Genomic DNA, 72,089 nt, shown 5'->3' with positions numbered 1-72,089 from the left:
GGTGTATGAAAGGGAGTTGGGGGGGGGAACGCGCGCGCACAGGCACACAAGGGTCTTTTCTTTTTTTAGAATTTTTTTGGTATTTTTTAAAGAATAAAAGACAGGTATTTTTAAAAAATATTAAAAAATGGAAAATTAACCAAAAACTGGCCCTGATGTGGAGCAAACACAGCCAGGAGACAGGGCAAACGAGAACGTATACAGGAGTAGAAGAGTGCCTGTATTTAAAAATGGAAAATTAACAAAATGCTCGCCCTGTTGTGAAGTGTACACACACAGGAGGAGAGGAGTGCCTCTTTTCCGGGCACTCCAGAGGCGATGCCTGACAGGCTAAAAGGCGACCGGCCTTTTTTTTTTTTTTTTGGAATACTTTTTTTTAGAATATTTTTTTTAGAATACTTTTTTTGAATATTTTAGAATAAAATAAAATAAAGAATTATATAAAATAAAGTAAAATTAAACGGAGATTGTAACACTTGCACAAGATATACAAAAAAATAACAAATCAATTACTAAACTTGGAGACATGCATTTGATTCTTCATTGATCCTCAAACTATTACAAAATGGATCTATATTCGAATGTAAAATAATTGAAATACAAATCATTGACGAAATACAAAATTACCGAACGAAACTGGCCAAGCCTAAGTCTTTCGAGGTAACAGAAAGCAAAGTAAAATTGATTTTCAATAAGTGCCGGACCCCAAAGGGCCAATGTCTCCGCAAAAAGTGCTGGGATTTAAAATCATCAATAAAAATTAAATCATCAATAAAAAGAAGTGCTTCTACGAAAATGGGGACTGGCAGGGAATGAAGTTATGGGAGCATTTCTCTTAGGTGAAACAAAAGCTATTTCACCCAGTTGTTTGCCTCTATTTAAAAATGGAAAATTAACCAAATGCTCACCCTCTAGAGCTAATACATGCCGACGAGCGCAGACCTCAGGGATGCATGTATGAAAGGGAGTTGGGGGGGGGGAGCCAGTAACGACTGGGGAAAGGGTGTATGAAATAATATGTATGTAAAATAAGTTTCCTGACTATGAATTTATATTGCAAAACAATTTTCCTGGCTATGCATTCATTTTTTTATGGAGTTGGGGATGCTCCATAATTGGGGCATCCATTGGGGATGCTCCAAATGCTCACCCTCTAGAGCTAATCCATCAGTCTGAAAACAACCTGGGCTCGCCCGGCCGCATTGGTTACTCTAGATAACCTGGGTCCGATCGCATCAGGGCAATGTTCCCGCGTTCAGCAGGCAGTGACAATGTAAGGCACCACAACGCAGAAAGCAAAGTAGTATGCATCAGGGCACCCTCCCAAAATGTAATTCCATCCTTGTATGAGATTGTTTGGAATTTGTTATGGTTCCTTTGGTCGCTCCCCCCGTTCCTTAGATATAACTGTGGTAATTCTAGAGTTTAATTTTAATTTTAATTTTAAAAACTTGACGAAAAGTGGCGATTAAAATCATCAATAAAAAGAAGTGCTTCCACGAAAATGTAGAGGACCGAAGAAGAGAGACTCCCGAGGGTAGTCTGGGATGAAGTACTGGCCTACTCTCAGCAGCCAGGAAGACAGCACCCTCCCAAAACGTAATTCCAGCCTTGTATGAGGGATGCGAGCAACGTCTCTGAACCCTGGTGTATGAAGGGGAGTTGGGGGGAGGGTTTCCATTCAAAAATGGAAAATTAACCAAATGCTCACCCTCTAGAGCTAATCCATGCCGACGAGCGCAGACCTCCGGGATGAAGAAGTGCTCACGAAGGTGGTTTTCCCATGGTGAAACAAAAGCTATTTCCCCGAGTTGTTTGCCTCTATTTTAAAATGGAAAATTATCCAAATGCTCACCCTCTAGAGCTAATCCATGCCGACGAGCGCAGACCTCCGGGATGCGTGTATGAAAGGGAGTTGGGGGGGGGAGCCAGTAACGACTGGGGAAAGGGTGTATGTATGTATTTCACCGAGTTGATTTGAATCTGTTATGGTTCCTTTGGTCGCTCCCCCTGTTCCTTAGATATAACTGTGGTAATTCTAGAGTTTAATTTTAATTTTAAAAACTTGACGAAAAGTCGCGATTAAAATCAGTCTGGGATGAAGTACTGGCCTACTCTCAGCAGCCAGGAAGACAGTTAGCACCCTCCCAAAACGTAATTCCAGCATTGTATGAGGGATGCGAGCAACGTCTCTGAACCCTGGTGTATGAAGGGGAGTTGGGGGGGGGGGGAAGGGTTTCCATTCAAAAATGGAAAATTAACCAAATGCTCACCCTCTAGAGCTAATACATGCCGACGAGCGCAGACCTCAGGGATGCGTGTATGAAAGGGAGTTAGGGGAGACTGGCAGGGTACGCATCAGGACAATGTTCCCGCGTTGGGGGGGGGGAGCCAGTAACGACTGGGGAAAGGGTGTATGAAATAATATTCATTTTTTTATGGAGTTGGGGATGCGTGCATTTATCAGTCCGAAAACAACCCGGGCTCGCCCGGCCGCTTTGGTTACTCTAGATAACCTGGGTCTGATCACATCAGGGCAATGTTCCCGCGTTGAGCAGGCAGTGGCAATGTAAGGCAGCACAAAGCACAAAGCAAAGTAGTACGCATCAGGACAATGTTCCCGCGTTCAGCAGGCAGTGGCAATGTAAAAGTAAAGCAAAGCAAAATTTATTTTGATTGATCTTGATTGATCTTGATTGATCTTGATTGATCTTGATTTGATTTGATTGATCTTGGAATCGAGCTGGCCTAAAAAAAAAACCCAAATGCTCATCCTCTAGAGCTAATACATGCCGACGAGCGCAGACCTCCGGGATGCGTGTATGAAAGGGAGTTAGGGGAGACTGGCAGGGAATGAACGGGGAAAGGGTGTATGTGTATGTATTTCACCCAGTTGATTTGAATCTGTTATGGTTCCTTTGGTCGCTCCCCCTGTTCCTTAGATATAACTGTGGTAATTCTAGAGTTTAATTTGCAGACGAACAGATACCGGAGGAAAGGTGTATGGGGAAAGGGTGTATGACAGGGAGTTAAGGGAGGTAAAGAGGAGGGGAAATTGTGTATGAAAGGGAGTTAAGGGAGGTAAAGAGGAACTTTGGTCTCACAGCCATTCAAAGTCAAATTTTCAATTGAGTCCCGCGGTTCCGAAGCATTTACTTTGAAAAAACTACTGTGCTCAAAGCACGTTGTGTTGGGGGGGGGGGGAGCGTACACTAGAGTACAGGACTGGCAATAAAAACAATAAATGAAAAGTAGTGCTTCTACGAAAATGGGGACTGGCAGGGAATGAAGTTATGGGAGCATTTCTCTTAGGTGAAACAAAAGCTATTCCGTGTGTGCTGACCCCTGCGATTTCCCGAAATGCGGGAAACTCGACTGCATAATGTGTTCCTTAGATATAACTGTTCCTTAGATATAACTGTGGTAATTCTAGAGTTTAATTTTAATTTTAATTTTAGAAACTTGACGAAAAGTCGCGATTAAAATCATCAATAAAAAGAAGTGCTTCTAGTTCGGGGGGAGTTAGGGGAGTTAGGGGAGACTGGCAGGGAATGACCGGGGAGACACCATGATCACGAAGGTGGTCTTCCCGGGTTAGGCTCATCCATTGCACTCCGTGTGTGCTGACCCCTGCGATTAAAATCATCAATAAAAAGAAGTGCTTCTACGAAAATGTAGAGGACCGAAGCAGAGAGACTCCCGAGGGTAGTCTGGGATGAAATACTGGCCTACTCTCAGCAGCCAGGAAGACAGTTAGCACCCTCCCAAAACGTAATTCCAGGCTTGTATGAGGGATGCGAGCAACGTCTCTGAACCCTGGTGTATGAAGGGGATTTGGGGGGGGAGGGTTTCCATTCAAAAATGGGAAATTAACCAAAAAGCTCACAGCAGCCAAGAAGACATTTCAAACCTGAGAATTTCTACATTTTCCGAAACGGCACGGCAAGAGAAGACTCACAGAAGTGCCTTGCAAGAAATCGTGCTTGACAAGAAGAAACAACGACTACTTGCATAAGGCTTCCCAAATCCACCGAGAAACTTTAGAAAGCTAAATGGATCTTGGGATCGAGCTGGCGGTCCGCCGCGGGGCGAGCTACCACCTCTCCCAGCCCTGAAAATTAAAATCATCAATAAAAAGAAGTGCTTCTACGAAAATGGGGACTGGCAGGGAATGAAGTTATGGGAGCATTTCTCTTTGGTGAAACAAAAGCTATTTTAAACTTGACGAAAAACTGGACGAAAAGTTGCGATTAAAATCATGCTCACCCTCTAGAGCTAATACATGCCGACGAGCGCAGACCTCAGGGATGCGTGTATGAAAGGGAGTGGGGGGGGGGGAAGCCATCTAGGTGGCCTTTTGGGTCTCTTCCAAATGTAGGATTTTGTGATTCAGGATTCTATGATTCAGTAGAGACAGGCTAGCCATCTGTCAGGAAGGCTTGGATGGTGCCTTCCTGCCTAGCAAAAGGAGATTGGATTGGATGGCCTCTAGAGCTAATACATGCTGACGAGCGCAGACCTCAGGGATGCATGTATGAAGGGGAGTTGGGGGAGAGGGTTTCCATTCAAAAATGGGAAATTAACCAAAATTTAATTTTAAATACTTGACGAAAAGTTGCGATTAAAATCATGCTCACCCTCTAGAGCTAATACATGCCGACGAGCGCAGACCTCAGGGATGCGTGTATGAAAGGGAGTTGGGGTGGGGGGGAAGCCAGTAACGACTGGGGAAAGGGTGTATGAAATAATATTCATTTTTTTATGGAGTTGGGGATGCGTGCATTTATCAGTCCGAAAACAACCTGGGCTCACCCGGCCTCTTTGGTTACTCTAGATAACCTGGGTCCGATTTGATTTGATTTGATTGATTTGATTGATTTGATTTGATTGATTTGATTTGATTTGATTTGATTGATCTTGGGATCGAGCTGGCCTAAAAAAAAAACAGAGGTTAGATGGCCATCTGTCAGGGGTGCTTTGAACGCGGTTTTCCTGCTTCCTGGCAGGGGGTTGGACTGGATGTCCCATGAGGTCTCTTCCAACTGTATGATTCTATGATCTGTTTTGTATTCAATATCAGGACAATGTTCCCGCGTTCAGCAGGCAGTGGCAATGTAAAAGTAAAGCAAAGCAAAATTGATTGATTTGATTGATTTGATTTGATTCGATTTGATTTGATTGATTTGATTGATTTGATTTGATTTGATTTGATTGATCTTGGGATCGAGCTGGCGGTCCGCCGCGAGGCGATTTACCACCTCTCCCAGCCCCTGTCTCTCTGCGCTCCCCCCATGCTCTTAAATGAGTGTCCAGGGGGGCTGAATGAATTTATATATATATATTGCAAAACAATTTTCCTGGCTATGCATTCATAGGAGGACCGAAGCGTTCACCTTGCTTGCCCAACAGGCTGAAAGGCGACTGGCAGGAAACGACTGAGGAAAGGGTGTATGAAAGGGAGTTGGGGGGGGGGGAGCCAGAAACGACTGGGGAAAGGGTGTATGAAAAAATATGTATGTAAAGTAAGTTTCCTGACTATGAATTTATATTGCAAAACAATTTTCCAGGCTATGCATTCATTTTCTTATGGAGTTGGGAAGCCATTCAAAGTCAAATTTCAACTTGAGTCCCGGGGTTTGGTGACTATAGATAATCTCGGGCCGATTGCATCAGGGCAATCAATGTAAGGCAACACAAAGCACAAAGCAAAGTAGTACGCATCAGGACAACGTTCCTGCGTTCAGCAGGCAGTGGTAATGTAAGGCAACACAAAGGACAAAGCACAAAGTAGTACGCATCAAGGCAATGTTCCTGTGTTGAGCAGGCAGTGGTAATGTAGAGCAACACAAAGCACAAAGTAGTACGCATCAAGGCAATGTTCCCGCGTTCAGCAGGCAGTGGTAATGTAAGGCAACACAAAGCACAAAGTAGTACGCATCAAGGCAATGTTCCCGCGTTCAGCAGGCAGTGGTAATGTAAGGCAACACAAAGCACAAAGCACAAAGTAGTACACATCAGGGCAATGTTCCCGCGTTCAGCAGGCAGTGGAAATGTAGGGCAACACAAAGCACAAAGTAGTACGCATCAAGGCAATGTTCCTGCGTTCAGCAGGCAGTGGAAATGTAAGGCAACACAAAGCACAAAGTAGTACGCATCAAGGCAATGTTCCTGCGTTCAGCAGGCAGTGGAAATGTAAGGCAACACAAAGCACAAAGCACAAAGTAGTACGCATCAGGGCAATGCTCCCGTGTTCAGCAGGCAGTGGAAATGTAAGGCAACACAAAGCACAAAGTAGTACGCATCAGGGCAATGTTCCCGCGTTCAGCAGGCAGTGGAAATGTAGGGCAACACAAAGCACAAAGTAGTACGCATCAAGGCAATGTTCCCGCGTTCAGCAGGCAGTGGAAATGTAAGGCAACACAAAGCACAAAGCACAAAGTAGTACGCATCAGGGCAATGTTTCCGCGTTCAGCAGGCAGTGGAAATGTAAGGCAACACAAAGCACAAAGTAGAACGCATCAAGGCAATGTTCCCGCGTTCAGCAGGCAGTGGAAATGTAAGGCAACACAAAGCACAAAGTAGTACGCATCAAGGCAATGTTCCTGCGTTCAGCAGGCAGTGGAAATGTAAGACAACACAAAGCACAAAGCACAAAGTAGTACGCATCAAGGCAATGTTCCCGCGTTCAGCAGGCAGTGGAAATGTAAGGCAACACAAAGCACAAAGCACAAAGTAGTACGCATCAGGGCAATGTTCCCGCGTTCAGCAGGCAGTGGAAATGTAAGGCAACACAAAGCACAAAGCACAAAGTAGTACGCATCAGGGCAATGTTCCCACATTCAGCAGGCAGTGGAAATGTAGGGCAACACAAAGCACAAAGTAGTACGCATCAAGGCAATGTTCCCGCGTTCAGCAGGCAGTGGAAATGTAAGGCAACACAAAACACAAAGTAGTACGCATCAAGGCAATGTTCCTGCGTTCAGCAGGCAGTGGAAATGTAAGGCAACACAAAGCACAAAGCACAAAGTAGTACGCATCAGGGCAATGTTCCCGCGTTCAGCAGGCAGTGGAAATGTAAGGCAACACAAAGCACAAAGCACAAAGTAGTACGCATCAGGTTAATGTTCCCGCGTCCAGCAGGCAATGGAAATGTAGGGCAACACAAAGCACAAAGTAGTACGCATCAAGGCAATGTTCCTGCGTTCAGCAGGCAGTGGTAATGTAAGGCAACACAAAGCACAAAGCACAAAGTAGTACGCATCAGGGCAATGTTCCCGCGTTCAGCAGGCAGTGGAAATGTAAGGCAACACAAAGCACAAAGTAGTACGCATCAAGGCAATGTTCCTGCGTTCAGCAGGCAGTGGAAATGTAAGGCAACACAAAGCACAAAGCACAAAGTAGTACGCATCAGGACAATGTTCCCGCAAAGCAAAGTAGTATGCAGCAACTAAGTACAAAGCAACACTAAGGTGATCTACGGCACGGAGCAAGGATTTCTGTCGAAATCTATCTCCGGGAAGCCCAAAACTGGCAAGTTGGCCTTTAAGAAGACCAGGTTTTCCACCGCAAGGGGGTCGAGCGAGGTACGTTGGAGAGTGACGACATCTCCTGCCAGGCTGAACACCCTCTCACTCTGCACGCTAGTTGCTGGGCAGCTGAGAAACTTGGGGGCTACGGTTGAGAGGTCAGGCCATGTATTGCTTTTTGAGGCCCAGTACGCCAATGGATCGCTGTCTACAATCTCCTGCGGCTCGTCAAAGTACCGATTGACAGAAAACTTTGCCGAGTCCATCTTTGCCGCCTGGGCGGACAAAGATGTTCCTTGCCCTACCATCAAAACGATACTGTTGCTTACGAAATGCTCCGCTCTCCTCTTTTTCAGCTGCAGTGCTCTTGCTTCATCCCTGATAGGTGGCAAGGTGGGACTGATGTCATCGGTGCTGCCGTAACCGCTGGTGTTTTGGGGAGTAACGGCAGAAGGAATTTGCTCTGAGCGTTCCGCCACCCTCCGAGAGTATTCTTCTCTCACGAGTGAGAGAAGTTCTGCCTTCCACTTTGGCAGATCTTTGGGGCAGACAGAGTCCTTGATGCAAGGGTCGCAGAGTGCTGCCAAAACATGAGTCTTACTCTCCGTCAACGGTAGAAGACGTTTACGGAGGGCGAAATTCAACTTTCTGACCACCTCCTTGTCCTGTGGAGTCAAGGGCCCAGCCATACACTGCAATGTACTTTGTCCAACCAGCAACTCCAAATGGCTCTTCAAACGCAAAATGATTGGGACCACATGGCTGAGTAGTGCTTTCTGTCCTGAAAGTTTTTCGGTGGCCAGTTTGAACGGTTCTAGGATCTCAACCAGCTGAGTGATGGTCATCCACTCCTGGTTGTTGGGGACCAGCTTGTTTATCGGAGCCGCAATTGACAGCGAGACAGCGTGGACTGCCCTCTGTTGCTCCACCATGCGCTCCAACATGATGTAGGTGGAGTTCCAGCGGGTGGGGACATCCTGCAGTTGTGGGAGGTGTTGTGGGAGGCACTCCAGGATTTGCCTGTCACGCAGCAGTTTTGCAGACTTAGAGCCACGGTGGAAGAAGCCCGCGATTCTGCGGCAACGCTCAATGAGTTGAGAGACGGCGGTGGCGCTGTTCTCATCGGGCCCCTTGAACCCATCTTTTACGCTGTTATGCAGCAAGTGGGCCATGCATGTTACGTTTGTGAAGCTGGCACTTTCGACCGCCCGGATCATGTTCCTTCCTGCGTCTGTGACCATGAATCCCGAGGTAGTACCACCAGAATGAGTATGCCGCATCCAGTCTCTCATCATCTCTCGCAAGTACTCAGAAATGGTGTCGGCCCTGTGATCCGTATCGATCACCTCAAGGGACAGGAGTACCCAACGATGACCCGAGTCTAGGCAACCCTCCATCTCCCACCAGTGAGCGGTCAGGGACAAATAGGAATACCCTCCTCCCTTGCTCGTCCAGATGTCTGAGGTGAAATATACATGGACGGGTCGTGACTTGTTCAAGAGGGTTCTGAGACGTTGCTTGCATCCCTCAAAGAAAGCGGGAATGACTGTTCGAGAGAAAGTTCTGCGACTTGGGATATTGTACCATGGTGCCAGGAGGTGAACAAATCGGCGGAAACCTTCCCGTTCCACCATACGGAAGGGCTGGTGGTCCAGAGCCATCATCTCTCCCAGGCGACGTGTTATTTGCTTCACTGATGGCGGCTTAAATCCAGATCTCACCCTTGTAACTTGCAGGCCCCAAGCATCGATGGTTTTCTGCACGGGGCCTGTTGGTGTGTTTGGAGTACTCTGTGTACTGCTGCATGTGCTGGCGACTTCAACTGCGTCCACCTTCACAGTTGGGTGTTGTCTCCTTATGTGCATCCTTAGCCCTCTTGTAGCAAGATGCCTCATATCTTTTCCTCAGCTGACGCTCGCACCGCAATGCCTGCAAACTGCCAAAGTGGCCTTCTCCTTATGGACATCGTAATGATCCCATAGGAGCGATCTCGGCCTACCCCTACTACGCACTTGAGATGTACTCATGCTCGTATTTGGACTGTCGGTGTTTGTGGAAGGGATTGTTGGTTGTTTCTGTGGCTCGCCCTCCAGCACCATGCAGTCCTCTTGATCACTAATTCCTGTGGTGGAAGCAGATTCCATATTGTCTTCTTCCTCCCATTCCTCAGACACGTCCGCCTCCTCGCCCTCCTCTTCATAACAAGTAGGATCAGAGGTACTTGGAAGGACATCAGGATCTGAACGTAGAGTCTTTTGAACTGAGGAATAAGGTGGAGGTCCTGCCATCTCACAGCTGGTTGAAGCACCTGTGGGTGTTTCAATAACCATCTCGTCGGTTGAATGTTCCCTTCTTCTCAATGTGTCCATCTGCATTCCCCTGCCTTTCTTTGGTATTCGCGATAGCACTTGGCCCTTGCGACTAGAAAAGCCGGGAAGGAAGCGTTTCATCACAATGGTTGTGTAACTACCCAAAGAATGAGCGAGCACTGTATTATATTCAAAAGAGAATATTCTTTTTTTGGAATATTTTTTGTATTTTTTTAAAGAATAAAACACAGGTATTTTCAGATAATGTTCAGAAATGGAAAATTGACCAAAAACTGGCCCTGATGTAGAGCTAACACAGGCAGGAGACAAGGCAATCGAGACCACAAACCAACAGGAGGCTCTTTTTTTTTTGGAATATTTTTTGTATTTTTTTAATGAATAAAACACAGGTATTTTCAGATAATGTTCAGAAATGGAAAATTGACCAAAAACTGGCCCTGATGTCGAGCTAACACAGGCAGGAGACAAGGCAATGGAGAGCACAAACCAACAGGAAGCTCTCTTTTTTTTGGAATATTTTTTGTATTTTTTTTATGAATAAAACACAGGTATTTTCAGATAATGTTCAGAAATGGAAAATTAGCCAAAAACTGGCCCTGATGTAGAGCTAACACAGGCAGGAGACAAGGCAATGGAGAGCACAAAGCAACAGGAGGCTCTTTTTTTTGGAATATTTTTTGTATTTTTTTTATGAATAAAACACAGGTATTTTCAGATAATGTTCAGAAATGGAAAATTGACCAAAAACTGGCCCTGATGTAGAGCTAACACAGGCAGGAGACAAGGCAATGGAGAGCACAAACCAACAGGAGGCTCTTTTTTTTGGAATATTTTTTGTATTTTTTTATGAATAAAACACAGGTATTTTCAGATAATGTTCAGAAATGGAAAATTAGCCAAAAACTGGCCCTGATGTAGAGCTAAAACAGGCAGGAGACAAGGCAATGGAGAGCACAAACCAACAGGAGGCTCTTTTTTTGGAATATTTTTTGTATTTTTTTTATGAATAAAACACAGGTATTTTCAGATAATGTTCAGAAATGGAAAATTAGCCAAAAACTGGCCCTGATGTAGAGCTAACACAGGCAGGAGACAAGGCAATCGAGAGCACAAACCAACAGGAGGCTCTTTTTTTTGGAATATTTTTTGTATTTTTTTTATGAATAAAACACAGGTATTTTCAGATAATGTTCAGAAATGGAAAATTGACCAAAAACTGGCCCTGATGTAGAGCTAACACAGGCAGGAGACAAGGCAATGGAGAGCACAAACCAACAGGAGGCTCTTTTTTTGGAATATTTTTTGTATTTTTTTAATGAATAAAACACAGGTATTTTCAGATAATGTTCAGAAATAGAAAATTAGCCAAAAACTGGCCCTGATGTAGAGCTAACACAGGCAGGAGACAAGGCAATGGAGATCACAAACCAACAGGAGGCTTTTTTTTTGAAAATTTTTGTATTTTTTTTATGAATAAAACACTGGTATTTTCAGATAATGTTCAGAAATGGAAAATTGACCAAAAACTGGCCCTGATGTAGAGCTAACACAGGCAGGAGACAAGGCAATGGAGAGCACAAACCAACAGGAGGCTCTTTTTTTTTGGAATATTTTTTGTATTTTTTTTATGAATAAAACACAGGTATTTTCAGATAATGTTCAGAAATGGAAAATTAGCCAAAAACTGGCCCTGATGTAGAGCTAACACAGGCAGGAGACAAGGCAATGGAGAGCACAAACCAACAGGAGGCTCTTTTTTTTGGGAATATTTTTTGTATTTTTTTATGAATAAAACACAGGTATTTTCAGATAATGTTCAGAAATGGAAAATTGACCAAAAACTGGCCCTGATGTAGAGCTAACACAGGCAGGAGACAAGGCAATGGAGAGCACAAACCAACAGGAGGCTCTCTTTTTTTGGAATATTTTTTGTATTTTTTTAAGAATAAAACACAGGTATTTTTAGAAAATGTTCAAAAATGGAAAATAACCAAAAACTGGCCCTAATGTACAGCTAACACAGCCAAAAGACAGTGCAAACGAGAGCACACAGGAACAGAAGTTTCTTTTCTTTTTTTAGAATATTTTTTGTATTTTTTTAAAGAATAAAACACAGGTATTTTTAAAAAATGTTCAAAAATGGAAAATAACCAAAAACTGGCCCTAATGTACAGCTAACACAGCCAAAAGACAGTGCAAATGAGAGCACACAGGAACAGGAGACTTTTTTTTGGAATATTTTTTGTATTTTTTTTAAGAATAAAACACAGGTATTTTTTAAAAATGTTCAAAAATGGAAAATAACCAAAAACTGGCCCTGATGTGAAGCAATCACACACAAAAGAGTCTTTCCCAACGAAGCCAACCCAAAAAAAGTCTTTTTCCTACCAACCAAGCCAGAAACCAGAAGCCAACCCAAAGCACGCCAACCCAAAGCAAGCAGCCCTCCCGGACCTCTCTCCTCCTCCCTCGCCTCCGCGCAAATGAGCTCTGCGGCCACGCGGAGCCGCTTTTAAAGGCCTTGCTGGCCAATCAGACACTGCCACGGTGCACTGCTGGCTTGCTGATTGGCTCCAGCCTCCCAGGGCACCAGCAGCATCCTCCATCCCATTTCCGAAACGGGCGGAAGCTCGTTAAAAGTATGGGGGATGCCGTTTCGTTATTTTTAAACCCTTCCGGGTTTGAAAATATGTTTTGTAATCGTTTTGTTATTATTAAAAATAACGAATAATTAACGAATAACAAAATTAACGAACGAAACCGCCCAGGCCTAAATGTTACTTATATTCAAAATCTGGTGACGGGAAATATTGTTTTTGCTACAGAAATGATTAAGAGTAAAATATATTTAGAATTGTTAACTTCAGATTTAAATATAACAATAGGACCTGATTATGTAAAACTTAAGGCATTACTTTTGCAAAATGAACAAATCAAGAAACACTTAGAACAGCATGCTTGGAATACTAAAACAGATTTTGTTAAAATTCAATATGAACATGGAGAATTCCAGAGGATTGCAAATCAAGAAAGTTCTTTGACTGAATACCATTGGTGGGATATTTTCAAGGGATATTCACCAAAAGCTTCAACCTTTTTGCATTTAATGATTCACCCACTTGTAGTGATTATAATGCTATTAATTGTAATGGTTTTATGGACATGTATTTTGTTTAAGAAACTGAGATCTGTACAACTAAAATTAGAAGCTACTTTACAATATCTGCATGTTGATTTATAAATGAAATTATAAATCAAGAGGGGGATGTCATGATAAAATATGCTGTATGGTTTGAGTGAGATTGTATGAAAGGCGTATGAATGTGGACCAACTGGGCTGAAGATACCATTCTAAGGAATGAGGCCTGGATAACTACAAGACAGAGGCAAAGGACTTGTGGACTAATTAAAAATTGCTGATGAGATTTGAGAACTGTTGACATCCTGACTTGATTAACTCTTGGTGGAAAAACAACTTGTTTACATTGCCAAAGACAATGGTTCTCTTAAGTAAGGAAGTCAACACTGTGGCTCCTTACAGAAATGGATAAAGAAAGCCAATCAATCAGAATCAACATCTGTCCAAGAACTGATGTAATCCGTCTGTCAGTAATCTACAACTTTCAGAGCCACATCAACAGGAAACACTACATAAAAGGACCCTTCTCTCTCAGAGAGTGGGTGTCAGATCAACTGAACACCATTTCTGAACGCCATCGTGAACTGCTGCCTCCTCTCAAGAAGCTGATCATCTTCAGCAAGAAGAATGGTAAGAATGCTTGATGAATGAATGGATGATGATTGAATGTTAGAGTATATGTGTAAATGTTAATGCAATATTCCCCTTTTTCTATGTAAACAATATAATTATTATAAAACCTAGTACTGGAGTCTGTGTCTATTTTTTCTCTGAAAGTGCCTAATGCAACCTGTCTCACAAAAAGCGGAATACAAGAACCTATTTAATATTTTTAAAAGTACTTATGACAAAAAGATATGAGGCATCTTGCCACAACAGGGCTAAGGATGCACATTAAGAGACACCACCCAAATGTCAAGTTGGACGCAGTTGAAGTCGCCAGCACATGCAGCAGTACACAGAGCACTCAAACACACCAACAGGCCCCATGCAGAAAACCATCGATGCTTGGGGCGTGCAAGTTACAAGAGTGTGATCTGGATTTAAGCCTCCATCAGTGAAGGAAATAACACATCGCCTGGGAGAGATGATGGCTCTGGACCACCAGCCCTTCTGTATGGTGGAACGGGAAGGTTTCCACCGATTTGTTCACCTCCTGGCACCATGGTACAATATCCCAAGTCGCAGAACTTTCTCTCGAACAGTCATTCTCGCTTTGTTCGAGGGATGCAAGCAACCCTGTTGAAGAAATCACAACCCGTCCATGTGCATTTCACCTCAGACATCTGGATGAGCACGGGAGGAGGGCATTCCTATTTGTCCCTGACCGCTCACTGGTGGGAGACAGAGGGTTGCCTAGACTCGGGTCATCGTTGGGCACTCCTGTCCCTTGAGGTGATCGATACGGATCATAGGACCGACACCATTTCTGAGTACTTGCGAGAGATAATGAGAGACTGGATGAAGCATACTCATTCCGGTGGTACTAACATGGGATTCATGGTCACAGACGCAGGAAGGAACATGATCCGGGCGGTCGAAAGTGCCGGCTTCTCAAACGTAACATGCATGGCCCACTTGCTGCATAACTGCGTAAAAGATGGGTTCAAGGGGCCCGATGAGAACAGTGCCACCGCCGTCACTCAACTCATTGAGCGCTGCCGCAGAATTGCGGGCTTCTTCCACCGTAGCTCTAAGTCCGCAAAACTGCTGCGTGACAGGCAGATCCTGGAGTGCCTCCTACAACACCGGTTACTGCAGGATGTCCCCACCCGCTGGAACTCCACCTACATTATGTTGGAGTGCATGGTGGAGCAACAGAGGGCAGTCCACGCTGTCTCGCTGTCAATTGCGGCTCCGATAAACAAGCTGGTCCCCAACAACCAGGAGTGGATGACCATCACTCAGCTGGTTGAGATCCTAGAACCATTCAAACTGGCCACCGAAAAACTTTCAGGACAGAAAGCACTACTCAGCCATGTGGTCCCAGTCATCTTGCGTTTGAAGAGCCATTTGGAGTTGCTGGGTGGACAAAGTACATTGCAGTGTATGGCTGTGTCCCTGACTCCACAGGCCAAGGTGGTCAGAAAGTTGAATTTCGCCCTCCGTAAACGTCTTCTACCGTTGACGGAGAGTAAGACTCATGTTTTTCTCAGCTGCCCACCAACTAGCGTGCAGAGTGAGAGGGTCTTCAGCCTGGCAGGAGATGTCGTCACCCTCCAACGTACCTCGCTCGACCCCCTTGCGGTGGAAAAGCTGATCTTCTTAAAGGCCAACTTGCCACTTTTGGGCTACCCTGAGATTGATTTCGACAGCAACCCTTGCTCCGTGCCATAGATCACCTTAGTAGCCTCCTGTTTTCTAAAAACCCGAATTGAATTACTTTCAATACCCTTACCCTTACCCTAACCCTAACCCTTGCTCTGTCCCATAGATCGGTATATTGCCTGCTGAATGCGGGAACATTGTCCTGATGTGTACTACTTTGCTTTGTGTTGCCTTAAATTACTACAGCCTGCTGAATGCAGGAACATTGCCCTTATTGATCACCATCTGAACCTTGCTTTGTGTCGCCTAAAATTACTACTGCCTGCAGAATGCGGGAACATTGCCCTTATTGATCACCATGTGTACCTTGCTTTGTGTCGCCTAAAATTACTACTCCCTGCTGAATGCGGGAACATTGTCCTGATGTGTACTACTTTGCTTTGTGTTGCCTTAAATTACTACAGCCTGCTGAATGCGGGAACATTGCCCTTATTGATCACCATCTGAACCTTGCTTTGTGTCGCCTAAAATTACTACTGCCTGCAGAATGCGGGAACATTGCCCTTATTGATCACCATGTGTACCTTGCTTTGTGTCGCCTAAAATTACTACTCCCTGCTGAATGCGGGAACATTGTCCTGATGTGTACTACTTTGCTTTGTGTTGCCTTAAATTACTACTCCCTGCTGAATGCGGGAACATTGCCCTCATTGATCACCATGTGTACTTTGCTTTGTGTTGCCTAAAATTACTACTCCCTGCTGAATGCGGGAACATTGTCCTGATGTGTACTACTTTGCTTTGTGTTGCCTTAAATTACTATAGCCTGCTGAATGCGGGAACATTGCCCTTATTCATCACCATCTGAACCTTGCTTTGTGTCGCCTAAAATTACTACTGCCTGCAGAATGCGGGAACATTGCCCTTATTGATCACCATGTGTACCTTGCTTTGTGTCGCCTAAAATTACTACTCCCTGCTGAATGCGGGAACATTGTCCTGATGTGTACTACTTTGCTTTGTGTTGCCTTAAATTACTACTCCCTGCTGAATGCGGGAACATTGCCCTCATTGATCACCATGTGTACTTTGCTTTGTGTTGCCTAAAATTACTACTGCCTGCTGAATGCGGGAACATTGTCCTGATGTGTACTACTTTGCTTTGTGTTGCCTTAAATTACTACTACCTGCTGAATGCGGGAACATTGCCCTTATTGATCACCATCTGAACCTTGCTTTGTGTCGCCTAAAATTACTACTGCCTGCAGAATGCGGGAACATTGCCCTTATTGATCACCATGTGTACCTTGCTTTGTGTCGCCTAAAATTACTACTACCTGCTGAATGCGGGAACATTGCCCTCATTGATCACCATGTGTACTTTGCTTTGTGTTGCCTGGAATTACTACTCCCTGCTGAATGCGGGAACATTGTCCTGATGTGTACTACTTTGCTTTGTGTTGCCTTAAATTACTACAGCCTGCTGAATGCGGGGACATTGCCCTTATTGATCACCATCTGAACCTTGCTTTGTGTCGCCTAAAATTATTACTGCCTGCAGAATGCGGGAACATTGCCCTTATTGATCACCATCTGAACCTTGCTTTGTGTCGCCTTAAATTACTACTGCCTGCAGAATGCGGGAACATTGCCCTTATTGATCACCATGTGTACCTTGCTTTGTGTCGCCTAAAATTACTACTCCCTGCTGAATGCGGGAACATTGTCCTGATGTGTACTACTTTGCTTTGTGTTGCCTTAAATTACTACTCCCTGCTGAATGCGGGAACATTGCCCTCATTGATCACCATGTGTACTTTGCTTTCTGTTGCCTAAAATTACTACTGCCTGCTGAATGCGGGAACATTGTCCTGATGTGTACTACTTTGCTTTGTGTTGCCTTAAATTACTACTACCTGCTGAATGCGGGAACATTGCCCTTATTGATCACCATCTGAACCTTGCTTTGTGTCGCCTAAAATTACTACTGCCTGCAGAATGCGGGAACATTGCCCTTATTGATCACCATGTGTACCTTGCTTTGTGTCGCCTAAAATTACTACTCCCTGCTGAATGCGGGAACATTGTCCTGATGTGTACTACTTTGCTTTGTGTTGCCTTAAATTACTACTCCCTGCTGAATGCGGGAACATTGCCCTCATTGATCACCATGTGTACTTTGCTTTGTGTTGCCTAAAATTACTACTCCCTGCTGAATGCGGGAACATTGTCCTGATGTGTACTACTTTGCTTTGTGTTGCCTTAAATTACTATAGCCTGCTGAATGCGGGAACATTGCCCTTATTCATCACCATCTGAACCTTGCTTTGTGTCGCCTAAAATTACTACTGCCTGCAGAATGCGGGAACATTGCCCTTATTGATCACCATGTGTACCTTGCTTTGTGTCGCCTAAAATTACTACTCCCTGCTGAATGCGGGAACATTGTCCTGATGTGTACTACTTTGCTTTGTGTTGCCTTAAATTACTACTCCCTGCTGAATGCGGGAACATTGCCCTCATTGATCACCATGTGTACTTTGCTTTGTGTTGCCTAAAATTACTACTGCCTGCTGAATGCGGGAACATTGTCCTGATGTGTACTACTTTGCTTTGTGTTGCCTTAAATTACTACTACCTGCTGAATGCGGGAACATTGCCCTTATTGATCACCATCTGAACCTTGCTTTGTGTCGCCTAAAATTACTACTGCCTGCAGAATGCGGGAACATTGCCCTTATTGATCACCATGTGTACCTTGCTTTGTGTCGCCTAAAATTACTACTGCCTGCAGAATGCGAGAACATTGCCCTTATTGATCACCATGTGTACCTTGCTTTGTGTCGCCTAAAATTACTACTACCTGCTGAATGCGGGAACATTGCCCTCATTGATCACCATGTGTACTTTGCTTTGTGTTGCCTGGAATTACTACTCCCTGCTGAATGCGGGAACATTGTCCTGATGTGTACTACTTTGCTTTGTGTTGCCTTAAATTACTACAGCCTGCTGAATGCGGGGACATTGCCCTTATTGATCACCATCTGAACCTTGCTTTGTGTCGCCTAAAATTATTACTGCCTGCAGAATGCGGGAACATTGCCCTTATTGATCACCATCTGAACCTTGCTTTGTGTCGCCTTAAATTACTACTGCCTGCAGAATGCGGGAACATTGCCCTTATTGATCACCATGTGTACCTTGCTTTGTGTCGCCTAAAATTACTACTCCCTGCTGAATGCGGGAACATTGTCCTGATGTGTACTACTTTGCTTTGTGTTGCCTTAAATTACTACTCCCTGCTGAATGCGGGAACATTGCCCTCATTGATCACCATGTGTACTTTGCTTTGTGTTGCCTAAAATTACTACTGCCTGCTGAATGCGGGAACATTGTCCTGATGTGTACTACTTTGCTTTGTGTTGCCTTAAATTACTACTACCTGCTGAATGCGGGAACATTGCCCTTATTGATCACCATCTGAACCTTGCTTTGTGTCGCCTAAAATTACTACTGCCTGCAGAATGCGGGAACATTGCCCTTATTGATCACCATGTGTACCTTGCTTTGTGTCGCCTAAAATTACTACTACCTGCTGAATGCGGGAACATTGCCCTCATTGATCACCATGTGTACTTTGCTTTGTGTTGCCTGAAATTACTACTCCCTGCTGAATGCGGGAACATTGTCCTGATGTGTACTACTTTGCTTTGTGTTGCCTTAAATTACTACAGCCTGCTGAATGCGGGGACATTGCCCTTATTGATCACCATCTGAACCTTGCTTTGTGTCGCCTAAAATTATTACTGCCTGCAGAATGCGGGAACATTGCCCTTATTGATCACCATCTGAACCTTGCTTTGTGTCGCCTAAAATTACTACTCCCTGCTGAATGCGGGAACATTGCCCTCATTGATCACCATGTGTACTTTGCTTTGTGTTGCCTAAAATTACTACTCCCTGCTGAATGCGGGAACATTGTCCTGATGTATACTTTGCTTTGTGTTGACTTAAATTACTACACCCTGCTGAATGCGGGAACATTGTCCTGATGTGTACTACTTTGCTTTGTGTTGCCTTAAATTACCACTGCCTGCTGAATGCGGGAAAATTGCCCTTATTGATCACCATGTGTACCTTGCTTTGTGTCGCCCGGAAAAGAGGCACTCCTCTACTCCTGTGTGTACGCTTCCCCCCCCCACTCCCTTTCATACATACACCCTTTCCCCAGTCATTCCCGGCCAGTCCCCTTTCAGCCTTTTGGGCTTTGCCTCTGGAGTGCCCGGAAAAGAGGCACTCCTCTACTCCTGTGTGTATGCTTCCCCCCCAACTCCCTTTCATACATACACCCTTTCCCCAGTCGTTCCCGACCAGTCCCCTTTCAGCCTGTTGGGCTTTGCCTCTGGGGTGCCCGGAAAAGAGGCACTCCTCTACTCCTGTGTGTACGCTTCCCCCCCCAACTCCCTTTCATACATACACCCTTTCCCCAGTCATTCCCAGCCAGTCCCCTTTCATCCTGTTGGGCTTTGCCTCTGGGGTGCCAGGAAAAGAGGCACTCCTCTACTCCTGTGTGTACGCTTCCCCCTCCAACTCCCTTTCATACATACACCCTTTCCCCAGACATTCCCGGCCAGTCCCCTTTCAGCCTGTTGGGCTTCGACTCTGGGGTGCCCAGAAAAGAGGCACTCCTCTACTCCTGTGTGTATGCTTCCCCCCCAACTCCCTTTCATACATACACCCTTTCCCCAGTCGTTCCCGACCAGTCCCCTTTCAGCCTGTTGGGCTTCGCCTCTGGAGTGCCCGGAAAAGAGGCACTCCTCTACTCCTGTGTGTACGCTTCCCCCTCCAACTCCCTTTCATACATACACCCTTTCCCCAGTCGTTCCCGACCAGTCCCCTTTCAGCCTGTTGGGCTTTGCCTCTGGTGTGCCCGGAAAAAAGGCACTCCTCTACTCCTGTGTGTATGCTTCCCCCCCAACTCCCTTTCATACATACACCCTTTCCCCAGTTGTTCCCGGCCAGTCCCCTTTCAGCCTGTTGGGCTTCGCCTCTGGAGTGCCAGGAAAAGAGGCACTCCTCTACTCCTGTGTGTACGCTTCCCCCCCAACTCCCTTTCATACATACACCTTTTCCCCAGTCGTTCCCGACCAGTCCCCTTTCAGCCTGTTGGGCTTCGCCTCTGGAGTGCCCAGAAAAGAGGCACTCCTTACTCCTGTGTGTACGCTTCCCCCCCCAACTCCCTTTCATACATACACCCTTTCCCCAGTCGTTCCCAGCCAGTCCCCTTTCAGCCTGTTGGGCTTTGCCTCTGGGGTGCCCAGAAAAGAGGCACTCCTCTACTCCTGTGTGTACGCTTCCCCCCCCAACTCCCTTTCATACATACACCCTTACCCCAGTCGTTCCCGGCCAGTCCCCTTTCAGCCTGTTGGGCTTTGCCTCTGGGGTGCCAGGAAAAGAGGCACTCCTCTACTCCTGTGTGTACGCTTCCCCCTCCAACTCCCTTTCATACATACACCCTTTCCCCAGACGTTCCCGGCCAGTCCCCTTTCAGCCTGTTGGGCTTCGACTCTGGGGTGCCCAGAAAAGAGGCACTCGTCTACTCCTGTGTGTACGCTTCCCCCCCCCAACTCCCTTTCATACATACACCCTTTCCCCAGTTGTTCCCGGCCAGTCCTCTTTCAGCCTGTTGGGCTTCGCCTCTGGGGTGCCCGGAAAAGAGGCACTCCTCTACTCCTGTGTGTATGCTTCCCCCCCAACTCCCTTTCATACATACACCCTTTCCCCAGTCGTTCCCGACCAGTCCCCTTTCAGCCTGTTGGGCTTCGCCTCTGAAGTGCCCAGAAAAGAGGCACTCCTTACTCCTGTGTGTACGCTTCCCCCTCCAACTCCCTTTCATACATACACCCTTTCCCCAGACGTTCCCGGCCAGTCCCCTTTCAGCCTGTTGGGCTTCGACTCTGGGGTGCCCAGAAAAGAGGCACTCCTCTACTCCTGTGTGTACGCTTCCCCCCCCCAACTCCCTTTCATACATACACCCTTTCCCCAGTCGTTCCCGGCCAGTCCCCTTTCAGCCTGTTGGGCTTTGCCTCTGGAGTGCCCGGAAAAAAGGCACTCCTCTACTCCAGTGTATGCTAAAATAACTATTGCCTGCTGTATGCGGGAACATTGCCCTTGTAGATCATCCCCATTCTAAAAAAAAATTAAAAAATATTTCCAAAAAAAAATCCACTGCACATTTGCACATACTTCTTTTAGTCTTTTAAAAAAATAAATACAGAAAAAAAGGAATACACTGCAGGGCAAATGTGCAGCAGTGTTATCTTTTTTAAAAAATATTTTTTAATTTTTTTTAAGAATAAAAGAAGTATTTAGCAGGAATTTTTTTAAAAAAGAAAATCATCAAAACGCTTGCTGACAACAACTGTGCAAATGCAAACCCTTTCCCCAGTCGTTCCCGACCAGTCCCCTTTCAGCCTGTTGGGCTTCGCCTCTGGAGTGCCCGGAAAAGAGGCACTCCTCTACTCCTGTGTGTACGCTTCCCCCTCCAACTCCCTTTCATACATACACCCTTTCCCCAGTCGTTCCCGACCAGTCCCCTTTCAGCCTGTTGGGCTTTGCCTCTGGTGTGCCCGGAAAAAAGGCACTCCTCTACTCCTGTGTGTATGCTTCCCCCCCAACTCCCTTTCATACATACACCCTTTCCCCAGTTGTTCCCGGCCAGTCCCCTTTCAGCCTGTTGGGCTTCGCCTCTGGAGTGCCAGGAAAAGAGGCACTCCTCTACTCCTGTGTGTACGCTTCCCCCCCCAACTCCCTTTCATACATACACCCTTTCCCCAGTCGTTCCCGACCAGTCCCCTTTCAGCCTGTTGGGCTTCGCCTCTGGAGTGCCCAGAAAAGAGGCACTCCTTACTCCTGTGTGTACGCTTCCCCCCCCCAACTCCCTTTCATACATACACCCTTTCCCCAGTCGTTCCCAGCCAGTCCCCTTTCAGCCTGTTGGGCTTTGCCTCTGGGGTGCCCAGAAAAGAGGCACTCCTCTACTCCTGTGTGTACGCTTCCCCCCCAACTCCCTTTCATACATACACCCTTACCCCAGTCGTTCCCGGCCAGTCCCCTTTCAGCCTGTTGGGCTTTGCCTCTGGGGTGCCAGGAAAAGAGGCACTCCTCTACTCCTGTGTGTACGCTTCCCCCTCCAACTCCCTTTCATACATACACCCTTTCCCCAGACGTTCCCGGCCAGTCCCCTTTCAGCCTGTTGGGCTTCGACTCTGGGGTGCCCAGAAAAGAGGCACTCCTCTACTCCTGTGTGTACGCTTCCCCCCCCCAACTCCCTTTCATACATACACCCTTTCCCCAGTTGTTCCCGGCCAGTCCCCTTTCAGCCTGTTGGGCTTCGCCTCTGGGGTGCCCGGAAAAGAGGCACTCCTCTACTCCTGTGTGTATGCTTCCCCCCCAACTCCCTTTCATACATACACCCTTTCCCCAGTCGTTCCCGACCAGTCCCCTTTCAGCCTGTTGGGCTTCGCCTCTGAAGTGCCCAGAAAAGAGGCACTCCTTACTCCTGTGTGTACGCTTCCCCCCCCCCCAACTCCCTTTCATACATACACCCTTTCCCCAGTCGTTCCCAGCCAGTCCCCTTTCAGCCTGTTGGGCTTTGCCTCTGGGGTGCCCAGAAAAGAGGCACTCCTCTACTCCTGTGTGTACGCTTCCCCCCCCCAACTCCCTTTCATACATACACCCTTTCCCCAGTCGTTCCCGGCCAGTCCCCTTTCAGCCTGTTGGGCTTTGCCTCTGGAGTGCCCGGAAAAAAGGCACTCCTCTACTCCAGTGTATGCTAAAATAACTATTGCCTGCTGTATGCGGGAACATTGCCCTTGTAGATCATCCCCATTCTAAAAAAAAAATTAAAAAATATTTCCAAAAAAAAATCCACTGCACATTTGCACATACTTCTTTTAGTCTTTTAAAAAAATAAATACAGAAAAAAAGGAATACACTGCAGGGCAAATGTGCAGCAGTGTTATCTTTTTTAAAAAATATTTTTTAATTTTTTTTAAGAATAAAAGAAGTATTTAGCAGGAATTTTTTTAAAAAAGAAAATCATCAAAACGCTTGCTGACAACAACTGTGCAAATGCAAACCCTTTCCCCAGTCGTTCCCGACCAGTCCCCTTTCAGCCTGTTGGGCTTCGCCTCTGGAGTGCCCGGAAAAGAGGCACTCCTCTACTCCTGTGTGTACGCTTCCCCCTCCAACTCCCTTTCATACATACACCCTTTCCCCAGTCGTTCCCGACCAGTCCCCTTTCAGCCTGTTGGGCTTTGCCTCTGGTATGCCCGGAAAAAAGGCACTCCTCTACTCCTGTGTGTATGCTTCCCCCCCAACTCCCTTTCATACATACACCCTTTCCCCAGTTGTTCCCGGCCAGTCCCCTTTCAGCCTGTTGGGCTTCGCCTCTGGAGTGCCAGGAAAAGAGGCACTCCTCTACTCCTGTGTGTATGCTTCCCCCCCCAACTCCCTTTCATACATACACCTTTTCCCCAGTCGTTCCCGACCAGTCCCCTTTCAGCCTGTTGGGCTTCGCCTCTGGAGTGCCCAGAAAAGAGGCACTCCTTACTCCTGTGTGTACGCTTCCCCCCCCCAACTCCCTTTCATACATACACCCTTTCCCCAGTCGTTCCCAGCCAGTCCCCTTTCAGCCTGTTGGGCTTTGCCTCTGGGGTGCCCAGAAAAGAGGCACTCCTCTACTCCTGTGTGTACGCTTCCCCCCCCCAACTCCCTTTCATACATACACCCTTACCCCAGTCGTTCCCGGCCAGTCCCCTTTCAGCCTGTTGGGCTTTGCCTCTGGGGTGCCAGGAAAAGAGGCACTCCTCTACTCCTGTGTGTACGCTTCCCCCTCCAACTCCCTTTCATACATACACCCTTTCCCCAGACGTTCCCGGCCAGTCCCCTTTCAGCCTGTTGGGCTTCGACTCTGGGGTGCCCAGAAAAGAGGCACTCCTCTACTCCTGTGTGTACGCTTCCCCCCCCCAACTCCCTTTCATACATACACCCTTTCCCCAGTTGTTCCCGGCCAGTCCCCTTTCAGCCTGTTGGGCTTCGCCTCTGGGGTGCCCGGAAAAGAGGCACTCCTCTACTCCTGTGTGTATGCTTCCCCCCCAACTCCCTTTCATACATACACCCTTTCCCCAGTCGTTCCCGACCAGTCCCCTTTCAGCCTGTTGGGCTTCGCCTCTGGGGTGCCCAGAAAAGAGGCACTCCTTACTCCTGTGTGTACGCTTCCCCCCCCCAACTCTCTTTCATACATACACCCTTTCCCCAGTCGTTCCCAGCCAGTCCCCTTTCAGCCTGTTGGGCTTTGCCTCTGGGGTGCCCAGAAAAGAGGCACTCCTCTACTCCTGTGTGTACGCTTCCCCCCCCAACTCCCTTTCATACATACACCCTTTCCCCAGACGTTCCCGGCCAGTCCCCTTTCAGCCTGTTGGGCTTCGACTCTGGGGTGCCCAGAAAAGAGGCACTCCTCTACTCCTGTGTGTACGCTTCCCCCCCCAACTCCCTTTCATACATACACCCTTTCCCCAGTTGTTCCCGGCCAGTCCCCTTTCAGCCTGTTGGGCTTCGCCTCTGGGGTGCCCGGAAAAGAGGCACTCCTCTACTCCTGTGTGTACGCTTCCCCCTCCAACTCCCTTTCATACATACACCCTTTCCCCAGACGTTCCCGGCCAGTCCCCTTTCAGCCTGTTGGGCTTCGACTCTGGGGTGCCCAGAAAAGAGGCACTCCTCTACTCCTGTGTGTACGCTTCCCCCCCCAACTCCCTTTCATACATACACCCTTTCCCCAGTTGTTCCCGGCCAGTCCCCTTTCAGCCTGTTGGGCTTCGCCTCTGGGGTGCCCGGAAAAGAGGCACTCCTCTACTCCTGTGTGTATGCTTCCCCCCCAACTCCCTTTCATACATACACCCTTTCCCCAGTCGTTCCCGACCAGTCCCCTTTCAGCCTGTTGGGCTTCGCCTCTGGGGTGCCCAGAAAAGAGGCACTCCTTACTCCTGTGTGTACGCTTCCCCCCCCCCAACTCTCTTTCATACATACACCCTTTCCCCAGTCGTTCCCAGCCAGTCCCCTTTCAGCCTGTTGGGCTTTGCCTCTGGGGTGCCCAGAAAAGAGGCACTCCTCTACTCCTGTGTGTACGCTTCCCCCCCCCCCAACTCCCTTTCATACATACACCCTTACCCCAGTCGTTCCCGGCCAGTCCCCTTTCAGCCTGTTGGGCTTTGCCTCTGGAGTGCCCGGAAAAAAGGCACTCCTCTACTCCAGTGTATGCTAAAATAACTATTGCCTGCTGTATGCGGGAACATTGCCCTTGTAGATCATCCCCATTCTAAAAAAAAAAATTAAAAAATATTTCCAAAAAAAAATCCACTGCACATTTGCACATACTTCTTTTAGTCTTTTAAAAAAATAAATACAGAAAAAAAGGAATACACTGCAGGGCAAATGTGCAGCAGTGTTATCTTTTTAAAAAAATATTTTTTAATTTTTTTTAAGAATAAAAGAAGTATTTAGCAGGAATTTTTTTAAAAAAGAAAATCATCAAAACGCTTGCTGACAACAACTGTGCAAATGCACAGTTGTTGTCAGCAAGCGTTTTGATGATTTTCTTTTTTAAAAAAATTCCTGCTAAATACTTCTTTTATTCTTAAAAAAAATTAAAAAATATTTTTTAAAAAAGATAACACCGCTGCACATTTGCCCTGTGGCTGTTTTTGCCCCGCTACAGGGCAAGCATTTCATTTGTGTAGTTCCAACCAGTGCGGCCCATATTGACTTGCCCATGGCCTCCTGTGGTGGATGGCTAGTCGACATCGTTTGTGGTCGGAACAACGATGGTATCTGACCGTCTTCAAACCTCTGACTTTCGTTCTTGATTAATGCAAGCGGCCATCTTTGACCACACTAATTTTTTCAAAGTAAACGCTTCGGTCCTCTACATTTTCGTGAAAGCACTTCTTTTTATTGATGATTTTAATGGCGGCTTTTAGGCAAGTTTTTTCAAAGTAAACGCTTCAGACCACAGGGACACTGATTTAAGAGCATGGGGGGAGTGTCAAGAGGCAGGGGCTGGGACAGGCGGTAGCTCGCCTCGTGGCGGACCGCCAGCTCGATCCCAAGATTCATTTAGCTTTCACTGCAGGCAAGCAGGCAGGCATTCCCGGAGCCCCTTCCCACAGCCCCTGCCCGCACACACACACCTGCTGTCTGCAGGGACATTGTCCCTTTGGGGTCCAGCATTTATTGAAAATCAATTTTACTTTGCTTTCTGTTTCCTCGAAAGACTTAGGCTTGGCCAGTTTCGTTCGGTAATTTTGTATTTTATCAATGATTTGTATTTAAATTATTTTACAATCGAATATAGAGCCATTTTGTAATAGTTTGAGGATCAATGAAGAATCAAATTAATGACTCCAAGTTTTGTAATTGTTTTGTTACTTTTTTGTATGTCTGGTGCAAGCGTTACAATCTCCGTTTCTCTTCCCTCCTGGACCACTACGTGATCGTTAGTTCTGAAATCTGTAATCGTCTTTCCCATCTTCCGATGCATTACAAAGATCTGTGTTACGTGCGCTGTCATTCGGAATTACTCTGATTGCCTCACATCACCTTATGTGTAAAATTCCTGGGTGGCCTCCTAATTTCTTTTTGTTTATAAAAAAAGGAGTACTCCTAAGAAACTAGTTTTCCTAACGCTTTAGTAGTATGGTACCGAGAGGGTTGTGTCTGCCTGGCTGCTTTGTGTAGGCAAGTTCTTTTTTCGCAGAGTTTGAACTGGAATACAGTATCCTATGCTCAATGCTTCTTGCTTGTTCTGAGCCTTCCAAGGTTTTCAAGAGTCTGCTTCAGTTGCATACTCTCTAACCCCTGGAGCTTACTGTAGGTTTCCTCTCCTTGAGGGTTCTCAGTATGTCTGCTGTGTTGTGGTGGTCGTGTGTCTGCTTTACTGCTTTATTACTGCACTCCTCCGTGGTGGAACCAATGTGCTTTCCCTTAGCCTGCAAGAGTTTCGTTCTAGGTGGATTTGGGAAGCTTTCTGCAATTAGTCGTCGATACTTCTTCTCAAGCACGATTTCTTGCAGGGCAGCTCTGTGAGTCTTCTCTTGCCGTTTCGGAAAATGTACAAATTCTCTGGTTTGAAATGTCTTCTTGGCTGCTGTGTGTAGGACAGTACTTATCCCGGGTTACAATGCAATGCAATGCAATGCAATGCAATGCAATGCAATGCAAATTGCCATTCCAAATACAAGCACTGCAATTACTCTAGTACCCTCCCCCCCAACTCCCTTTCCTACAAACTTTCCCCAGTCGTTTCCTGCCGGTCCCCTTTCAGCCTGTTGGGCATCGCCTCTGAGGTGCCCGGAAAAGAGGCACTCCTCTACTCCTGTGTATGCTTCCCCCCTCCCCAACTCCCTTTCATACACCCTTTCCACAGTCGTTTCTTGCTGGTCCCCTTTCAGCCTGTTGGGCATTGCCTCTGGTGTGCCCGGAAAAGAGGCACTCCTCTACTCCTGTGTACGCTTCCCCCCCCACTCCCTTTCATACACCTTTTCCCCAGTCGTTTCCTGCCGGTCCCCTTTCAGCCTGTTGGGCATCGCCTCTGGAGTGCCCAGAAAAGAGGCACTCCTCTACTCCTGTGTACGCTTCCCCCCCCAACTCCCTTTCATACACCCTTTCCCCAGTCGTTCCTGGCCAGTCCCCTTTCAGCCTGATGGGCTTCACCTCTGGGGTGCCCGGAAAAGAGGCACTCCTCTACTCCTGTGTGTGTACACTCCCCCCCCCCCAAATCCTTTTCATACATACACCCTTTCCCCAGCCGTTCCTGGCCAGTCCCCTTTCAGCCTGTTGGGCTTCGCCTCTGGGGTGCCCGGAAAAGAGGCACTCCTCTACTCCTGTGTACGCTTCACAACAGGGCGAGCATTTTGTTAATTTTCCATTTCTAAATATTTCTGAAAAATATCTTTCTTTTATTCTTCAAAAAATTCAAAAAATATTCTAAAAAAAAAAGACCCTTGTGTGCCTGTGTGCGTGCGTTTGTCCCTGTCCTGTGGCTGTTCGCTCCAAAACAGGGCGAGCATTTTGTTAATTTTCCATTTTTTAATATTTCTGAAATATATCTTTCTTTTATTCTTCAAAAAATTCAAAAAATATTCTAAGAAAAGGAAAGCATTTCATTTTCTAAAAAAAGCATTTCATTTGTGCAGTTCCAACCAGTGCGCTCCTTTGGCCAACACAAAGTGCTATAATACTGTGCTCGCTCATTATTTGTGTAGTTCCAGTGCGCTCCTTTTGCCAACACAAAGTCCTATAAGACAGTGCTCATTTCGGAAAATGTACAAATTCTCTGGTTTGAAGTGTCTTCTTGGCTGCTGTGTGTAGGCCCCCCAACTCCCTTTCATACACCCTTTCCCCAGTCGTTTCCTGCCGGTCCCCTTTCAGCCTGTTGGGCATCGCCTTTGGAGTGCCCGGAAAAGAGGCACTCCTCTACTCCTGTGTACGCTTCCCCCCCCAACTCCCTTTTATACACCCTTTCCACAGTCGTTTCCTGCCAGTCCCCTTTCAGCCTGTTGGGCATCGTCTCTGGAGTGCCCGGAAAAGAGGGTGCCTGCGTAGGGCATTCATAACAAGGGAGCCGTCGTTCCCTACCGCCCCTGGGGTTGTCATTTGTGCACTTTGCTTTCACAGCATCTCTGCCCATCTTTCCCCCTGAGTCATTCCCTGCCGGTCCCCTTTCAGCCTGTTGGGCAAAGTGCTTGCAGTTCTCCTATTTTTGGTTGTTCCACCAAAGTGTTAAAATACTGTGCTCCTTATTTGCCTTGTGGCTCCAACCGCCTGTGCGCCCATTTAGGGTCCACAAAGTGCTTTCAGTGCACCTATTTTGTGTTGTTCCACCAAAGTGTTAAAATACTGTGCTCCTTATTTGCCTCGTGGCTCCAACCGCCTGTGCGCCCATTTAGGGTCCACAAAGTGCTTTCAGTGCACCTATTTTTTGTTGTTCCACCAAAGTGTTAAAATACTGTGCTCCTTATTTGCCTTGTGGCTCCAACTGCCTGTGCGCCCATTTAGGGTCCACAAAGTGCTTGTAGTGCTCCTATTTTTTGTTGTTCCACCAAAGTGTTAAAATACTGTGCTCCTTTTTTGCCTAGTGGCTCCAACCTCCTGTGTGCCCATTTAGGGTCCACAAAGTGCTTGCAGTGCTCCTATTTTGTGTTGTTCCTAGTCCTTGCAGTGCATCCCTTTGCCCACCACAAAGGGCTTAAATACAGTCCTCAGAACTTGTGCAGTTCCAATGAGTGTAATGAAACGTTCCCTTCCTGGCTTTTCGAGTTGCAAGGGCAAAATGCAATCGCGAATAATGAAGAAAGACAGGGGACTTAAGATGAGCACATTGACAAGAAGGGAACCTTCAACCAACGAGATGGTTATTGAAACACCCACAGATGCTTCCACCAGCTGTGAGATGGCACAACCTTCTTCATCATTTCGAAAGACTCAACATTCAGCTCCTGATGTCCTTCCAAGTACCTCTGATACTACTTGTAATGAAGAGGAGGGAGAGGAGGCGGACGTGTCAGAGGAATGGGAGGAAGACAATATGCAATCAGCTTCCACCACAGGAAATAGTGATCCAGAGGACTGCATGCTGCTGGAGGGCGAGCAACAGAAACGACAAACAACTACACTCCCTTCCACAAACACCGACAGTCCAAACACGAGCATGAGTACATCTGAAGTGCGTTGTAGGGGTAGGCCAAGATCCCTCCTATGGGATCATTTTGACGTCCATCATCAGAGGGCCACTTTGGCAGTTTGCAGGCATTGCGGTGTTAGCGTCAGCAGAGGAAAAGATATGAGGCATCTTGCCACAACAGGGCTAAGGATGCACATGAAGAGACACCACCCAAATGTCAAGTTGGACGCAGTTGAAGTCGGCAGCACATGCAGCAGTACACAGAGCACTCCAAACACACCAACAGGCCCCGTGCAGAAAACCATCGATGCTTGGGGCCTGCAAGTTACAAGGGTGAGATCTGGATTAACCCGCCATCAGTGAAGGAAATAACACGTTGCCTGGGAGAGATGATGGCCCTGGACCACCAGCCCTTCTGTATGGTGGAACAGGAAGGTTTCCGCCGATTTGTTCAACATTGCCCTCGTTGATCTCCATGTGTTCTTAATAAAAATTAAAAAAATATGAGGAAAAAAAGAATACACTGCACATTTGCACAGTTGTCGCGTGTCATGTAGCTGTTTTTGCCACACTGCAGGGCAAGCATTTTGATTATTTTCTTTTTTAAAACTTCCTGCTGCTAAATATTTCTTTTATTCTTTAAAAAAATATTTTAAAAAAACTGCACATTTGCCCTGTGGCTGTTTTCCTGATAAACATTTCTTTTATTCTTAATAAAAATTTAAAAAATATGAGAAAAAAAGAATACACTGCACATTTGCACAGTTGTCGCGTGTCATGTGGCTGTTTTTGCCACACTGCAGGGCAACCATTTTGATTATTTTCTTCTTTAAAACTTCCTGCTGCTAAATATTTCTTTTATTCTTTAAAAAAAATAAAAAAGAAATATTAAAAAATATTCTGCACATTTGCCCTGTGGCTGTTTTCCTGATAAACATTTCTTTTATTCTTAATAAAAATTAAAAAAAATATGAAAAAAAAAAGAATACACTGCACATTTGCACAGTTGTTGCTTCTCCTGTGTTGTTCCCTCCCTGCTCCTGGATATCCAATCTGTCTGCTATATCTCCACCCATAACAAACTCCCCTCTTTACCTCCTTTGTCTCCCGGCAAATACTGCTTGATTACTGGGTGAGTGTGGATCGGTATGATCTATCGGCAGAGGCTGTACCTTTATGGTACAACCATCACGTTTCTCTAATGAATAAGAATAATAAGACCCTTGGTGAAGAAAATCAAGTTTTTTTTGTGTTACCCGATATAAGGAGTGCTGCTTAAATTAACTTAAAGGTTTCCTTGACTTCCTGGTTCGTGGTGTTACAAATTGACATTTATTACTAACAACTACATGGGGGACATGGCGCAAGCAGGAATACTTGAGAAAGGCATTATGTTTCAAAGGTGTTCTTTATCGGTTATCAGTTCGTGAAGGTACTGCAAGTCAAATCCCATTGTGCATGGTTAATCCTTCTCCACTCGTCCTATGAATGTAGAGTGGGTTATGTTGACTCTGTGCGCCAAGTTCGATCTTGCTCTGCCACAGCAAAGAACAGTGGATTTTCAAAAAGGGCTGGACCAAAATGGGCCACAGAGGCCGCAGTCACTGGTTGTATCTACTTTGAGTTATCAGAAAAGCAAAGAACACTGGATTTCCAAAACACACTTATTGCCAGGAAGAAATCCCCCTGGCACCAAAAAAGAGGAACAGCATCCGACATCTTTGAAACAACTTCCACCAGTTTCGGGAAAAAAAAATTATATCGTTGTAATGATTTAAAAGTAATTTGAAATTGTTTATAAGTATTACAAATAAAAACAATAATAATAAAATATCAATTAAACCCAATGCTGCCCCTCCCAAAAAAAAAGGCGGCACAAGCCGCATCCACAGCCAGGGACTGGGAGGCATACAGCTACAAGCTCCCTGTCCCCAGCCCCATGCACTCCAAAGCCAGACTCCCCAGCACTCGCGCTCCGTCCACCCTCGCTTCTCGAGCTACAATGTTGCCACGCGGAGCCCGCAACTGCTTTTAAAGGGCGATGGCCGCTCTTACTAACCCCGTATTGGCTCCCAGCGCGCCAAGCATCCTACCATCAATAACTTCACTTCCCAAACTGGCGGAAGTCGTTTCAAAGGTGGCGGATGCTGCTTCAATTCAGAAAATACACCTCCGGGTTTGAAAAAAACATCGATATCTTTCTGTTATCATTATCAAAAATAAATAACCACATATGTAAATAACAAACGAAAACGCACTGCCCGATTACGTCATGGGCATATTCATACCCTTACCTCCTGTACAGCCATAGATTCTTTGGGGTGTCAACACAGCACTGGTTGAGAAAGAGAAGAGGAAGAAACCAGGCACCATCACTGCAGAGGAGCGGTCATTTGGACACAACGTAAGCATATGATTACAGTCTTTCTCACTGTCTCATAGCCTCACTGGGGGATGGCTGATATGCAGTGAAAGGGAAGTGCCCACCATGACACTCCGGGGGGGGGGCCTGACCAATGTCCCCCCGGGAGGGCATGGGAGGGAGAAGGCCAGGAAGGGTATCGGCCTTCTCTCAGCAGACAAAAAGGCAGTCAGTCCCGGGGGGCCAGGGTCAAGAGCCCACCCCGGGAGGACTTACAGTCTGTCTCACTCGGGGACGGCCGATATGCAGTGAAAGGGAAGTGCACACCATGACACTCCCTGGGGGCCCTGACCAATGTCCCCCCGGGAGGGCATGGGAGGGAGAAGGCAGGGAAGGGTATCAGCCTTCTCTCAGCAGACAAAAAGGCAGTCAATCCTGGGGGGGGGGGGAGGGTCAAGAACCCACCCCTGGAGGACTTACAGTCTGTCTCACTGGGAGACGGCAGAGATGCTTGGAAAGATGCAGTGAAAGATGCTTAGAATGTCCAATTCCCCCCCCCCCCGGGAGGGCATGGAGAAGGCCAGGAAGGTTTTGGCCTTCTCACAGCAGGCAAAAAGGCAGCTGTTGGGCATTGACTCTGGGGTGCCCAGAGAAGAGGCAGTCCTGTACTCCAGTGTACGCTTCCCCCCCCCCCCCAAAACAAAGTGCTTTGAGCACACTAGTTTTTTCAAAGTAAACGCTTCGGAACCCCAGGACTCAAATTGAAATTTGACTTTGCATGGCATCGAAGGATGACATCAGCAATGGGTCAAAAATTACTCTTTACCTCCCATAACTTCCTGTCACACACCCTTTCCCCTGTCATTCCCTGCCAGTCCCCTTTCAGCCTGTTGGGCATCGCCTCTGGGGTGCCCAGAGAAGAGACAGTCCTGTACTCCAGTGTACGCTTCCCCCCAACACAAAGTGCTTTGAGCACACTAGTTTTTTCAAAGTAAACGCTTCGGAACCCCAGGACTCAAATTGAAATTTGACTTTGCATGGCATCGAAGGATGACATCAGCAATGGGTCAAAAATTACTCTTTACCTCCCATAACTTCCTGTCATACACCCTTTCCCCTGTCATTCCCTACCAGTCCCCTTTCAGCCTGTAGGGCATCGCCTCTGGGGTGCCCGGAGAAGAGGCAGTCCTGTACTCCAGTGTACGCTTCCCCCCCCAACACAAAGTGCTTTGAGCACACTAGTTTTTTCAAAGTAAACGCTTCGGAACCCCAGGACTCAAATGGAAATTTGACTTTGCATGGCATCGAAGGATGACATCAGCAATGGGTCAAAAATTACTCTTTACCTCCCATAACTTCCTGTCATACACCCTTTCCCCTGTCATTCCCTGCCAGTCCCCTTTCAGTCTGTTGGGCATCGCCTCTGAGGTGCCCAGAGAAGAGGCAGTCCTGTACTCCAGTGTACGCTTCCCCCCCCAACACAAAGTGCTTTGAGCACACTAGTTTTTTCTAAGTAAACGCTTCGGAACCCCAGGACACAAATTGAAATTTGACTTTGCATGGCATCGAAGGATGACATCAGCAATGGGTCAAAAATTACTCTTTACCTCCCATAACTTCCTGTCATACACCCTTTACCCTGTCATTCCCTACCAGTCCCCTTTCAGCCTGTTGGGCATCGCCTCTGGAGTGCCCGGAGAAGAGGCATTCCTGTACTCCAGTGTACGCTTCCCCCCCCAACACAAAGTGCTTTGAGCACACTAGTTTTTTCAAAGTAAACGCTTCAGAACCCCAGGACTCAAATGGAAATTTGACTTTGCATGGCATCAAAGGATGACATCAGCAATGGGTCAAAAATTACACTTTACCTCACATAACTTCCTGTCACACACCCTTTCCCCTGTCATTCCCTGCCAGTCCCCTTTCAGCCTGTTGGGCAGCGCCTCTGGGGTGCCCAGAGAAGAGGCAGTCCTGTACTCCAGTGTACGCTTCCCCCCCCCCCAACACAAAGTGCTTTGAGCACACTAGTTTTTTTCAAAGTAAACGCTTCGGAACCCCAGGACTCAAATGGAAATTTGACTTTGCATGGCATCGAAGGATGACATCAGCAATGGGTCAAAATTACTTTTTACCTCCCATAACTTCCTGTCATACACCCTTTCCCCTGTCATTCCATGCCAGTCCCCTTTCAGCCTGTTGGGCATCGCCTCTGGGGTGCCCAGAGAAGAGACAGTCCTGTACTCCAGTGTACGCTTCCCCCCCCCAACACAAAGTGCTTTGAGCACACTAGTTTTTTCAAAGTAAACGCTTCGGAACCCCAGGACTCAAATAGAAATTTGACTTTGCATGGCATCGAAGGATGTCATCAGCAATGGGTCAAAAATTACTCTTTACCTCCCATAACTTCCTGTCACACACCCTTTCCCCTGTCATTCCCTGCCAGTCCCCTTTCAGCCTGTTGGGCATCGCTTCTGGAGTGCCCGGAGAAGAGGCAGTCCTGTACTCCTGTCTCCGCTTCTCCCCCCTCCAACACAAAGTGTTTGAGCACACTAGTTTTTTCAAAGTAAACGTTTCGAAACCCCAGGAATCAAATGGAAATTTGACTTTGCATGGCATCGAAGGATGACATCAGCAATGGGTCAAAAATTACTCTTTACCTCCCATAACTTCCTGTCACACACCCTTTCCCCTGTCATTCCCTGCCAGTCCCCTTTCAGCCTGTTGGGCAGCGCATCTGGGGTGCCCAGAGAAGAGGCAGTCCTGTACTCCAGTGTACGCTTCCCCCCCCCCAACACAAAGTGCTTTGAGCACAATAGTTTTTTTCAAAGTAAACGCTTCGGAACCCCAGGACTCAAATGGAAATTTGACTTTGCATGGCATCAAAGGATGACATCAGCAATGGGTCAAAAATTACTTTTTACCTCCCATAACTTCCTGTCATACAACCTTTCCCCTGTCATACAACCTTTCCCCTGTCATTCCCTGCCAGTCCCCTTTCAGCCTGTTGGGCATCGCCTCTGGGGTGCCCAGAGAAGAGACAGTCCTGTACTCCAGTGTACGCTTCCCCCCCCCCCCAAACAAAGTGCTTTCAGCACACTAGTTTTTTCAAAGTAAACGCTTCGGAACCCCAGGACGCAAATTGAAATTTGACTTTGCATGGCATCGAAGGATGTCATCAGTAATGGGTCAAAAATTACTCTTTACCTCCCATAACTACCTGTCACACACTCTTTCCCCTGTCATTCCCTGCCAGTCCCATTTCAGCCTGTTGGGCATCGCCTCTGGAGTGCCCGGAGAAGAGGCAGTCCTGTACTCCATTGTACACTTCCCCCCCCCCCAACACAAAGTGCTTTGAGCACACTAGTTTTTTCAAAGTAAACACTTCAGAACCCCAGGACTCAAATTGAAATTTGACTTTGCATGGCATCGAAGGATGACATCAGCAATGGGTCAAATATTACACTTTACCTCCCATAACTTCCTGTCATACACCCTTTCCCCTGTCATTCCCTGCCAGTCCCCTTTCAGCCTGTTGGGCATCGCCTCTGGGGTGCCCGGAGAAGAGGCAGTCCTGTACTCTTGTCTACGCTTCTCCCACCTCCAACACAAAGTGTTTGAGCACACTAGTTTTTTCAAAGTAAACGCTTCGGAACCCCAGGACTCAAATTGAAATTTGACTTTGCATGGCATCGAAGGATGACATCAGCAATGGGTCAAAAATTACTCTTTACCTCCCAAAACTTCCTGTCACACACCCTTTCCGCTGTCATTCCCTGCCAGTCCCCTTTCAGCCTGTTGGGCATCGCCTCTGGGGTGCCCAGAGAAGAGGCAGTCCTGTACTCCAGTGTACGCTTCCCCCCCCCAACACAAAGTGCTTTGAGCACACTAGTTTTTTTCAAAGTAAACGCTTCGGAACCCCAGGACTCAAATGGAAATTTGACTTTGCATGGCATCGAAGGATGACATCAGCAATGGGTCAAAAATTACTCTTTTCCTCCCATAACTTCCTGTCATACAACCTTTCCCCTGTCATACACCCTTTCCCCTGTCATTCCCTGCCAGTCCCCTTTCAGCCTGTTGGGCATTGCCTCTGGGGTGCCCAGAGAAGAGACAGTCCTGTACTCCAGTGTACGCTTCCCCCCCCCAACACGAAGTGCTTTGAGCACACTAGTTTTTTCAAAGTAAACGCTTCGGAAGCCCAGGACTCAAATTGAAATTTGACTTTGCATGGCATCGAAGGATGTCATCAGCAATGGGTCAAAAATTACTCTTTACCTCCCATAACTTCCTGTCATACACCCTTTCCCCTGTCATTCCCTGCCAGTCCCCTTTCAGTCTGTTGGGCATCGCCTCTGGGGTGCCCAGAGAAGAGACAGTCCTGTACTCCAGTGTACGCTTCCCCCCCCCCCCCCAACACAAAGTGCTTTGAGCACACTAGTTTTTTCAAAGTAAACGCTTCGGAACCCCAGGACTCAAATAGAAATTTGACTTTGCATGGCATCGAAGGATGTCATCAGCAATGGGTCAAAAATTACTCTTTACCTCCCATAACTTCCTGTCACACACCCTTTCCCCTGTCATTCCCTGCCAGTCCCCTTTAAGCCTGTTGGGCATCGCTTCTGGAGTGCCCGGAGAAGAGGCAGTCCTGTACTCCTGTCTCCGCTTCTCCCCCCTCCAACACAAAGTGTTAGAGCACACTAGTTTTTTCAAAGTAAACGTTTCGAAACCCCAGGACTCAAATGGAAATTTGACTTTGCATGGCATCGAAGGATGACATCAGCAATGGGTCAAAAATTACTCTTTACCTCCCATAACTTCCTGTCACACACCCTTTCCCCTGTCATTCCCTGCCAGTCCCCTTTCAGCCTGTTGGGCAGCGCATCTGGGGTGCCCAGAGAAGAGGCAGTCCTGTACTCCAGTGTACGCTTCCCCCCCCCCCCAACACAAAGTGCTTTGAGCACAATAGTTTTTTTCAAAGTAAACGCTTCGGAACCCCAGGACTCAAATGGAAATTTGACTTTGCATGGCATCAAAGGATGACATCAGCAATGGGTCAAAAATTACTTTTTACCTCCCATAACTTCCTGTCATACAACCTTTCCCCTGTCATACAACCTTTCCCCTGTCATTCCCTGCCAGTCCCCTTTCAGCCTGTTGGGCATCGCCTCTGGGGTGCCCAGAGAAGAGACAGTCCTGTACTCCAGTGTACGCTTCCCCCCCCCCCAAACAAAGTGCTTTCAGCACACTAGTTTTTTCAAAGTAAACGCTTCGGAACCCCAGGACGCAAATTGAAATTTGACTTTGCATGGCATCGAAGGATGTCATCAGTAATGGGTCAAAAATTACCCTTTACCTCCCATAACTACCTGTCACACACTCTTTCCCCTGTCATTCCCTGCCAGTCCCATTTCAGCCTGTTGGGCATCGCCTCTGGAGTGCCCGGAGAAGAGGCAGTCCTGTACTCTTGTCTACGCTTCTCCCACCTCCAACACAAAGTGTTTGAGCACACTAGTTTTTTCAAAGTAAACGCTTCGGAACCCCAGGACTCAAATTGAAATTTGACTTTGCATGGCATCGAAGGATGACATCAGCAATGGGTCAAAAATTACTCTTTACCTCCCAAAACTTCCTGTCACACACCCTTTCCGCTGTCATTCCCTGCCAGTCCCCTTTCAGCCTGTTGGGCATCGCCTCTGGGGTGCCCAGAGAAGAGTCAGTCCTGTACTCCAGTGTACGCTTCCCCCCCCCCCAACACAAAGTGCTTTGAGCACACTAGTTTTTTTCAAAGTAAACGCTTCGGAACCCCAGGACTCAAATGGAAATTTGACTTTGCATGGCATCGAAGGATGACATCAGCAATGGGTCAAAAATTACTCTTTACCTCCCATAACTTCCTGTCATACAACCTTTCCCCTGTCATACACCCTTTCCCCTGTCATTCCCTGCCAGTCCCCTTTCAGCCTGTTGGGCATTGCCTCTGGGGTGCCCAGAGAAGAGACAGTCCTGTACTCCAGTGTACGCTTCCCCCCCCCCCAACACGAAGTGCTTTGAGCACACTAGTTTTTTCAAAGTAAACTCTTCGGAAGCCCAGGACTCAAATTGAAATTTGACTTTGCATGGCATCGAAGGATGTCATCAGTAATGGGTCAAAAATTACTCTTTACCTCTCATAACTTCCTGTCACACACTCTTTCCCCTGTCATTCCCTGCCAGTCCCATTTCAGCCTGTTGGGCATCGCCTCTGGAGTGCCGGGAGAAGAGGCAGTCCTGTACTCCAGTGTACACTTCCCCCCCCCAACACAAAGTGCTTTTAGCACACTAGTTTTTTCAAAGTAAACACTTCAGAACGCCACGACTCAAATTGAAATTTGACTTTGCATGGCATCGAAGGATGACATCAGCAATGGGTCAAAAATTACTCTTTACCTTCCATAACTTACTGTCATACACCCTTTCCCCTGTCATACACCCTTTCCCCTGTCATTCCCTGCCAGTCCCCTTTCAGCCTGTTGGGCATCGCCTCTGGGGTGCCCGGAGAAGAGGCAGTCCTGTACTTCAGTGTAGGCTTCCCCCCCAACACAAAGTGCTTGGAGCACACTAGTTTTTTCAAAGTAAACGCTTCGGAAACCCAGTACTCAAATTGAAATTTGACTTTGCATGGCATCGAAGGATGTCATCAGCAATGGGTCAAAAATTACACTTTACCTCCCATAACTTCCTGTCACACACCCTTTCCCCTGTCATTCCCTGCCAGTCCCCTTTCAGCCTGTTGGGCATCGCCTCTGGAGTGCCCGGAGAAGAGGCAGTCCTGTACTCCTGTCTCCTCTTCTCCCCCCTCCAACACAAAGTGTTTGAGCACACTAGTTTTTTCAAAGTAAACGTTTCGAAACCCCAGGACACAAATGGAAATTTGACTTTGCATGGCATCGAAGGATGACATCAGCAATGGGTCAAAAATTACTCTTTACCTCCCATAACTTCCTGTCACACACCCTTTCCCCTGTCATTCCCTGCCAGTCCCCTTTCAGCCTGTTGGGCAGCGCCCCTGGGGTGCCCGGAGAAGAGGCAGTCGTGTACTCCAGTGTACGCTTCGCCCCCCAACACAAAGTGCTTTGAGCACAATAGTTTTTTTCAAAGTAAACGCTTCGGAACCCCAGGACTCAAATGGAAATTTGACTTTGCATGGCATCGAAGGATGACATCAGCAATGGGTCAAAAATTACTCTTTACCTCCCATAGCTTCCTGTCATACAACCTTTCCCCTGTCATACACCCTTTCCCCTGTCATTCCCTGCCAGTCCCCTTTCAGCCTGTTGGGCATCGCCTCTGGGGTGCCCGGAGAAGAGGCAGTCCTGTACTTCAGTGTAGGCTTCCCCCCCAACACAAAGTGCTTGGAGCACACTAGTTTTTTCAAAGTAAACGCTTCGGAAACCCAGTACTCAAATTGAAATTTGACTTTGCATGGCATCGAAGGATGTCATCAGCAATGGGTCAAAAATTACACTTTACCTCCCATAACTTCCTGTCACACACCCTTTCCCCTGTCATTCCCTGCCAGTCCCCTTTCAGCCTGTTGGGCATCGCCTCTGGAGTGCCCGGAGAAGAGGCAGTCCTGTACTCCTGTCTCCTCTTCTCCCCCCTCCAACACAAAGTGTTTGAGCACACTAGTTTTTTCAAAGTAAACGTTTCGAAACCCCAGGACACAAATGGAAATTTGACTTTGCATGGCATCGAAGGATGACATCAGCAATGGGTCAAAAATTACTCTTTACCTCCCATAACTTCCTGTCACACACCCTTTCCCCTGTCATTCCCTGCCAGTCCCCTTTCAGCCTGTTGGGCAGCGCCCCTGGGGTGCCCGGAGAAGAGGCAGTCGTGTACTCCAGTGTACGCTTCGCCCCCCAACACAAAGTGCTTTGAGCACAATAGTTTTTTTCAAAGTAAACGCTTCGGAACCCCAGGACTCAAATGGAAATTTGACTTTGCATGGCATCGAAGGATGACATCAGCAATGGGTCAAAAATTACTCTTTACCTCCCATAGCTTCCTGTCATACAACCTTTCCCCTGTCATACACCCTTTCCCCTGTCATTCCCTGCCAGTCCCCTTTCAGCCTGTTGGGCATCGCCTCTGGGGTGCCCAGAGAAGAGACAGTCCTGTACTCCAGTGTACGCTTCCCCCCCCAACACGAAGTGCTTTGAGCACACTAGTTTTTTCAAAGTAAACGCTTCAGAAACCCAGGACTCAAATTGAAATTTGACTTTGCATGGCATCGAAGGATGTCATCAGCAATGGGTCAAAAATTACACTTTACCTCCCATAACTTCCTGTCACACACCCTTTCCCCTGTCATTCCCTGCCAGTCCCCTTTCAGCCTGTTGGGCATCGCCTCTGGAGTGCCCGGAGAAGAGGCAGTCCTGTACTCCTGTCTCCTCTTCTCCCCCCTCCAACACAAAGTGTTTGAGCACACTAGTTTTTTCAAAGTAAACGTTTCGAAACCCCAGGACACAAATGGAAATTTGACTTTGCATGGCATCGAAGGATGACATCAGCAATGGGTCAAAAATTACTCTTTACCTCCCATAACTTCCTGTCACACACCCTTTCCCCTGTCATTCCCTGCCAGTCCCCTTTCAGCCTGTTGGGCAGCGCCCCTGGGGTGCCCAGAGAAGAGGCAGTCCTGTACTCCAGTGTACGCTTCGCCCCCCAACACAAAGTGCTTTGAGCACAATAGTTTTTTTCAAAGTAAACGCTTCGGAACCCCAGGACTCAAATGGAAATTTGACTTTGCATGGCATCGAAGGATGACATCAGCAATGGGTCAAAAATTACTCTTTACCTCCCATAGCTTCCTGTCATACAACCTTTCCCCTGTCATACACCCTTTCCCCTTTCATTCCCTGCCAGTCCCCTTTCAGCCTGTTGGGCATCGACTCTGGGGTGCCCAGAGAAGAGACAGTCCTGTACTCCAGTGTACGCTTCCCCCCCCCAACACGAAGTGCTTTGAGCACACTAGTTTTTTCAAAGTAAACGCTTCAGAACCCCAGGACTCAAATTGAAATTTGACTTTGCATGGCATCGAAGGATGACATCAGCAATGGGTCAAAAATTACTCTTTACCTCCCATAACTTCCTGTCATACACCCTTTCCCCTGTCATTCCCTGCCAGTCCCCTTTCCGCCTGTTGGGCATCGCCCCTGGAGTGCCCGGAGAAGAGGCAGTCCTGTACTCCAGTCTACGCTTCTCCCCCCTCCAACACAAAGTGTTTGAGCACACTAGTTATTTCAAAGTAAACGCTTCGGAACCCCAGGACTCAAATTGAAATTTGACTTTGCATGGCATCGAAGGATGACATCAGCAATGGGTCAAAAATTACTTTTTACCTCCCATAACTTCCTGTCATACAACCTTTCCCCTGTCATTCCCTGCCAGTCCCCTTTCAGCCTGTTGGGCAGCGCCCCTGGGGTGCCCAGAGAAGAGGCAGTCCTGTACTCCAGTGTACGCTTCGCCCCCCAACACAAAGTGCTTTGAGCACAATAGTTTTTTTCAAAGTAAAAGCTTCGGAACCCCAGGACTCAAATGGAAATTTGACTTTGCATGGCATCGAAGGATGACATCAGCAATGGGTCAAAAATTACACTTTACCTCCCATAACTTCCTGTCATACAACCTTTCCCCTGTCATACACCCTTTCCCCTGTCATTCCCTGCCAGTCCCCTTTCCGCCTGTTGGGCATCACCCCTGGAGTGCCCGGAGAAGAGGCAGTCCTGTACTCCAGTCTACGCTTCTCCCCCCTCCAACACAAAGTGTTTGAGCACACTAGTTATTTCAAAGTAAACGCTTCGGAACCCCAGGACTCAAATTGAAATTTGACTTTGCATGGCATCGAAGGATGACATCAGCAATGGGTCAAAAATTACTTTTTACCTCCCATAACTTCCTGTCATACAACCTTTCCCCTGTCATACACCCTTTCCCCTGTCATTCCCTGCCAGTCCCCTTTCAGCCTGTTGGGCATCGCCTCTGGGGTGCCCAGAGAAGAGACAGTCCTGTACTCCAGTGTACGCTTCCCCCCCCCCCCAAACAAAGTGCTTTGAGCACACTAGTTTTTTCAAAGTAAACGCTTCGGAACCCCAGGACTCAAATTGAAATTTGACTTTGCATGGCATCGAAGGATGACATCAGCAATGGGTCAAAAATTACTCTTTACCTCCCATAACTTCCTGTCATACACCCTTTCCCCTGTCATTCCCTGCCAGTCCCCTTTCAGCCTGTTGGGCATCGCCTCTGGGGTGCCCGGAGAAGAGGCAGTCCTGTACTCTTGTCTACGCTTCTCCCACCTCCAACACAAAGTGTTTGAGCACACTAGTTTTTTCAAAGTAAACGCTTCGGAACCCCAGGACTCAAATGGAAATTTGACTTTGCATGGCATCGAAGGATGACATCAGCAATGGGTCAAAAATTACTCTTTACCTCCCAAAACTTCCTGTCTCACTCCCTTTCCGCTGTCATTCCCTGCCAGTCCCCTTTCAGCCTGTTGGGCATCGCCTCTGAGGTGCCCAGAGAAGAGGCAGTCCTGTACTGCAGTGTACGCTTCCCCTCCCCCAACACAAAGTGCTTTGAGCACAATAGTTTTTTTCAAAGTAAACGCTTCGGAACCCCAGGACTCAAATGGAAATTTGACTTTGCATGGCATCGAAGGATGACATCAGCAATGGGTCAAAAATTACTCTTTACCTCCCATAACTTCCTGTCATACAACCTTTCCCCTGTCATACACACTTTCCCCTGTCATTCCCTGCCAGTCCCCTTTCAGCCTGTTGGGCATCGCCTCTGGAGTGCCCAGAGAAGAGGCAGTCCTGTACTCCAGTCTACGCTTCCCCCCCCCCCAACACAAAGTGCTTTGAGCACACTAGTTATTTCAAAGTAAACGCTTCGGAACCCCAGGAGACAAATTGAAATTTGACTTTGCATGGCATCGAAGGATGACATCAGCAATGGGTCAAAAATTACTCTTTACCTCCCATAACTTCCTGTCATACACCCTTTCCCCTGTCATACACCTTTTCCCCTGTCATTCCCTGCCAGTCCCCTTTGAGCCTGTTGGGCATCGCCTCCGGAGTGCCCGGAGGAGAGACAGTCCTGTACTCCAGTGTACGCTTCCCCCCCCCCCCCAACACAAAGTGCTTTGAGCACACTAGTTTTTTCAAAGTAAACGCTTCGGAACCCCAGGACTCAAATTGAAATTTGACTTTGCATGGCATCGAAGGATGACATCAGCAATGGGTCAAAAATTACTCTTTACCTCCCATAACTTCCTGTCACACACCCTTTCCCCTGTCATTCCCTGCCAGTCCCCTTTCAGCCTGTTGGGCATCGCCTCTGGGGTGCCCAGAGAAGAGGCAGTCCTGTACTCCAGTGTACGCTTCCCCCCCAACACAAAGTAATTTGAGCACACTAGTTTTTTCAAAGTAAACGCTTCGGAACCCCAGGACTCAAATTGAAATTTGACTTTGCATGGCATCGAAGGATGACATCAGCAATGGGTCAAAAATTACTCTTTACCTCCCATAACTTCCTGTCATACACCCTTTCCCTTGTCATTCCCTGCCAGTCCCCTTTCAGCCTGTTGGGCATCGCCTCTGGTGTGCCCGGAGAAGAGGCAGTCCTGTACTCCAGTGTACGCTTCCCCCCCAACACAAAGTGCTTTGAGCACACTAGTTTTTTCAAAGTAAACGCTTCGGAACCCCAGGACTCAAATTGAAATTTGACTTTGCATGGCATCGAAGGATGATATCAGCAATGGGTCAAAAATTACTCTTTGCCTCCCATAACTTCCTGTCATACACCCTTTCCCATTTCATTCCCTGCCAGTCCCCTTTCAGTCTGTTGGGCATCGCCTCTGAGGTGCCCAGAGAAGAGGCAGTCCTGTACTCCAGTGTACGCTTCCCCCCCCCCAACACAAAGTGCTTTGAGCACACTAGTTTTTTCTAAGTAAATGCTTCGGAACCCCAGGACTCAAATTGAAATTTGACTTTGCATGGCATCGAAGGATGACATCAGCAATGGGTCAAAAATTACTCTTTACCTCCCATAACTTCCTGTCATATACCCTTTCCCCTGTCATTCCCTGCCAGTCCCCTTTCAGCCTGTTGGGCATCGCTTCTGGAGTGCCCGGAGAAGAGGGAGTCCTGTACTCCTGTCTACGCTTCTCCCACCTCCAACTCAAAGTGTTTGAGCACACTAGTTTTTTCAAAGTAAATGCTTCGGAACCCCAGGAGTCAAATTGAAATTTGACTTTGCATGGCATCGAAGGATGACATCAGCAATAGGTCAAAAATTACTCTTTACCTCCCATAACTTCCTGTCATACACCCTTTCCCCTGTCATACACCTTTTCCCCTGTCATTCCCTGCCAGTCCCCTTTCAGCCTGTTGGGCGTCGCCTCTGGAGTGCCCGGAGGAGAGACAGTCCTGTACTCCAGTGTACACTTCCCCCCCCCCCCAACACAGAGTGCTTTGAGCACACTAGTTTTTTCAAAGTAAACGCTTCGGAACCCCAGGACTCAAATTGAAATTTTACTTTGCATGGCATCGAAGGATGACATCAGCAATGGGTCAAAAATTACTCTTTACCTCCCATAACTTCCTGTCACACACCCTTTCCCCTGTCATTCCCTGCCAGTCCCCTTTCAGCCTGTTGGGCATCGCCTCTGGGGTGCCCAGAGAAGAGGCAGTCCTGTACTCCAGTGTACGCTTCCCCCCAACACAAAGTACTTTGAGCACACTAGTTTTTTCAAAGTAAACGCTTCGGAACCCCAGGACTCAAATTGAAATTTGACTTTGCATGGCATCGAAGGATGACATCAGCAATGGGTCAAAAATTACTCTTTGCCTCCCATAACTTCCTGTCATACACCCTTTCCCCTGTCATTCCCTGCCAGTCCCCTTTCAGTCTGTTGGGCATCGCCTCTGAGGTGCCCAGAGAAGAGGCAGTCCTGTACTCCAGTGTACGCTTCCCCCCCCCCAACACAAAGTGCTTTGAGCACACTAGTTTTTTCTAAGTAAACGCTTCGGAACCCCAGGACTCAAATTGAAATTTGACTTTGCATGGCATCGAAGGATGACATCAGCAATGGGTCAAAAATTACTCTTTACCTCCCATAACTTCCTGTCATACACCCTTTCCCCTGTCATTCCCTGCCAGTCCCCTTTCAGCCTGTTGGGCATCGCCTCTGGGGTGCCCGGAGAAAAGGCATTCCTGTACTCCAGTGTACGCTTTCCCCCCCCACCCCCCAACACAAAGTGCTTTGAGCACACTAGTTTTTTCAAAGTAAACGCTTCAGAACCCCAGGACTCAAATTGAAATTTGACTTTGCATGGCATCGAAGGATGACATCAGCAATGGGTCAAAAATTACTCTTTACCTCCCATAACTTCCTGTCATACACCCTTTCCCCTGTCATTCCCTGCCAGTCCCCTTTCCGCCTGTTGGGCATCGCCCCTGGAGTGCCCGGAGAAGAGGCAGTCCTGTACTCCAGTCTACGCTTCTCCCCCCTCCAACACAAAGTGTTTGAGCACACTAGTTATTTCAAAGTAAACGCTTCGGAACCCCAGGACTCAAATTGAAATTTGACTTTGCATGGCATCGAAGGATGACATCAGCAATGGGTCAAAAATTACTTTTTACCTCCCATAACTTCCTGTCATACAACCTTTCCCCTGTCATTCCCTGCCAGTCCCCTTTCAGCCTGTTGGGCAGCGCCCCTGGGGTGCCCAGAGAAGAGGCAGTCCTGTACTCCAGTGTACGCTTCCCCCCCAACACAAAGTGCTTTGAGCACACTAGTTTTTTCAAAGTAAACGCTTCGGAACCCCAGGACTCAAATTGAAATTTGACTTTGCATGGCATCGAAGGATGACATCAGCAATGGGTCAAAAATTACTCTTTACCTCCCATAACTTCCTGTCATACACCCTTTCCCTTGTCATTCCCTGCCAGTCCCCTTTCAGCCTGTTGGGCATCGCCTCTGGTGTGCCCGGAGAAGAGGCAGTCCTGTACTCCAGTGTACGCTTCCCCCCCAACACAAAGTGCTTTGAGCACACTAGTTTTTTCAAAGTAAACGCTTCGGAACCCCAGGACTCAAATTGAAATTTGACTTTGCATGGCATCGAAGGATGATATCAGCAATGGGTCAAAAATTACTCTTTGCCTCCCATAACTTCCTGTCATACACCCTTTCCCATTTCGTTCCCTGCCAGTCCCCTTTCAGTCTGTTGGGCATCGCCTCTGAGGTGCCCAGAGAAGAGGCAGTCCTGTACTCCAGTGTACGCTTCCCCCCCCCCCCAACACAAAGTGCTTTGAGCACACTAGTTTTTTCAAAGTAAACGCTTCGGAACCCCAGGACTCAAATTGAAATTTGACTTTGCATGGCATCGAAGGATGACATCAGCAATGGGTCAAAAATTACTCTTTACCTCCCATAACTTCCTGTCATACACCCTTTCCCCTGTCATTCCCTGCCAGTCCCCTTTCAGCCTGTTGGGCATCGCCTCTGGGGTGCCCGGAGAAAAGGCATTCCTGTACTCCAGTGTACGCTTTCCCCCCCCACCCCCCAACACAAAGTGCTTTGAGCACACTAGTTTTTTCAAAGTAAACGCTTCAGAACCCCAGGACTCAAATTGAAATTTGACTTTGCATGGCATCGAAGGATGACATCAGCAATGGGTCAAAAATTACTCTTTACCTCCCATAACTTCCTGTCATACACCCTTTCCCCTGTCATTCCCTGCCAGTCCCCTTTCCGCCTGTTGGGCATCGCCCCTGGAGTGCCCGGAGAAGAGGCAGTCCTGTACTCCAGTCTACGCTTCTCCCCCCTCCAACACAAAGTGTTTGAGCACACTAGTTATTTCAAAGTAAACGCTTCGGAACCCCAGGACTCAAATTGAAATTTTACTTTGCATGGCATCGAAGGATGACATCAGCAATGGGTCAAAAATTACTCTTTACCTCCCATAACTTCCTGTCACACACGCTTTCCCCTGTCATTCCCTGCCAGTCCCCTTTCAGCCTGTTGGTCATCGCCTCTGGGGTGCCCAGAGAAGAGGCAGTCCTGTACTCCAGTGTACGCTTCCCCCCCAACACAAAGTACTTTGAGCACACTAGTTTTTTCAAAGTAAACGCTTCGGAACCCCAGGACTCAAATTGAAATTTTACTTTGCATGGCATCGAAGGATGACATCAGCAATGGGTCAAAAATTACTCTTTACCTCCCATAACTTCCTGTCATACACCCTTTCCCTTGTCATTCCCTGCCAGTCCCCTTTCAGCCTGTTGGGCATCGCCTCTGGTGTGCCCGGAGAAGAGGCAGTCCTGTACTCCAGTGTACGCTTCCCCCCCAACACAAAGTGCTTTGAGCACACTAGTTTTTTCAAAGTAAACGCTTCGGAACCCCAGGACTCAAATTGAAATTTGACTTTGCATGGCATCGAAGGATGATATCAGCAATGGGTCAAAAATTACTCTTTGCCTCCCATAACTTCCTGTCATACACCCTTTCCCATTTCATTCCCTGCCAGTCCCCTTTCAGTCTGTTGGGCATCGCCTCTGAGGTGCCCAGAGAAGAGGCAGTCCTGTACTCCAGTGTACGCTTCCCCCCCCCCCAACACAAAGTGCTTTGAGCACACTAGTTTTTTCTAAGTAAACGCTTCGGAACCCCAGGACTCAAATTGAAATTTGACTTTGCATGGCATCAAAGGATGACATCAGCAATGGGTCAAAAATTACTCTTTACCTCCCATAACTTCCTGTCATACACCCTTTCCCCTGTCATTCCCTGCCAGTCCCCTTTCAGCCTGTTGGGCATCGCCTCTGGGGTGCCCGGAGAAAAGGCATTCCTGTACTCCAGTGTACGCTTTCCCCCCCCACCCCCCAACACAAAGTGCTTTGAGCACACTAGTTTTTTCAAAGTAAACGCTTCAGAACCCCAGGACTCAAATTGAAATTTGACTTTGCATGGCATCGAAGGATGACATCAGCAATGGGTCAAAAATTACTCTTTACCTCCCATAACTTCCTGTCATACACCCTTTCCCCTGTCATTCCCTGCCAGTCCCCTTTCCGCCTGTTGGGCATCGCCCCTGGAGTGCCCGGAGAAGAGGCAGTCCTGTACTCCAGTCTACGCTTCTCCCCCCTCCAACACAAAGTGTTTGAGCACACTAGTTATTTCAAAGTAAACGCTTCGGAACCCCAGGACTCAAATTGAAATTTTACTTTGCATGGCATCGAAGGATGACATCAGCAATGGGTCAAAAATTACTCTTTACCTCCCATAACTTCCTGTCACACACCCTTTCCCCTGTCATTCCCTGCCAGTCCCCTTTCAGCCTGTTGGTCATCGCCTCTGGGGTGCCCAGAGAAGAGGCAGTCCTGTACTCCAGTGTACGCTTCCCCCCCAACACAAAGTACTTTGAGCACACTAGTTTTTTCAAAGTAAACGCTTCGGAACCCCAGGACTCAAATTGAAATTTGACTTTGAATGGCATCGAAGGATGACATCAGCAATGGGTCAAAAATTACTCTTTGCCTCCCATAACTTCCTGTCATACACCCTTTCCCCTGTCATTCCCTGCCAGTCCCCTTTCAGTCTGTTGGGCATCGCCTCTGAGGTGCCCAGAGAAGAGGCAGTCCTGTACTCCAGTGTACGCTCCCCCCCCCCCAACACAAAGTGCTTTGAGCACACTAGTTTTTTCTAAGTAAACGCTTCGGAACCCCAGGACTCAAATTGAAATTTGACTTTGCATGGCATCGAAGGATGACATCAGCAATGGGTCAAAAATTACTCTTTACCTCCCATAACTTCCTGTCATACACCCTTTCCCCTGTCATTCCCTGCCAGTCCCCTTTCAGCCTGTTGGGCATCGCCTCTGGGGTGCCCGGAGAAAAGGCATTCCTGTACTCCAGTGTACGCTTTCCCCCCCCACCCCCCAACACAAAGTGCTTTGAGCACACTAGTTTTTTCAAAGTAAACGCTTCAGAACCCCAGGACTCAAATTGAAATTTGACTTTGCATGGCATCGAAGGATGACATCAGCAATGGGTCAAAAATTACTCTTTACCTCCCATAACTTCCTGTCATACACCCTTTCCCCTGTCATTCCCTGCCAGTCCCCTTTCCGCCTGTTGGGCATCGCCCCTGGAGTGCCCGGAGAAGAGGCAGTCCTGTACTCCAGTCTACGCTTCTCCCCCCTCCAACACAAAGTGTTTGAGCACACTAGTTATTTCAAAGTAAACGCTTCGGAACCCCAGGACTCAAATTGAAATTTGACTTTGCATGGCATCGAAGGATGACATCAGCAATGGGTCAAAAATTATTTTTTACCTCCCATAACTTCCTGTCATACAACCTTTCCCCTGTCATTCCCTGCCAGTCCCCTTTCAGCCTGTTGGGCAGCGCCCCTGGGGTGCCCAGAGAAGAGGCAGTCCTGTACTCCAGTGTACGCTTCGCCCCCCAACACAAAGTGCTTTGAGCACAATAGTTTTTTTCAAAGTAAACGCTTCGGAACCCCAGGACTCAAATGGAAATTTGACTTTGCATGGCATCGAAGGATGACATCAGCAATGGGTCAAAAATTACACTTTACCTCCCATAACTTCCTGTCATACAACCTTTCCCCTGTCATACACCCTTTCCCCTGTCATTCCCTGGCAGTCCCCTTTCAGCCTGTTGGGCATCGCCTCTGGGGTGCCCAGAGAAGAGACAGTCCTGTACTCCAGTGTACGCTTCCCCCCCCCAACACGAAGTGCTTTGAGCACACTAGTTTTTTCAAAGTAAACGCTTCGGAACCCCAGGACTCAAATTGAAATTTGACTTTGCATGGCATCGAAGGATGACATCAGCAATGGGTCAAAAATTATCTTTACCTCCCATAACTTCCTGTCATACACCCTTTCCCCTGTCATTCCCTGCCAGTCCCCTTTCCGCCTGTTGGGCATCGCCCCTGGAGTGCCCGGAGAAGAGGCAGTCCTGTACTCCAGTCTACGCTTCTCCCCCCTCCAACACAAAGTGTTTGAGCACACTAGTTATTTCAAAGTAAACGCTTCGGAACCCCAGGACTCAAATTGAAATTTGACTTTGCATGGCATCCAAGGATGACATCAGCAATGGGTCAAAAATTACTTTTTACCTCCCATAACTTCCTGTCATACAACCTTTCCCCTGTCATTCCCTGCCAGTCCCCTTTCAGCCTGTTGGGCAGCGCCCCTGGGGTGCCCAGAGAAGAGGCAGTCCTGTACTCCAGTGTACGCTTCCCCCCCCCCCCCAAACAAAGTGCTTTGAGCACACTAGTTTTTTCAAAGTAAACGCTTCGGAACCCCAGGACTCAAATTGAAATTTGACTTTGCATGGCATCGAAGGATGACATCAGCAATGGGTCAAAAATTACTCTTTACCTCCCATAACTTCCTGTCATACACCCTTTCCCCTGTCATTCCCTGCCAGTCCCCTTTCAGCCTGTTGGGCATCGCCTCTGGGGTGCCCGGAGAAGAGGCAGTCCTGTACTCTTGTCTACGCTTCTCCCACCTCCAACACAAAGTGTTTGAGCACACTAGTTTTTTCAAAGTAAACGCTTCGGAACCCCAGGACTCAAATGGAAATTTGACTTTGCATGGCATCGAAGGATGACATCAGCAATGGGTCAAAAATTACTTTTTACCTCCCATAACTTCCTGTCATACAACCTTTCCCCTGTCATACACCCTTTCCCCTGTCATTCCCTGCCAGTCCCCTTTCAGCCTGTTGGGCATCGCCTCTGGGGTGCCCAGAGAAGAGACAGTCCTGTACTCCAGTGTACGCTTCCCCCCCCCCCAAACAAAGTGCTTTGAGCACACTAGTTTTTTCAAAGTAAACGCTTCGGAACCCCAGGACTCAAATTGAAATTTGACTTTGCATGGCATCGAAGGATGACATCAGCAATGGGTCAAAAATTACTCTTTACCTCCCATAACTTCCTGTCATACACCCTTTCCCCTGTCATTCCCTGCCAGTCCCCTTTCAGCCTGTTGGGCATCGCCTCTGGGGTGCCCGGAGAAGAGGCAGTCCTGTACTCTTGTCTACGCTTCTCCCACCTCCAACACAAAGTGTTTGAGCACACTAGTTTTTTCAAAGTAAACGCTTCGGAACCCCAGGACTCAAATGGAAATTTGACTTTGCATGGCATCGAAGGATGACATCAGCAATGGGTCAAAAATTACTCTTTACCTCCCAAAACTTCCTGTCACACTCCCTTTCCGCTGTCATTCCCTGCCAGTCCCCTTTCAGCCTGTTGGGCATCGCCTCTGGGGTGCCCAGAGAAGAGGCAGTCCTGTACTCCAGTGTACGCTTCCCCCCCCCCAACACAAAGTGCTTTGAGCACAATAGTTTTTTTCAAAGTAAACGCTTCGGAACCCCAGGACTCAAATGGAAATTTGACTTTGCATGGCATCGAAGGATGACATCAGCAATGGGTCAAAAATGACTCTTTACCTCCCATAACTTCCTGTCATACAACCTTTCCCCTGTCATACACACTTTCCCCTGTCATTCCCTGCCAGTCCCCTTTCAGCCTGTTGGGCATCGCCTCTGGAGTGCCCGGAGAAGAGGCAGTCCTGTACTCCAGTCTACGCTTCCCCCCCCCCCCCAACACAAAGTGCTTTGAGCACACTAGTTATTTCAAAGTAAACGCTTCGGAACCCCAGGAGACAAATTGAAATTTGACTTTGCATGGCATCGAAGGATGACATCAGCAATGGGTCAAAAATTACTCTTTACCTCCCATAACTTCCTGTCATACACCCTTTCCCCTGTCATACACCTTTTCCCCTGTCATTCCCTGCCAGTCCCCTTTGAGCCTGTTGGGCATCGCCTCTGGAGTGCCCGGAGGAGAGACAGTCCTGTACTCCAGTGTACTCTTCCCCCCCCCCAACACAAAGTGCTTTGAGCACACTAGTTTTTTCAAAGTAAACGCTTCGGAACCCCAGGACTCAAATTGAAATTTGACTTTGCATGGCATCGAAGGATGACATCAGCAATGGGTCAAAAATTACTCTTTACCTCCCATAACTTCCTGTCACACACCCTTTCCCCTGTCATTCCCTGCCAGTCCCCTTTCAGCCTGTTGGGCATCGCCTCTGGGGTGCCCAGAGAAGAGGCAGTCCTGTACTCCAGTGTACGCTTCCCCCCCAACACAAAGTGCTTTGAGCACACTAGTTTTTTCAAAGTAAACGCTTCGGAACCCCAGGACTCAAATTGAAATTTGACTTTGCATGGCATCGAAGGATGACATCAGCAATGGGTCAAAAATTACTCTTTACCTCCCATAACTTCCTGTCATACACCCTTTCCCTTGTCATTCCCTGCCAGTCCCCTTTCAGCCTGTTGGGCATCGCCTCTGGTGTGCCCGGAGAAGAGGCAGTCCTGTACTCCAGTGTACGCTTCCCCCCCAACACAAAGTGCTTTGAGCACACTAGTTTTTTCAAAGTAAACGCTTCGGAACCCCAGGACTCAAATTGAAATTTGACTTTGCATGGCATCGAAGGATGATATCAGCAATGGGTCAAAAATTACTCTTTGCCTCCCATAACTTCCTGTCATACACCCTTTCCCCTGTCATTCCCTGCCAGTCCCCTTTCAGTCTGTTGGGCATCGCCTCTGAGGTGCCCAGAGAAGAGGCAGTCCTGTACTCCAGTGTATGCTTCCCCCCCCCCCCCAACACAAAGTGCTTTGAGCACACTAGTTTTTTCTAAGTAAACGCTTCGGAACCCCAGGACTCAAATTGAAATTTGACTTTGCATGGCATCGAAGGATGACATCAGCAATGGGTCAAAAATTACTCTTTACCTCCCATAACTTCCTGTCATATACCCTTTCCCCTGTCATTCCCTGCCAGTCCCCTTTCAGCCTGTTGGGCATCGCTTCTGGAGTGCCCGGAGAAGAGGGAGTCCTGTACTCCTGTCTACGCTTCTCCCACCTCCAACTCAAAGTGTTTGAGCACACTGGTTATTTCAAAGTAAACGCTTCGGAACCCCAGGAGTCAAATTGAAATTTGACTTTGCATGGCATCGAAGGATGACATCAGCAATAGGTCAAAAATTACTCTTTACCTCCCATAACTTCCTGTCATACACCCTTTCCCCTGTCATACACCTTTTCCCCTGTCATTCCCTGCCAGTCCCCTTTCAGCCTGTTGGGCATCGCCTCCGGAGTGCCCGGAGGAGAGACAGTCCTGTACTCCAGTGTACTCTTCCCCCCCCCCCCCAACACAGAGTGCTTTGAGCACACTAGTTTTTTCAAAGTAAACGCTTCGGAACCCCAGGACTCAAATTGAAATTTGACTTTGCATGGCATCGAAGGATGACATCAGAAATGGGTCAAAAATTACTCTTTACCTCCCATAACTTCCTGTCACACACCCTTTCCCCTGTCATTCCCTGCCAGTCCCCTTTCAGCCTGTTGGGCATCGCCTCTGGGGTGCCCAGAGAAGAGGCAGTCCTGTACTCCAGTGTACGCTTCCCCCCCAACACAAAGTGCTTTGAGCACACTAGTTTTTTCAAAGTAAACGCTTCGGAACCCCAGGACTCAAATTGAAATTTGACTTTGCATGGCATCGAAGGATGACATCAGCAATGGGTCAAAAATTACTCTTTACCTCCCATAACTTCCTGTCATACACCCTTTCCCTTGTCATTCCCTGCCAGTCCCCTTTCAGCCTGTTGGGCATCGCCTCTGGTGTGCCCGGAGAAGAGGCTGTCCTGTACTCCAGTGTACGCTTCCCCCCCCAACACAAAGTGCTTTGAGCACACTAGTTTTTTCAAAGTAAACGCTTCGGAACCCCAGGACTCAAATTGAAATTTGACTTTGAATGGCATCGAAGGATGACATCAGCAATGGGTCAAAAATTACTCTTTGCCTCCCATAACTTCCTGTCATACACCCTTTCCCCTGTCATTCCCTGCCAGTCCCCTTTCAGTCTGTTGGGCATCGCCTCTGAGGTGCCCAGAGAAGAGGCAGTCCTGTACTCCAGTGTACGCTTCCCCCCCCCCCAACACAAAGTGCTTTGAGCACACTAGTTTTTTCTAAGTAAACGCTTCGGAACCCCAGGACTCAAATTGAAATTTGACTTTGCATGGCATCGAAGGATGACATCAGCAATGGGTCAAAAATTACTCTTTACCTCCCATAACTTCCTGTCATACACCCTTTCCCCTGTCATTCCCTGCCAGTCCCCTCTCAGCCTGTTGGGCATCGCCTCTGGAGTGCCCGGAGAAAAGGCATTCCTGTACTCCAGTGTACGGTTTCCCCCCCCCACCCCCCAACACAAAGTGCTTTGAGCACACTAGTTTTTTCAAAGTAAACGCTTCAGAACCCCAGGACTCAAATTGAAATTTGACTTTGCATGGCATCGAAGGATGACATCAGCAATGGGTCAAAAATTACTCTTTACCTCCCATAACTTCCTGTCATACACCCTTTCCCCTGTCATTCCCTGCCAGTCCCCTTTCAGTCTGTTGGGCATCGCCTCTGAGGTGCCCAGAGAAGAGGCAGTCCTGTACTCCAGTGTACGCTTCCCCCCCCAACACAAAGTGCTTTGAGCACACTAGTTTTTTCAAAGTAAACGCTTCGGAACCCCAGGACTCAAATGGAAATATGACTTTGCATGGCATCGAAGGATGACATCAGCAATGGGTCAAAAATTACACTTTACCTCCCATAACTTCCTGTCACACACCCTTTCCCCTGTCATTCCCTGCCAGTCCCCTTTCAGACTGTTGGGCAGCGCCTCTGGGGTGCCCAGAGAAGAGGCAGTCCTGTACTCCAGTGTACGCTTCCCCCCCCCCCAACACAAAGTGCTTTGAGCACACTAGTTTTTTTCAAAGTAAACGCTTCGGAACCCCAGGACTCAAATGGAAATTTGACTTTGTATGGCATCGAAGGATGACATCAGCAATGGGTCAAAAATTACTCTTTACCTCCCATAACTTCCTGTCATACACTCTTTCCCCTGTCATACACCCTTTCCCCTGTCATTCCCTGCCAGTCCCCTTTCAGCCTTTTGGGCATCGCCTCTGGGGTGCCCAGAGAAGAGACAGTCCTGTACTCCAGTGTACGCTTCCCCCCCCAACACAAAGTGCTTTGAGCACACTAGTTTTTTCAAAGTAAACGCTTCGGAACCCCAGGACTCAAATTGAAATTTGACTTTGCATGGCATCGAAGGATGACATCAGCAATGGGTCAAAAATTACTCTTTACCTCCCATAACTTCCTGTCATACACCCTTTCCCCTGTCATTCCCTGCCAGTCCCCTCTCAGCCTGTTGGGCATCGCCTCTGGGGTGCCCGGAGAAAAGGCATTCCTGTACTCCAGTGTACGGTTTCCCCCCCCCCCACCCCCCAACACAAAGTGCTTTGAGCACACTAGTTTTTTCAAAGTAAACGCTTCAGAACCCCAGGACTCAAATTGAAATTTGACTTTGCATGGCATCGAAGGATGACATCAGCAATGGGTCAAAAATTACTCTTTACCTCCCATAACTTCCTGTCATACACCCTTTCCCCTGTCATTCCCTGCCAGTCCCCTTTCAGTCTGTTGGGCATCGCCTCTGAGGTGCCCAGAGAAGAGGCAGTCCTGTACTCCAGTGTACGCTTCCCCCCCCAACACAAAGTGCTTTGAGCACACTAGTTTTTTCAAAGTAAACGCTTCGGAACCCCAGGACTCAAATGGAAATTTGACTTTGCATGGCATCGAAGGATGACATCAGCAATGGGTCAAAAATTACACTTTACCTCCCATAACTTCCTGTCACACACCCTTTCCCCTGTCATTCCCTGCCAGTCCCCTTTCAGACTGTTGGGCAGCGCCTCTTGGGTGCCCAGAGAAGAGGCAGTCCTGTACTCCAGTGTACGCTTCCCCCCCCCAACACAAAGTGCTTTGAGCACAATAGTTTTTTTCAAAGTAAACGCTTCGGAACCCCAGGACTCAAATGGAAATTTGACTTTGCATGGCATCGAAGGATGACATCAGCAATGGGTCAAAAATGACTCTTTACCTCCCATAACTTCCTGTCATACAACCTTTCCCCTGTCATACACACTTTCCCCTGTCATTCCCTGCCAGTCCCCTTTCAGCCTGTTGGGCATCGCCTCTGGAGTGCCCGGAGAAGAGGCAGTCCTGTACTCCAGTCTACGCTTCCCCCCCCCCCCCAACACAAAGTGCTTTGAGCACACTAGTTATTTCAAAGTAAACGCTTCGGAACCCCAGGAGACAAATTGAAATTTGACTTTGCATGGCATCGAAGGATGACATCAGCAATGGGTCAAAAATTACTCTTTACCTCCCATAACTTCCTGTCATACACCCTTTCCCCTGTCATACACCTTTTCCCCTGTCATTCCCTGCCAGTCCCCTTTGAGCCTGTTGGGCATCGCCTCCGGAGTGCCCGGAGGAGAGACAGTCCTGTACTCCAGTGTACTCTTCCCCCCCCCCCAACACAAAGTGCTTTGAGCACACTAGTTTTTTCAAAGTAAACGCTTCGGAACCCCAGGACTCAAATTGAAATTTGACTTTGCATGGCATCGAAGGATGACATCAGCAATGGGTCAAAAATTACTCTTTACCTCCCATAACTTCCTGTCACACACCCTTTCCCCTGTCATTCCCTGCCAGTCCCCTTTCAGCCTGTTGGGCATCGCCTCTGGGGTGCCCAGAGAAGAGGCAGTCCTGTACTCCAGTGTACGCTTCCCCCCCAACACAAAGTGCTTTGAGCACACTAGTTTTTTCAAAGTAAACGCTTCGGAACCCCAGGACTCAAATTGAAATTTGACTTTGCATGGCATCGAAGGATGACATCAGCAATGGGTCAAAAATTACTCTTTACCTCCCATAACTTCCTGTCATACACCCTTTCCCTTGTCATTCCCTGCCAGTCCCCTTTCAGCCTGTTGGGCATCGCCTCTGGTGTGCCCGGAGAAGAGGCAGTCCTGTACTCCAGTGTACGCTTCCCCCCCAACACAAAGTGCTTTGAGCACACTAGTTTTTTCAAAGTAAACGCTTCGGAACCCCAGGACTCAAATTGAAATTTGACTTTGCATGGCATCGAAGGATGATATCAGCAATGGGTCAAAAATTACTCTTTGCCTCCCATAACTTCCTGTCATACACCCTTTCCCCTGTCATTCCCTGCCAGTCCCCTTTCAGTCTGTTGGGCATCGCCTCTGAGGTGCCCAGAGAAGAGGCAGTCCTGTACTCCAGTGTATGCTTCCCCCCCCCAACACAAAGTGCTTTGAGCACACTAGTTTTTTCTAAGTAAACACTTCAGAACCCCAGGACTCAAATTGAAATTTGACTTTGCATGGCATCGAAGGATGACATCAGCAATGGGTCAAAAATTACTCTTTACCTCCCATAACTTCCTGTCATACACCCTTTCCCCTGTCATTCCCTGCCAGTCCCCTTTCAGCCTGTTGGGCATCGCCTCTGGAGTGCCCGAAGAAGAGGCAGTCCTGTACTCCTGTCTATGCTTCTCCCACCCCCAACACAAAGTGTTTGAGCACACTAGTTTTTTCAAAGTAAACGCTTCGGAACCCCAGGACTCAAATTGAAATTTGACTTTGCATGGCATCGAAGTATGACATCAGCAACGGGTCAAAAATTACTCTTTGCCTCCCATAACTTCCTGTCATACACCCTTTCCCCTGTCATTCCCTGCCAGTCCCCTTTCAGTCTGTTGGGCATCGCCTCTGAGGTGCCCAGAGAAGAGGCAGTCCTGTACTCCAGTGTACGCTTCCCCCCCCCCAACACAAAGTGCTTTGAGCACACTAGTTTTTTCAAAGTAAACGCTTCGGAACCCCAGGACTCAAATTGAAATTTGACTTTGCATGGCATCGAAGGATGACATCAGCAATGGGTCAAAAATTACTCTTTACCTCCCATAACTTACTGTCATACACCCTTTCCCCTGTCATTCCCTACCAGTCCCCTTTCAGCCTGTTGGGCATCGCCTCTGGGGTGCCCGGAGAAGAGGCATTCCTGTACTCCAGTGTACGCTTCCCCCCCCAACACAAAGTGCTTTGAGCACACTAGTTTTTTCAAAGTAAACGCTTCGGAACCCCAGGACTCAAATGGAAATTTGACTTTGCATGTCATCGAAGGATGACATCAGCAATGGGTCAAAAATTACTCTTTACCTCCCATAACTTCCTGTCATACACCCTTTCCGCTGTCATTCCCTGCCAGTCCCCTTTCAGTCTGTTGGGCATCGCCTCTGAGGTGCCCAGAGAAGAGGCAGTCCTGTACTCCAGTGTACGCTTCCCCCCCCAACACAAAGTGCTTTGAGCACATTAGTTTTTTCTAAGTAAACGCTTCGGAACCCCAGGACTCAAATTGAAATTTGACTTTGCATGGCATCGAAGGATGACATCAGCAATGGGTCAAAAATTACTCTTTACCTCCCATAACTTCCTGTCATACACCCTTTCCCTTGTCATTCCCTGCCAGTCCCCTTTCAGCCTGTTGGGCATCGCCTCTGGTGTGCCCGGAGAAGAGGCAGTCCTGTACTCCAGTGTACGCTTCCCCCCCAACACAAAGTGCTTTGAGCACACTAGTTTTTTCAAAGTAAACGCTTCGGAACCCCAGGACTCAAATTGAAATTTGACTTTGCATGGCATCGAAGGATGATATCAGCAATGGGTCAAAAATTACTCTTTGCCTCCCATAACTTCCTGTCATACACCCTTTCCCCTGTCATTCCCTGCCAGTCCCCTTTCAGTCTGTTGGGCATCGCCTCTGAGGTGCCCAGAGAAGAGGCAGTCCTGTACTCCAGTGTATGCTTCCCCCCCCAACACAAAGTGCTTTGAGCACACTAGTTTTTTCTAAGTAAACACTTCAGAACCCCAGGACTCAAATTGAAATTTGACTTTGCATGGCATCGAAGGATGACATCAGCAATGGGTCAAAAATTACTCTTTACCTCCCATAACTTCCTGTCATACACCCTTTCCCCTGTCATTCCCTGCCAGTCCCCTTTCAGCCTGTTGGGCATCGCCTCTGGAGTGCCCGAAGAAGAGGCAGTCCTGTACTCCTGTCTATGCTTCTCCCACCCCCAACACAAAGTGTTTGAGCACACTAGTTTTTTCAAAGTAAACGCTTCGGAACCCCAGGACTCAAATTGAAATTTGACTTTGCATGGCATCGAAGTATGACATCAGCAACGGGTCAAAAATTACTCTTTGCCTCCCATAACTTCCTGTCATACACCCTTTCCCCTGTCATTCCCTGCCAGTCCCCTTTCAGTCTGTTGGGCATCGCCTCTGAGGTGCCCAGAGAAGAGGCAGTCCTGTACTCCAGTGTACGCTTCCCCCCCCCCCAACACAAAGTGCTTTGAGCACACTAGTTTTTTCTAAGTAAACGCTTCGGAACCCCAGGACTCAAATTGAAATTTGACTTTGCATGGCATCGAAGGATGACATCAGCAATGGGTCAAAAATTACTCTTTACCTCCCATAACTTACTGTCATACACCCTTTCCCCTGTCATTCCCTACCAGTCCCCTTTCAGCCTGTTGGGCATCGCCTCTGGGGTGCCCGGAGAAGAGGCATTCCTGTACTCCAGTGTACGCTTCCCCCCCCAACACAAAGTGCTTTGAGCACACTAGTTTTTTCAAAGTAAACGCTTCGGAACCCCAGGACTCAAATGGAAATTTGACTTTGCATGTCATCGAAGGATGACATCAGCAATGGGTCAAAAATTACTCTTTACCTCCCATAACTTCCTGTCATACACCCTTTCCGCTGTCATTCCCTGCCAGTCCCCTTTCAGTCTGTTGGGCATCGCCTCTGAGGTGCCCAGAGAAGAGGCAGTCCTGTACTCCAGTGTACGCTTCCCCCCCCAACACAAAGTGCTTTGAGCACATTAGTTTTTTCTAAGTAAACGCTTCGGAACCCCAGGACTCAAATTGAAATTTGACTTTGCATGGCATCGAAGGATGACATCAGCAATGGGTCAAAAATTACTCTTTACCTCCCATAACTTCCTGTCATACACCCTTTCCCCTGTCATTCCCTACCAGTCCCCTTTCAGCCTGTTGGGCATCGCCTCTGAGGTGCCCGGAGAAGAGGCATTCCTGTACTCCAGTGTACGCTTCCCCCCCCAACACAAAGTGCTTTGAGCACACTAGTTTTTTCAAAGTAAACGCTTCAGAACCCCAGGACACAAATGGAAATTTGACTTTGCATGGCATCGAAGGATGACATCAGCAATGGGTCAAAAATTACTCTTTACCTCCCATAACTTCCTGTCACACACCCTTTCCCCTGTCATTCTTTGCCAGTCCGCTTTCAGCCTGTTGGGCAGCGCCTCTGGGGTGTCCAGAGAAGACGCAGTCCTGTACTCCAGTGTACGCTTCCCCCCCCAACACAAAGTGCTTTGAGCACACTAGTTTTTTTCAAAGTAAACGCTTCGGAACCCCAGGACTCAAATGGAAATTTGACTTTGCATGGCATCGAAGGATGACTTCAGCAATGGGTCAAAATTACTCTTTACCTCCCATAACTTCCTGTCATACACCCTTTCCCCTGTCATACACCCTTTCCCCTGTCATTCCCTGCCAGTCCCCTTTCAGCCTGTTGGGCATCGCCTCTGGGGTGCCCAGAGAAGAGACAGTCCTGTACTCCAGTGTACGCTTCCCCCCGCCCAACACAAAGTGCTTTGAGCACACTAGTTTTTTCAAAGTAAACGCTTCGGAACCCCAGGACTCAAATTGAAATTTGACTTTGCATGGCATCGAAGGATGTCATCAGCAATGGGTCAAAAATTACTCTTTACCTCCCATAACTTCCTGTCACACACCCTTTCCCCTGTCATTCCCTGCCAGTCCCCTTTCAGCCTGTTGGGCATCGCCTCTGGGGTGCCCAGAGAAGAGGCAGTCCTGTACTCCAGTGTACGCTTCCCCCCCTTCAACACAAAGTGCTTTGAGCACAATAGTTTTTTTCAAAGTAAACGCTTCGGAACCCCAGGACTCAAATGGAAATTTGACTTTGCATGGCATCGAAGGATGACATCAGCAATGGGTCAAAAATTACTTTTTACCTCCCATAACTTCCTGTCATACACCCTTTCCCCTGTCATACACCCTTTCCCCTGTCATTCCCTGCCAGTCCCCTTTCAGCATGTTGGGCATCGCCTCTGGGGTGCCCAGAGAAGAGACAGTCCTGTACTCCAGTGTACGCTTCCCCCCCCCCCAAACAAAGTGCTTTGAGCACACTGGTTTTTTCAAAGTAAACGCTTCGGAACCCCAGGACTCAAATTGAAATTTGACTTTGCATGGCATCGAAGGATGTCATCAGTAATGGGTCAAAAATTACGCTTTACCTCCCATAACTACCTGTCACACACTCTTTCCCCTGTCATTCCCTGCCAGTCCCCTTTCAGCCTGTTGGGCATCGCCTCTGGAGTGCCCGGAGAAGAGGCAGTCCTGTACTCCAGTGTACGCTTCCCCCCCCCAACACAAAGTGCTTTGAGCACACTAGTTTTTTCAAAGTAAACACTTCAGAACCCCAGGACTCAAATTGAAATTTGACTTTGCATGGCATCGAAGGATGACATCAGCAATGGGTCAAAAACTACTCTTTACCTCCCATAACTTCCTGTCATACACCCTTTCCCCTGTCATTCCCTGCCAGTCCCCTTTCAGCCTGTTGGGCATCGCCTCTGGGGTGCCCGGAGAAGAGACAGTCCTGTACTCTTGTCTATGCTTCTCCCACCTCCAACACAAAGTGTTTGAGCACACTAGTTTTTTCAAAGTAAACGCTTCGGAACCCCAGGACTCAAATTGAAATTTGACTTTGCATGGCATCGAAGGATGACATCAGCAATGGGTCAAAAATTACTCTTTACCTCCCAAAACTTCCTGTCACACACCCTTTCCCCTTTCATTCCCTGCCAGTCCCCTTTCAGCCTGTTGGGCATCGCCTCTGGGGTGCCCAGAAAAGAGGCAGTCCTGTACTCCAGTCTACGCTTCCCCTCCGAACACAAAGTGCTTTGAGCACACTAGTTTTTTTCAAAGTAAACGCTTCGGAACCCCAGGACTCAAATGGAAATTTGACTTTGCATGGCATCGAAGGATGACATCAGCAATGGGTCAAAAATTACTCTTTACCTCCCATAACTTCCTGTCATACACACTTTCCCCTGTCATACACCCTTTCCCCTGTCATTCCCTGCCAGTCCCCTTTCAGCCTGTTGGGCATCGCCTCTGGGGTGCCCAGAGAAGAGACAGTCCTGTACTCCAGTGTACGCTTCCCCCCCCCCCCAACACAAAGTGCTTTGAGCACACTAGTTTTTTCAAAGTAAACGCTTCGGAACCCCAGGACTCAAATTGAAATTTGACTTTGCATGGCATCGAAGGATGTCATCAGCAATGGGTCAAAAATTACTCTTTACCTCCCATAACTTCCTGTCACACACCCTTTCCCCTGTCATTCCCTGCCAGTCCCCTTTCAGCTTGTTGGGCATCGCCTCTGGAGTGCCCGGAGAAGAGGCAGTCCTGTACTCCTGTCTCCGCTTCTCCCCCCTCCAACACAAAGTCTTTGAGCACACTAGTTTTTTCAAAGTAAACGCTTCGGAACCCCAGGACTCAAATGGAAATTTGACTTTGCATGGCATCGAAGAATGACATCAGCAATGGGTCAAAAATTACTCTTTACCTCCCATAACTTCCTGTCATACAACCCTTTCCCTGTCATTCCTGCCAGTCCCCTTTCAGCCTGTTGAGCATCGCCCCTGGAGTGCCCGGAGAAGAGGCAGTCCTGTACTCCAGTCTACGCTTCTCCCCCCTCCAACACAAAGTGTTTGAGCACACTAGTTATTCAAAGTAAAACGCTTCGGAACCCAGGAGTCAAATTGAAATTTGACTTTGCATGGCATCGAAGGATGACATCAGCAATGGGTCAAAAATTACTCTTTACCTCCCATAACTTGCTGTCATACACCCTTTCCCCTGTCATACACCCTTTCCCCTGTCATTCCCTGCCAGTCCCCTTTCAGCCTGTTGGGCATCGCCTCTGGGGTGCCCAGAGAAGAGACAGTCCTGTACTCCAGTGTACGCTTCCCCCCCCAACACAAAGTGCTTTGAGCACATAGTTTTTCAAAGTAAACGCTTCGGAACCCAGGACTCAAATGGAAATTTGACTTTGCATGGCATCGAAGAATGACATCAGCATGGGTCAAAAATTACTCTTACCTCCCATAACTTCCTGTCATACACCCTTTCCCCTGTCATTCCCTGCCAGTCCCCTTTCAGCCTGTTGAGCATCGCCCTGGAGTGCCCGGAGAAGAGCAGTCCTGTACTCCAGTCTACGCTTCTCCCCCCTCCAACACAAAGTGTTTGAGCACACTAGTTATTTCAAAGTAAACGCTTCGGACCCCAGGAGTCAAATTGAAATTTGACTTTGCATGGCATCGAAGGATGACATCAGCAATGGGTCAAAAATTACTCTTTACCTCCCATAACTTGCTGTCATACACCCCTTTCCCCTGTCATACACCCTTTCCCCTGTCATTCCCTGCCAGTCCCCTTTCAGCCTGTGGGCATCGCCTCTGGGGTGCCCAGAGAAGAGACAGTCTGTACTCCAGTGTACGCTTCCCCCCCCCCCCCCAACACAAAGTGCTTGGAGCACACTAGTTTTTCAAAGTAAACGCTTCGGAACCCCAGGAATCAAATTGAAATTTGACTTTGCATGGCATCGAAGGATGTCATCAGCAATGGGTCAAAAATTACTCTTTACCTCCCATAACTTCCTGTCACACACCCTTTCCCCTGTCATCCCTGCCAGTCCCTTTCAGTCTGTTGGCATCGCCTCTGAGGTGCCCAGAGAAGAGGCAGTCCTGTACTCCAGTGTACGCTCCCCCCCCCCCAACACAAAGTGCTTTGAGCACACTAGTTTTTCAAAGTAAACGCTTCGGAACCCCAGGACTCAAATTGAAATTTGACTTTGCATGGCATCGAAGGATGACATCAGCAATGGGTCAAAAATTACTCTTTACCTCCCATAACTTACTGTCATACACCCTTTCCCCTGTCATTCCCTACCAGTCCCCTTTCAGCCTGTTGGGCATCGCCTCTGGGGTGCCCGGAGAAGAGGCATTCCTGTACTCCAGTGTACGCTTCCCCCCCCAACACAAAGTGCTTTGAGCACACTAGTTTTTTCAAAGTAAACGCTTCGGAACCCAGGACTCAAATGGAAATTGACTTTGCATGTCATCGAAGGATGACATCAGCAATGGGTCAAAAATTACTCTTTACCTCCATAACTTCCTGTCATACACCCTTTCCGCTGTCATTCCCTGCCAGTCCCCTTTCAGTCTGTTGGGCATCGCCTCTGAGGTGCCCAGAGAAGAGGCAGTCCTGTACTCCAGTGTACGCTTCCCCCCCCAACACAAAGTGCTTTGAGCACATTAGTTTTTTCTAAGTAAACGCTTCGGAACCCCAGGACTCAAATTGAAATTTGACTTTGCATGGATCGAAGGATGACATCAGCAATGGGTCAAAAATTACTCTTTACCTCCCATAACTTCCTGTCATACACCCTTTCCCTTGTCATTCCCTGCCAGTCCCCTTTCAGCCTGTTGGGCATCGCCTCTGTGTGCCCGGAGAAGAGGCAGTCCTGTACTCCAGTGTACGCTTCCCCCCCAACACAAAGTGCTTTGAGCACACTAGTTTTTTCAAAGTAAACGCTTCGGACCCCAGGACTCAAATTGAAATTTGACTTTGCATGGCATCGAAGGATGATATCAGCAATGGGTCAAAAATTACTCTTTGCCTCCCATAACTTCCTGTCATACACCCTTTCCCCTGTCATTCCTGCCAGTCCCCTTTCAGTCTGTTGGGCATCGCCTCTGAGGTGCCCAGAGAAGAGGCAGTCCTGTACTCCAGTGTATGCTTCCCCCCCCCAACACAAAGTGCTTTGAGCACACTAGTTTTTTCTAAGTAAACACTTCAGAACCCCAGGACTCAAATTGAAATTTGACTTTGCATGGCATCGAAGGATGACATCAGCAATGGGTCAAAAATTACTCTTTACCTCCCATAACTTCCTGTCATACACCCTTTCCCCTGTCATTCCCTGCCAGTCCCCTTTCAGCCTGTTGGGCATCGCCTCTGGAGTGCCCGAAGAAGAGGCAGTCCTGTACTCCTGTCTATGCTTCTCCCACCCCCAACACAAAGTGTTTGAGCACACTAGTTTTTTCAAAGTAAACGCTTCGGAACCCCAGGACTCAAATTGAAATTTGACTTTGCATGGCATCGAAGTATGACATCAGCAACGGGTCAAAAATTACTCTTTGCCTCCCATAACTTCCTGTCATACACCCTTTCCCCTGTCATTCCCTGCCAGTCCCCTTTCAGTCTGTTGGGCATCGCCTCTGAGGTGCCCAGAGAAGAGGCAGTCCTGTACTCCAGTGTACGCTTCCCCCCCCCCCAACACAAAGTGCTTTGAGCACACTAGTTTTTTCAAAGTAAACGCTTCGGAACCCCAGGACTCAAATTGAAATTTGACTTTGCATGGCATCGAAGGATGACATCAGCAATGGGTCAAAAATTACTCTTTACCTCCCATAACTTACTGTCATACACCCTTTCCCCTGTCATTCCCTACCAGTCCCCTTTCAGCCTGTTGGGCATCGCCTCTGGGGTGCCCGGAGAAGAGGCATTCCTGTACTCCAGTGTACGCTTCCCCCCCCAACACAAAGTGCTTTGAGCACACTAGTTTTTTCAAAGTAAACGCTTCGGAACCCCAGGACTCAAATGGAAATTTGACTTTGCATGTCATCGAAGGATGACATCAGCAATGGGTCAAAAATTACTCTTTACCTCCCATAACTTCCTGTCATACACCCTTTCCGCTGTCATTCCCTGCCAGTCCCCTTTCAGTCTGTTGGGCATCGCCTCTGAGGTGCCCAGAGAAGAGGCAGTCCTGTACTCCAGTGTACGCTTCCCCCCCCAACACAAAGTGCTTTGAGCACATTAGTTTTTTCTAAGTAAACGCTTCGGAACCCCAGGACTCAAATTGAAATTTGACTTTGCATGGCATCGAAGGATGACATCAGCAATGGGTCAAAAATTACTCTTTACCTCCCATAACTTCCTGTCATACACCCTTTCCCCTGTCATTCCCTACCAGTCCCCTTTCAGCCTGTTGGGCATCGCCTCTGAGGTGCCCGGAGAAGAGGCATTCCTGTACTCCAGTGTACGCTTCCCCCCCCAACACAAAGTGCTTTGAGCACACTAGTTTTTTCAAAGTAAACGCTTCAGAACCCCAGGACACAAATGGAAATTTGACTTTGCATGGCATCGAAGGATGACATCAGCAATGGGTCAAAAATTACTCTTTACCTCCCATAACTTCCTGTCACACACCCTTTCCCCTGTCATTCTTTGCCAGTCCGCTTTCAGCCTGTTGGGCAGCGCCTCTGGGGTGTCCAGAGAAGACGCAGTCCTGTACTCCAGTGTACGCTTCCCCCCCCAACACAAAGTGCTTTGAGCACACTAGTTTTTTTCAAAGTAAACGCTTCGGAACCCCAGGACTCAAATGGAAATTTGACTTTGCATGGCATCGAAGGATGACTTCAGCAATGGGTCAAAATTACTCTTTACCTCCCATAACTTCCTGTCATACACCCTTTCCCCTGTCATACACCCTTTCCCCTGTCATTCCCTGCCAGTCCCCTTTCAGCCTGTTGGGCATCGCCTCTGGGGTGCCCAGAGAAGAGACAGTCCTGTACTCCAGTGTACGCTTCCCCCCGCCCAACACAAAGTGCTTTGAGCACACTAGTTTTTTCAAAGTAAACGCTTCGGAACCCCAGGACTCAAATTGAAATTTGACTTTGCATGGCATCGAAGGATGTCATCAGCAATGGGTCAAAAATTACTCTTTACCTCCCATAACTTCCTGTCACACACCCTTTCCCCTGTCATTCCCTGCCAGTCCCCTTTCAGCCTGTTGGGCATCGCCTCTGGGGTGCCCAGAGAAGAGGCAGTCCTGTACTCCAGTGTACGCTTCCCCCCCTTCAACACAAAGTGCTTTGAGCACAATAGTTTTTTTCAAAGTAAACGCTTCGGAACCCCAGGACTCAAATGGAAATTTGACTTTGCATGGCATCGAAGGATGACATCAGCAATGGGTCAAAAATTACTTTTTACCTCCCATAACTTCCTGTCATACACCCTTTCCCCTGTCATACACCCTTTCCCCTGTCATTCCCTGCCAGTCCCCTTTCAGCATGTTGGGCATCGCCTCTGGGGTGCCCAGAGAAGAGACAGTCCTGTACTCCAGTGTACGCTTCCCCCCCCCCCCAAACAAAGTGCTTTGAGCACACTGGTTTTTTCAAAGTAAACGCTTCGGAACCCCAGGACTCAAATTGAAATTTGACTTTGCATGGCATCGAAGGATGTCATCAGTAATGGGTCAAAAATTACGCTTTACCTCCCATAACTACCTGTCACACACTCTTTCCCCTGTCATTCCCTGCCAGTCCCCTTTCAGCCTGTTGGGCATCGCCTCTGGAGTGCCCGGAGAAGAGGCAGTCCTGTACTCCAGTGTACGCTTCCCCCCCCCAACACAAAGTGCTTTGAGCACACTAGTTTTTTCAAAGTAAACACTTCAGAACCCCAGGACTCAAATTGAAATTTGACTTTGCATGGCATCGAAGGATGACATCAGCAATGGGTCAAAAACTACTCTTTACCTCCCATAACTTCCTGTCATACACCCTTTCCCCTGTCATTCCCTGCCAGTCCCCTTTCAGCCTGTTGGGCATCGCCTCTGGGGTGCCCGGAGAAGAGACAGTCCTGTACTCTTGTCTATGCTTCTCCCACCTCCAACACAAAGTGTTTGAGCACACTAGTTTTTTCAAAGTAAACGCTTCGGAACCCCAGGACTCAAATTGAAATTTGACTTTGCATGGCATCGAAGGATGACATCAGCAATGGGTCAAAAATTACTCTTTACCTCCCAAAACTTCCTGTCACACACCCTTTCCCCTTTCATTCCCTGCCAGTCCCCTTTCAGCCTGTTGGGCATCGCCTCTGGGGTGCCCAGAAAAGAGGCAGTCCTGTACTCCAGTCTACGCTTCCCCTCCGAACACAAAGTGCTTTGAGCACACTAGTTTTTTTCAAAGTAAACGCTTCGGAACCCCAGGACTCAAATGGAAATTTGACTTTGCATGGCATCGAAGGATGACATCAGCAATGGGTCAAAAATTACTCTTTACCTCCCATAACTTCCTGTCATACACACTTTCCCCTGTCATACACCCTTTCCCCTGTCATTCCCTGCCAGTCCCCTTTCAGCCTGTTGGGCATCGCCTCTGGGGTGCCCAGAGAAGAGACAGTCCTGTACTCCAGTGTACGCTTCCCCCCCCCCCCCCCAACACAAAGTGCTTTGAGCACACTAGTTTTTTCAAAGTAAACGCTTCGGAACCCCAGGACTCAAATTGAAATTTGACTTTGCATGGCATCGAAGGATGTCATCAGCAATGGGTCAAAAATTACTCTTTACCTCCCATAACTTCCTGTCACACACCCTTTCCCCTGTCATTCCCTGCCAGTCCCCTTTCAGCTTGTTGGGCATCGCCTCTGGAGTGCCCGGAGAAGAGGCAGTCCTGTACTCCTGTCTCCGCTTCTCCCCCCTCCAACACAAAGTCTTTGAGCACACTAGTTTTTTCAAAGTAAACGCTTCGGAACCCCAGGACTCAAATGGAAATTTGACTTTGCATGGCATCGAAGAATGACATCAGCAATGGGTCAAAAATTACTCTTTACCTCCCATAACTTCCTGTCATACACCCTTTCCCCTGTCATTCCCTGCCAGTCCCCTTTCAGCCTGTTGAGCATCGCCCCTGGAGTGCCCGGAGAAGAGGCAGTCCTGTACTCCAGTCTACGCTTCTCCCCCCTCCAACACAAAGTGTTTGAGCACACTAGTTATTTCAAAGTAAACGCTTCGGAACCCCAGGAGTCAAATTGAAATTTGACTTTGCATGGCATCGAAGGATGACATCAGCAATGGGTCAAAAATTACTCTTTACCTCCCATAACTTGCTGTCATACACCCTTTCCCCTGTCATACACCCTTTCCCCTGTCATTCCCTGCCAGTCCCCTTTCAGCCTGTTGGGCATCGCCTCTGGGGTGCCCAGAGAAGAGACAGTCCTGTACTCCAGTGTACGCTTCCCCCCCCAACACAAAGTGCTTTGAGCACAATAGTTTTTTTCAAAGTAAACGCTTCGGAACCCCAGGACTCAAATGGAAATTTGACTTTGCATGGCATCGAAGAATGACATCAGCAATGGGTCAAAAATTACTCTTTACCTCCCATAACTTCCTGTCATACACCCTTTCCCCTGTCATTCCCTGCCAGTCCCCTTTCAGCCTGTTGAGCATCGCCCCTGGAGTGCCCGGAGAAGAGGCAGTCCTGTACTCCAGTCTACGCTTCTCCCCCCTCCAACACAAAGTGTTTGAGCACACTAGTTATTTCAAAGTAAACGCTTCGGAACCCCAGGAGTCAAATTGAAATTTGACTTTGCATGGCATCGAAGGATGACATCAGCAATGGGTCAAAAATTACTCTTTACCTCCCATAACTTGCTGTCATACACCCTTTCCCCTGTCATACACCCTTTCCCCTGTCATTCCCTGCCAGTCCCCTTTCAGCCTGTTGGGCATCGCCTCTGGGGTGCCCAGAGAAGAGACAGTCCTGTACTCCAGTGTACGCTTCCCCCCCCCCCCCCAACACAAAGTGCTTGGAGCACACTAGTTTTTTCAAAGTAAACGCTTCGGAACCCCAGGAATCAAATTGAAATTTGACTTTGCATGGCATCGAAGGATGTCATCAGCAATGGGTCAAAAATTACTCTTTACCTCCCATAACTTCCTGTCACACACCCTTTCCCCTGTCATTCCCTGCCAGTCCCCTTTCAGCCTGTTGGGCATCGCCTCTGGAGTGCCCGGAGAAGAGGCAGTCCTGTACTCCTGTCTCCGCTTCTCCCCCCTCCAACACAAAGTGTTTGAGCACACTAGATTTTTCAAAGTTTACGTTTCGAAACCCCAGGACTCAAATGGAAATTTGACTTTGCATGGCATCGAAGGATGACATCAGCAATGGGTCAAAAATTACTCTACCTCCCATAACTTCCTGTCACACACCCTTTCCCCTGTCATTCCCTGCCAGTCCCCTTTCAGCCTGTTGGGCAGCGCCCCTGGGGTGCCCAGAGAAGAGGCAGTCCTGTACTCCAGTGTACGCTTCCCCCCCCAACACAAAGTGCTTTGAGCACAATAGTTTTTTTCAAAGTAAACGCTTCGGAACCCCAGGACTCAAATGGAAATTTGACTTTGCATGGCATCGAAGGATGACATCAGCAATGGGTCAAAAATTACTCTTTACCTTCCATAACTTCCTGTCATACAACCTTTCCCCTGTCATACACCCTTTCCCCTGTCATTCCCTGCCAGTCCCCTTTCAGCCTGTTGGGCATCGCCTCTGGGGTGCCCAGAGAAGAGACAGTCCTGTACTCCAGTGTACGCTTCCCCCCCCCCCAACACAAAGTGCTTGGAGCACACTAGTTTTTTCAAAGTAAACGCTTCGGAACCCCAGGACTCAAATTGAAATTTGACTTTGCATGGCATCGAAGGATGACATCAGCAATGGGTCAAAAATTACTCTTTACCTCCCATAACTTCCTGTCATACACCCTTTCCCTTGTCATTCCCTGCCAGTCCCCTTTCAGCCTGTTGGGCATCGCCTCTGGTGTGCCCGGAGAAGAGGCCGTCCTGTACTCCAGTGTACGCTTTCCCCCCAACACAAAGTGCTTTGAGCACACTAGTTTTTTCTAAGTAAACGCTTCGGAACCCCAGGACTCAAATTGAAATTTGACTTTGCATGGCATCGAAGGATGACATCAGCAATGGGTCAAAAATTACTCTTTACCTCCCATAACTTCCTGTCATATACCCTTTCCCCTGTCATTCCCTGCCAGTCCCCTTTCAGCCTGTTGAGCATCACCCCTGGAGTGCCCGGAGAAAAGGCAGTCCTGTACTCCAGTCTACGCTTCTCCCCCCTCCAACACAAAGTGTTTGAGCACACTAGTTATTTCAAAGTAAACGCTTCGGAACCCCAGGACTCAAATTGAAATTTGACTTTGCATGGCATCGAAGGATGACATCAGCAATGGGTCAAAAATTACTCTTTACCTCCCATAACTTCCTGTCATACACCCTTTCCCCTGTCATACACCCTTTCCCCTGTCATTCCCTTCCAGTCCCCTTTCAGCCTGTTGGGCATCGCCTCTGGGGTGCCCAGAGAAGAGACAGTCCTGTACTCCAGTGTACGCTTCCCCCCCCCAACACAAAGTGCTTGGAGCACACTAGTTTTTTCAAAGTAAACGCTTCGGAACCCCAGGACTCAAATTGAAATTTGACTTTGCATGGCATCGAAGGATGTCATCAGCAATGGGTCAAAAATTACTCTTTACCTCCCATAACTTCCTGTCACACACCCTTTCCCCTGTCATTCCCTGCCAGTCCCCTTTCAGCCTGTTGGGCATCGCCTCTGGAGTGCCCGGAGAAGAGGCAGTCCTGTACTCCTGTCTCCGCTTCTCCCCCCTCCAACACAAAGTGTTTGAGCACACTAGTTTTTTCAAAGTAAACGTTT

This window comes from Anolis sagrei, chromosome Y, assembly GCF_037176765.1.
Source record: "Anolis sagrei isolate rAnoSag1 chromosome Y, rAnoSag1.mat, whole genome shotgun sequence".
NCBI classification, from domain to species: domain Eukaryota; kingdom Metazoa; phylum Chordata; class Lepidosauria; order Squamata; family Dactyloidae; genus Anolis; species Anolis sagrei.
This window is presented reverse-complemented; position numbering follows the sequence as displayed.